This window comes from Rattus norvegicus, chromosome 1 (genome assembly GCF_036323735.1).
Source record: "Rattus norvegicus strain BN/NHsdMcwi chromosome 1, GRCr8, whole genome shotgun sequence".
In the NCBI taxonomy this organism is placed as follows: domain Eukaryota; kingdom Metazoa; phylum Chordata; class Mammalia; order Rodentia; family Muridae; genus Rattus; species Rattus norvegicus.
In genome coordinates, this window is record NC_086019.1 from 247,728,687 (window position 1) to 247,800,775 (window position 72,089).

Consider the following 72,089-nt stretch of genomic DNA (forward strand, 5'->3'; position numbering starts at 1 on the left):
ACCAGTGTCAGACAATTCACTTCTTTCCCATCCTCACATTGGAGGTGAGATATACCCATAATAGAAGGCACCCTTTCCTTTGGGACTCTGGGTTGTTGCCAAAAGACTCCCACTGGGGTTTGTGTAGTAGCACAAACAATAAGATATAGGAGGGCAGTGTAATGTATCTGGAATGAGATCTGAGAGGAAATCGCTTGACCTATCTGTTGTAGTGCCAAGATAGCCTGGGGGGGTGAGGGTTTAGGGGGACAATGGATGAGAATCCCCTGAAAGAAGTTCATTGAGAGGGACTAAAGCCTCAGGGCGAATCTTTAGATGGGGGTGGATAAATTGGAGGTTTCCAAGTAATTGTTGAAAATCTTGTAAAGTTTTAAGGGATGAAGCTGGAGCTCAACTTTGTGGGTATGGATCTGTTCTAGTTTAAGTTCATACCCCAGGTAGGAATAGGGGTCTTGTGTTTGAATCTCTTCAGAGGTGATTTTAAGCCCCTGGGAGCTGAGTGTCTCTCGAAGATGTTGAAAACATGAAAGGGCTTGCTGCTGGCCAGGAACTGCCAGTATTACATGATCCATATAATGGAGGATATATATCTGTGGCCAAGCTCTCCTTAGAGGCTGGATTACATGGGCTACATATTTTTGAGCCAGGGTAGCACTGCTGGCCGTGCCCTGAGAAAGGACCCACCAATGAAAGCAGCCCATGGGCCACTGGAAATTAACTTGGGGAATTATAAATGCAAAATGGTGACAATCTTCAGGGTGAAGAAATATGATAATGAAGCAATCTTTTAAATCAATAACAATTTTAAAGAGCTTGACAGGAATGGTGGTAGGAGATGGGAGACCAGGTTTTAGTGCTCCTATGGGTATCATAATTTTATTTACCACACGGAGATCTTGTAAGAGTCTCCATTTGCCAGACATTTTCTTAATAACAATGATTGGGGTATTCCAGGGGGAGGAGGATGGCTCAATGTGGCTAGCTGCTAATTGTTTCTGCACTAACTGTCTTGCAGCAGCCAATTTTTTCCTGAGTTAGCAGCCACTGATCAACCCAGACTGGGGCAGTATCTTTCCAAGAGATCTTTTCTGCGTGAGCCTGGGGAACAGTCATGACTGCGATCTCTAGGGAAAATGTGAAGACAAGAATCTCAAGCCTCTTCGATCTAGACTTTGTGTCATTGTCAATGGTTCTTTGATACCCTGTACCTGTTTTCCCAATCCTTGTCCAGGTAGGAGTCCCTGGGCTAGCGTCTGCTTTGTGACCACCTCATTAGGGTTACACATGAAAACATTCATCTGGAAAAGAATGTCTCTCCCTAAGAGATTTATTGGCAAGTCAGGTATTACATAGGAGATCACAGTTCCTGAGTTTCCTTTTGGATGTGTCCACCTAATGGTCTGAGTGGTAATCTTAGGATTTTTAGAGTGTCCAATTCCTTGTGGGTGGATGGCTGAGTCAGGTAACATCCAGGCAGCTGGCCAGAACCTGTCAGAAATAACTGGCATCAGCCCCTGAGTCTAAGAGTCCTTGGAAGGTTTTTCCATTCAGAACCAAGTTAAGCATAGGCTGAGAGGAGGATATCTTTTGGGCCCAAAAATTCTCTGATATCCATCTCTCTCCTGGAGCTCTGGCATCTTTATGATGTGGATTTTTGACTGGTATCTTGGGGAGTAACAACAACTGTGCGATTGCTTGTTGTGTGGGTATGAGTATCGGGGCACCTGGGATGCTGGCCAGGACCTGTATTTCTCCCTAGTGGTCAGGGTCTATAACCCCAGGAGTGATCTGGAATCCCTTCAGGGAGTGGGAAGATCTTCCCCAGAACCAAGCCAAGAGTATTTGGGGGTAGGGGGCCTGGAAACCTTCTTCAGGTGTTAATATTGTACTGGAGGAGGCACAGAGGTCCAATCCTGAGTTGTTCTTTGTGGTTTGCCAGAGGTGGGCAATTGATTTGGTGAGTGGTGACTGGTTTGTTGAGGGACAAACCCTATTGCCCCGGGACCTGTCCTGAAAGTGGGGGCCAGAAGCTGTCCCTGTGGAGAGTTTCCCAACTCCCATGGGAGCAGGGGACATCTTTGGCTGTCGGTTTTGGATCTACAGTCACTAGCCCAATTTTGGCCTCTAAGGCATGGGGGCACAACGTACTTGGTGGAGCCCATATTGGGGGAACATTCTTCTGTCCCTCAATTGGAGGGTTTTTTATTTTAGCAAGGGTGATGGCATACTCTCATGAAATGATTGATCTGTTTGTAGTTAAAGCAGGTTTATTTTGAGAATTATTTAACCCTGCCCTTTGAAGAGCAGCACCAATTGCTAGGCCAATTGCATGGCTTGTTCCCACCTGTGGGCAAGCTAATAAGTAGCATTTATTCGTCATCTCTGCTTCAATTCCTGCCTTCATGTTCTTGTCCTGACTTCCCTGGAAAATGGACTGCTACCAGAAAGTCTAAGCACAGGTAAACGTTTCCCTTCTCAAGGTTGTGATAGTCATGGTGTTTATTTTAGCAGTAGAAATAAAATTCCTAGAAAACATTAGTGTAATGACAGGAATTTCAGGAAAATTAGGTTTGAGAAAGACATGTTTGATATTCAGTTTACTAAGCCAGTTAGTACTGTGTTCATAATAGATTTAGAAAAAGACTTTTTTTTAATCTAGTAAGTACATTTAGACTATTACATGACTTTAGTGGTTCGCTGTGCACATGGTAGGTGAGATCGTTAATAGGGAAGGTCCTAACAGATCTGAATGAAATAAACCTGCACGTAAATTGTATTTCTAAACTGCAAAATCTATCAAAAGGGCACAATGAGGGGGCAGAAAGGGAAACAAAATAAGGAGGAAATATCAAGACCAAATGTGGAGCAGTGACTGAAGGAAAGGCCATCCAGAAACTATCACACCTAGGGATCCATCCCACATACAGTCACCAAACCCAGACACTATTGCAGATGCCCAGAGGTGCATGCTGTCAGGAGATTGATGTAGCTGTCTCCCGAGAGCCTCTACCAGAACCTGACAAATACAGAGGTAGATGCCCATAGACAACCATGGGACTGAAAATAGGGTCCCCAATGAAAGAATTAGAGAAAGGACTGAAGTAGCTGACGGGGTTTGCACCTCCATAGGAAGAGCAAAAATATCAACTGACCAGAATACCCAGAACTCCTGGAAAACAAACCATCAACCAAATAGTACACATGGAATAACCCATGGCTCTATCCACATAAATAGCAGAGGATGGCCATGTTAGGCATTAATGGAAGGGGATATCCTTGGTCCTAGGAAGGCTAGATGCCCTAGTGTAGGTGAATGCCAGCGCAAGTAGGCAGGAAGGAATGGGTAGTTGGGTTAGCACCCTAATAAAAGCAGGGGGTGGAATCGGGGGTTTCCAGGGTGCAGGAAAGGGGATAACATTTGAAATGCAAATAAAGAAAATATTCAAATTAAAAATGGTATTCTCATAGTTTAAAATCATGGCATTAGCTAAATGGCATTATTTTACTAATAGAATCCAATTAATTCTTTCTATCTCATTCCCTTCTTAATTTGTTTATTTTAAAGAAGAATAAATATTAATGATCAGTGAGGTATCTCTGTAGAACCAGACACTAAAAACTGAGTATAATATTAGGTTTTCCAAAAGGATTTTCTTTTCTGAGTTTTTAAAATTTTTTATTAGATATATTTCTTTACATACATTTAAAAGGTTATTTCCCGGGGTTGGGGATTTAGCTCAGTGGTAGAGCGCTTGCCTAGGAAGCTCAAGGCCCTGGGTTCGGTCCTCAGCTCCGAAAAAAAAGAACCAAAAAAAAAAAAAAGGTTATTCCCCTTCCCGGTTTCCTGTCCATAAACCCCCATTCCCTCCCTTCTCCTTCCCCTCCCTCATACAAGTATTTCCCCTATACATCCCCATTACTGTCACTCCATATTCCCCTGCACTGTGGGTCCAACCTCGGTGGGACCAAGGCCTTCCCCTTCCCCTAGTGGCCCAACAAGGCTATTCTTTTCTACATATGTAGTTGGAGCCCTGGGTCAGTCTAGGTATAGTCTTTCAGTGGTGGTTTAGTCCCTAGAAGTTCTGGTTGGTTGGCGTTGTTGTTTTTATGGTATTGCAAGCTCCTTCAACTCTTTCAATACTTCCTGAAATCACCCCGGGGGTCCTATTCTCAGTTCGGTAGTTTAATGCTAGCATTGACTTCTGTGTTGGATATGCTCTGAATGTGTCTCTCAGGAGAGAGCTATATCCGGTCCTTTTCAGCATGCATTTTCTAGCTTCATCCATCTTATCTAGTTTTGGTGGATATATATATATGGACCAAATATGAGTCAGGTTCTGAATAGCCATTCCTTGAATCGCTGTTCTAAACTTTGCTTCCATAACCCCTCCTATGGATATCTTCCCCCTTTTAAGAAGGAGTGAGAGCATCCTCATTTTGGTCATCCTTCTTCTTGAGATTCCTGTGTTCAAAAGACTGCATCTTGAGTAATTTGAGCTTTTTGACTAATATTCACTTATCAATGAGTGCATACCAAGTGTGTTTCTCTGTGACTGCGTAACCATACTTAGGATATTTTCTAGTTCATTCCATTTGCCTATGAATTTCATGAAGTAATATTTTTGATAGATGAATAGTACTCCATTCAGTAGATATACCACATTTTTTGAATCCAGTCCTCCATTCAAGGGCATCTGGGTTCTTCCCAGCTTCTTGCTATTATAAATAAGGCTGTTATGAACATAGTGGAGCATGTGTCTTTGTTGTATGTTGGAGCATCTTTTGGGTATGTGCCCAAGAGAGGTATAGCTGGGCCCTCAGGTAGTGCAATGTTCAATTTTCTGAGGAGCCTCCAGACTAATTTCCAGAGTGGTTGTACCAGTTTGCAGTCACACCAACAATGGAAGCGTGTTCTTTCTCCACATCCTCGCCAACATCTGCTGTCACGTGTTTTATCTTAGCCATTCTGACTAGTATGAGGTGGAATCTCAGGGTTGTTTTGATTTGCAATTCCCTGATGAGTAAGGATGTTGAACATTTCTTTAGGTGCTTTTTGACCATAATCATAAGCAGAGAATGCTTTGTTTAGCTATGTACCCCATTTTAATAGGGTTATTTGGCTCACTGGAGTCTAACTTCTTGAGTTCTTTGTATATTTTGGATATTAGCCCTCTGTCACATGTAGGATTGGTAAAGATCTTTTCCCAATCTGTTGGTTGCTGTTTTATCCTAATGACTTTATTTTGCTTTACAAAAGCTTTGCAGTTTTATTAGGTCCCATTTGACAATTCTTGATCTTAGAGCATAAGCCATTCATGTTTTGTTCAGGAAAATTTCCCCAGTGCTCATGTGTTCGAGACCCTTCCCCAGTTTTTCTTCTATTAGTTTGAGTGTATCTAGTTTGATGTAGTGGTCCTCGATGCACTTGGACTTAAGCTTTGTACATGGTGATAAGAATAGATCAATTTGCATTCTTCTACAACACCATTTGTTCAAAGTGCTATCTTTCTTCCATTGGATTGTTTTAGCTCCTGTGTTAAAGATCAAGTGACTCTAGGTGTGTGGGTTCATTTCTGGGTCTTCAATTCTGTTCCACTGATCTATCTGCCTGTCTCTGTACCAATACCATGCAGATTTTTTGACTGTTGCTCTGTAATACTGCTTGAAGTCAGGGATGGTTATTCCCCAAGAATTTCTTTTATTGTTGAGTATAATTTTTGCTGTCCTGTATTTTTGTTATTCCAAATGAAATTGCAAATTGGTCTTTCTATCTCTACAAAGAATTGCATCAGAATTTTAGTGGGGATTGCATTGAATCTGTAGATTGCTTTTGGCAAAATGGCCATTTTGACTTTTAATCTTGCCAATCCATGAGCACAGAAGGTCTTCTGATCTTCTGAGATCTTCCTCAATTTCTTTCTCCAGAGACTTGAAGTTCTTGTCATACAGATCTTTCACTTGCTTGGTTAAATCCACACCAAGATATTTTGTTATTTGGACTATTGTCAAGGATGTCATTTCCTCAATTTCTTCCTCAGCCTGCTTATCCTTTTAGTAGAGGAAGTCTACTGATTTGTTTGAGTTAATTTTATACCCTGACACTTTGCTGAGGTAGTTTATCAGGTTAAGTAGTTCTATGGTGGAACTTTTGGGGTTGCTTAAGTACACTATCATATAATCTGCAAATAGTGATATTTTATTTCTTCCCTTCCAATTTGTATCCCTTTGACCTTCTTTTGCTGTCTGATTGCTTTGGCTAGGACTTTGATTACTATATTGAATAAGTAAGGAGAGAGTGGACAACCTTGTCTAGTCCCTGATTTTAGAGGGAATTGCTTCAAGTTTCTGTCCATTTAGTTTGATTTTATCTACTGCTTTGCAGTATATTGCTTTTACTATGTATAGATATGGTCCTTGAATTCCTGGTCTTTCCAGGGCTTTTATCATGAAGGTGTGTTGAGTTTTGTCAAATGCTTTCTCAGCATCTAATGAAATGATCATGTGGTTTTTATTTTTGAGTTTGTGTATATAGTGGATTCCATTGATGGACTTTCATATATTAAACCATCCCTGTATTCCTGGGATGAAGCCTACTTGATCATGATGGATGATTGTTTTGATGTGTTCTTGCATTCAGTTTGCAAGAATTTTATTGAATATTTTTGTGAAATATTCATAAGGAAAATTGGTCTGAAGTTCTCTTTCTTTGTTGGGTCTTTGTGTTTTTGGTATAAGAGTAATTGTGGCTTTATAGAAGGAATTTGGTAGTGCTCCCTCTCTTTTTATTTTGTGCAGTAGTTTGGACAGTATTGGTGTGAGGTCTTCTATGAAGGTCTGATAGAATTCTGTACTGAACTCATCTGGACCTGGGCTCTTTTTGGTTGGGAGGTATTTAATAACAGCTTCTATTTCTTTAGTAGTTATGGTGTTGTTTAGATGGTTTATTTTTTCCTGATTTAATTTTGGTACCTGGTATCTGTCTAGAAAATTGTCCATTTCTTCCAGATTTTCCAGTTTTGTTGAATATAGACTTTTGTAGTCAGATCCGATCCTTTATTTTTTTTTTAATGTCCTTAGATTCCGTTGTTATGTCTCACTTTTAATCTCTGATTTTGTTAATTTGGATGTACTTTCTGCGACCTCTGGTTACTCTGGTTCTGGGTTTATCTATTTTGTTGATTTTCTCAAAGAACTAGCTCCAAGCTTTGTTTATTCTTTGTATAGTACTTTTTGTTTCTAGTTGGTTGATTTCACTTCTGGGTTTGACTATATTCTGCCTTCTACTCCTTTTGGGTTTATTTATTTCTTTTTGTTCTAGAGCTTTTAGGTGTGCTGTCAGGCTTCTGACATATGTTCTCTCCTGTTTCTTTTTCAGGTACTCAGAGCTATGAGTTTTCCTCTTAGTAATGCTTTCATTGTGTCCCATAAGATTGGGAATATTATATCTTCATTTTATTAAATTCTAAGAAGTCTTTAATTTCTTTCTTTTTTCTTCTTTGCCCGAGTTTTCATTGAGTAGAGCATTATTCAACTGCCATGTATATGTGGGATTTCTGTCATTGTTGTTGTTATTGAAGACCAGACTTAGGGTGTGTTTATCTGATAGGATGCACGGTATTATTTCTATCTTCCGTTATCTGTTTAGGCGTGTTTTGTGACCTCAACAAAGTTTTGTGATTATATGTTCGGTTTTGGAGGAGGTTCCATGAGGTGCTGAGAAGGTATATCCTTTTGTTTTAGGATGGAATGTTCTATAAATATCTATTAAATCCATGTGGTTCATAATGTCTGTTACTTTCTCTACGTCACTGTTTAAGTTCTGTTTCCATGCTCTATCCAGTGATGAGAATGGGGTGTTTATATCTCCTACTATTATTGTGTGACTTGCAATGTGTGCTTTGAGCTTTAGTATGGTTTCTTTTATGAATGTAGGTCCCTTGCGTTTGGAGTATAGATATTTAGGATTGAGAGTTCATCTTGCTGGATTTTTTCCTATGATGATTAAGAAGTGTCCTTCCTTATTTTTTTAATCTCTTTACGTTGAAAGTCAATTTAATTTGTTATTAGAATGGCAACTCCAGCTTGTTTCTTCAGGACATAAGCTTGGAAAGTTGTTTTCCAGCCATTTACTCTGAGGTAATGTCTGTCTTGGTCTCTGAGGTGTGTTTCCTGCATTCAGCAAAATGCTGGGTCCTCTTTAAGTATCCAGTCTGTTAGTCTATGTCTTTTTAGTGTGGAATTGAGTCTGTTGATATTGAGAGATATTAAGGAACAGTGATTGTCACTTCCTATTATATTCGTTATTAGATGTGGAGTTATGTTTGCCTCTTTTGGTTTCATTGCAAGGAAATTCTATTCTTGCTTTCTGTACAGTGTAGTTTGTCTCATTGGTTTGGAGTTTTCCATCTATTATCCTTTGTAGGTCTGGATTTGTAGAAAGATATTGCATAAATTTGGTTTTGTCATGGATTATCTTGTTTCCTCAATCTATGCTAATGGAAAGATTTGCTGTATACAGTAACTTGGGCTGCATTTGTGTTCTCTTAGGGTCTATAAGACAGCTGTCCAGGATCTTCTGGCTTTCATAGATTCTGGTGAGAATTCTTGTGTAATTCTTATAGGTCTGCCTTTATATATCACTTGACGTTTTTCCCATACTGCTTTTAATATTCTTTCTTTGTTTTGTGTATTTGTTGTTTTAACTATTATGTGACAGGAGAACTTTCCCTTCTGGTCCAATATATTTAGAGTTCTGTAGGCTTCTTGTATGTTTATGGGCATCTCTTTCTTCAGGTTAGGGAAGTTTTCTTCTATAATTTTGTTGAATATATTTACTGGCCCTTTAAGTTGGGAGTTTTCACTTTTTCTGTATCTATTTGATCTTCTCATTGTGTCCTAGATTTACTGTATGATTTGGGCTAGGATCTTTTTGCATTTTACATTGTTTTTGACAGACATGTCTCTGTTTTCTACGGTATCTTCTGCCCCTGAGATTCTCCCTTCTATCTCTTGTATTCTGTTGATGATGCTTGTATCTACATCTCCTTGTCTCTTCCTTTGGTTTTCTATATCCAGGGTTGTCTCCCTTTCTGCTTTCTTTATTGTTTCTATTTCCATTTTCAATTTGTTCACCTGTTTGGTTGCATTTTCCTGTAATTCTTTTAGGGATTTTTGTGTTTCCTGTAATGGTTCTACTCATTTACTTGTGTTTTCCTGCATTTCTCTAAGGAATTATTCATGTCTTTCTTAAAGTCCTCCATTATTATAAAAATGTGATTTTAAATCTAAATCTTGCTTTTTTGCTGTGCTTGGATAACCAGTATTTTCTTTGGTGGGAGTACTGGGCTCTGATGATGCCAAGTAGTCTTGGTTTCTGTTGCTTAGGTTCCTGTGTTTGCCTCTAGACATTGGGTTGTCTCTGGTGTTTGCTTGTCTTGCTGTTTCTGGGAGAGACTTGAACCTGCCGTAGGCTGCTGTGTCAGTACTCCTGTAGAACTGTTTTCCTGCTTTCTTTCAGCCTTTCCTGAGTACAGGTGCTCTGATGTCAGGTGTGTTAGTGCTCCTGAAGACTGTCCTCCAGCTCTAGGCATGGGCATGGATCAAAGGCTCCTGCCTCTAATTGCTCATGTAGGTCCTTGCACCCTTCGGTCATAATTGGCACTATGCGATTCCCTCTTGGATCTGTACTGTGGGCAGAAGGTAGTCTCCTCTGACTTCTCAGTAGTATCCACATTCCTGAGGTTCCAGCTCTCTCCCCTACTGGATTTTGGTGCAGGCAGCTGATTTGCCAGATCAGTTCAGTCCTGGGCACAGAGGAGAACTGTGGGTACTGGTGGCTGTCTGCTCCCATATCCCTGTGTCCAGAGTTACTATGCAGTTTCCCATTGGAAAAGGCATGTGGGCTGATGTGTCCAGAGCTGTCCTGCAGCCTTGGAATGTCTGCACCTCTGGGTGGTCTGCTCTATTCCCCCTTCTTTTCCAATTAAAAGACAGTGTTGCATGTGTACTTTAAAGAGCTTAGTTATTTCTACCTTTGTACATATAGCTCTTAATATATCCTAATAAATCAATGTAGTACTGTATTTTTAATGAGTCTGTCAAACATATCCCCTTCTATTGCTAATAAATAATTAAAAGTTGAAAAAAAAGGATGGTTCAGAGCAGATGAAAGGAGTACACTGGTTTTACATGGATGCAATATCTCAGCACATGTGTTGAAACTGGTATAGCTCAAGGGCAAAATGACAGAAAGTTGAGTGCTGTGGTATTGAGTATCTGGAAGCCTTTATAAACTTTTCACCAGTACATTCAAGGCAAATATAATACAATAGCACAGATATAGAAATATGAAGCTCCACCTAGGTGTGGGAAGTTATATACCTAGAGTAGACATTGTACATTTCTCTTCTTTATATATTCTGGTGTGAAGAGTGTTTTCCAAGTCACAAGCCTCTTAAACAGAAATCTATGTCCTGTGAAATAGACAGATGAATCATGGAAAAATATTGTGCATTGTGGAGGACTCACTAAGGTAAAGGTCTAATGAACACTGCTTTGCCAAACAGTACTTTTTTGACTAAATATTGGATAAAAATTATGAGAGATCTTTATTATGTGTTGGGGCTGTTAGTATTTCTTTTAAATAATCTTACCTGACCAAGACCAATTGTATTTTCTTATAAAGGATAGTAGTAGCTCTTCAAATACATGGTATCTTTAACATAATGCTAAGCTTTGGGGTGCCTTGTAGATGTGAAATAACTTAGAACAGTAAAAATAGCAGTTTGAGGGTTTATACCTTGAACCTGCATGGGTTGAAGCAGAACCCTCAGGAGCCATAAGGCTTTTAGTTCAGCAACAAGTGTTTCTTTCTTTTATCTCCTCAAGAATTATTGACTAAGGCAATCTACAAATTTCTCCAGATCACAAGGGTCTTACTGCTATTGTTGGCTACATACTATATGGCAAGACCCTGTCCCAAAAAGCAACTCACATTTTGGATACAGGACATGGAGAAATCTGACTGAATGTGAGCTGGAAGTTTTCTCATTTCCAAGTAGTTTTTATACTACTTGAAAGTAACATACCAGCTCTCATGGACGGACTGTCACCAATAGTCCTACTTAGTTGAGGACCCTCATATGAGGGAAGATGTGTCAGTTGATATAATAATGAAGTTTCCAGGTAGAGTGTGAGAAGCAATATATAGGAAGGAATTTGCATTTGACTGTGTAAATTAGGGTTTTTTCCTTTGGCTAGGAAGGTTGGTGATAGGCTATGTCGAATGAATACCATTTCAAAATGTCTGACTCAGTACATTGCCTTGATTTTTTTTAAATGTTGGTTGTAATTTTGTACTGAGACTTGTGTAACTGGAGTTAGCTGGATGAGTACAAATGTGGGCCTGTTATGGCTCAAGAACGCTTTACCTCTCAGTGATGTGAACTAAGGAGAGGACAGAAATTTGGGCCAGGGACTGAGGTTCTAAGGACCTTTTACCTGCCAGTATTGGGGGATATGAAGACTGCAGAAGGCAGACTAGGGCCTCTGATTATATAGAGCCTTTACCTTGGGGATTCCTTAAACTAGAACATCAGTGAAATTTAATTATTTTAATATCAGTCATGATTACTATGAAGAGTTAATACCCCTCATCGTAGTTTTAATCAGTTCTTACTTTATATGTTTGACACTATTATTTCAGCACACAAGAACACTGTACCTTGTGTTTAGGTTTGCCACAAGACAGGCCTTTACCATGGACTATTTTTATATCAGCACTAGAGTGTGATCTAATCCAATAACACAGGTGGTATATTTTCAGCATGAACTGGATTATAGTGATAGAGTGGAGGGGCATCTTGGGAAGTAAGGCTGTATAGCAAATACAAGAAAAAACAGCAGGGGCTGACTTTTTTATTAACTGGTTGAAAATATGGCTTCTTCTTATGCAGCTGATGTCATGTGGCCCAGGTGGGCAGAACAAGATAGAGACAGTCCGAAGTCCAACGTCACAGGGCCTGGGCAGTCAGAACACCACCAAGATTATGATGCCCAGTCCCAGGAGGCTGAGTTGGGCAAAGCAAGCCTTAGAGGATCCCCAATCTGGTGCTATGTGGCATGGGTGTGGCTGACAACTGCTGAGACAATCTTAGACACCCAGAAGCCCTGGGTATCACTAAGTTGAGCAAGTAATTGGTGGAGTGATAGAAGAGAAAGAGAAATAGAAGGATGTGCGCACAAGGAAGAGAGTTGGAACTGGACACTTGAGAGTAATGAGGAGCACCCTGATATGAATAGACAGCAATGCTGCCTAAGACCATTGTGAAGTCCTGGTCTATGCTGCCACCAAAGGCCATGTCTTGGTCCTTGGCCCCAAGACACTAGGAGTCTGTTTTTGGCAAAGGATGTCCATGGTCTGTTCTGCCATTTGGGTCCATGTTGATGTCTGAGAACTGTGCAGAGATGGCCTCTTTTTTGCCTGTGCCTTGTGCAAGAGCTGGCTCTACTGCTCTCCAGCTGCAACACTCTAAGAGCAGGTTCTGTACCTCATTCAGAATGTACAGTAGAGCTGGTTCTGGTTGATTGTGTGTCAGCCCTGAATGTATGAGAGTAGGAAAGCTGCCCCTGCCATTTTCCTACCATGAGGAAATGGAGTGTGTACTGGAGAGATACCTTCTCCATCTGCCATGGTTGGGGGTGATGGATGTATGATCACGGAAGAGCTAGCTCACCCCACCTTAGGTGCAGCACTGGGAGAGAGGCCTTGCATCTTACCCTGGGCAGCACAGTAGAGCTGGCCCTGATGGCAATGACATGGATGAGCCAGCTTGTACATTAAGAGAGTGTGAGATTTGGCCATGTCCCTTGTTGGCTATACCATTGGGTGAGCTAGCTGGGACAATGCTGAAGACCTTGGCCTGGTGGTGTGGTGTAGGAGATCTGGTGTGATGACCAAAGTAGCTACCACCTAGTCCCAAATACTGTGCTTTGAATTGGCCCACCCAAATATCTACATTATCTATGAACTGTTGAAGTGAACGAAAAAGCAGCCCCTGCAGATCGAAAGATATAGTCTCTCTATGAAAAATGACAAGAACAGGATATCTGAGAAGAGTTTCTGTGCATATTCACTATTGATGGTGTAGCAGATTTCAGCTAGACCAGTGCCCCACTGCAGTGAACATTAGCAATAAGGGTGTGTGGGAAAAAAGATGCACTGTGGGGCAATTGTGGAAAACTAGAGTTTCCATAGTAGGATTTGTTTTTAATTTTAGTTTTTAATTTTTTATGTATTCACTTTACATTCAACTCACTTTCCCATTCCTTGTCACTCCTTCCCACAGGTCTTCTCCAATACCCTCTCTTCTGAGTGGATAGAAGTTCCCTGGGTATGTACTCAACCTGCCTTTTCAAGTCTCTGAGAGGATAGGTGCTTTCTTTCCCACTGAGGCCTGTCAAGGCAAGACAAGCTATAAGTCTATATCCCAACTGCTGGCAACAGCTTTTGGGATAGGTTCCTTTCTAGTTGTTCGGGAACCACATGAAGACCAAGCTGCGCATCTGCTACATATGATGGAGGAGGTATAGGTCCAGCCTGTGCATACTCTTTAGTTGGTGGGTCCATCTCTGAGAACCCCAAGGGTCCAGATTAGTTGGTTCTGTTTGTCTTTCTTTGGAGTTCTAATCTCTTTAAGAGTTGCAATTCTGCCTCTTCTTCTTATATAAGAGTTCCCAAGCTCCATCCACTGTTTGGCTGTGGGTGTCTGTATCTGTCTGAGTCAGTTGGTGGATAGATTCTATCAGAGGACAGCCATGCTAGACTCCTGTCTGCAAGCATAACAAAGTATCAGTAATAGTATCAGGATTTGGTGACCATCCATGCAATGGGACTAAAATTTGGCTGTTATCGATTGGCTGTTTCCTCGGTAAATGCTCCTTTAACAATCCGTACATTTTTGATAGACAGGATAAGTTTTGATTCAAAAATTTAGTGAGATTATTGGTCCCCCTGTCTCTCAACCTAGGTTACTGTCTGGCAACAGGAGGCAGACTCTTAAAGCTCAATATCCCCAAACCATTGAGTCACAGCTAAGGACACCTCCATTGATCCTTGGATGCCTTCCCTATCTCAGGTCTTGCACAGACACAGAAACTATGAAGGGAACAGTTATAATTGTAGTGGGCCCTCAGATATTAACACAATTGACTTCGTGATGGATGTACCATTCAGACCATAAAACTCAGCACATAGTCAATACTACTTGTCAAAAGAGAACAAACAAACAAAGGAACAATAACAAATCCCACAAAAGCAAAAACAAAAAACAGGAAAACACAAAAAAACCCAAAACCCCTATAAGTCCTTAGTAATCAAAGTATAGTTCTGATAAAGTCTCTACATGGATTAACCTTGCTTCTTTGGCTTCTGTTAGGTTTGGCTAACCATTGTTAACTGAAGTATGCCAACATAAAAATGTCTTTTTGTGTGTGTTCTTAAAGCACATTATGATAAAGGCCCAGGGCTACACTGGTATCCTGAACACTTGTAGTACCAGCTCGCTAACAGACTCTCTATTGGCTTAACCATATGTCTAAGCAATCTTCGTTGGTGGGTACCCATCAAAAATAATCTTCTTTGTCACAACTTGTTATCCACTTCCCATATTCTCTTTTTCTCCAAAGACAATTACTGTTCATGGACCTTCCTTATATTGAGAGAGGATTAGTAGTTCTCTGGTGGAACTTTTGAGGTAGCTTAAGTATACTACCATATCATCTGCAAATAGTGATATTTTGACTTCTTTCTTTCCTATTTTCCATCCCTTTGACCTCATTTCATTGATGTTCATTGAATTCCTGAACTTCCCAGGTCTTTTATTATGAAGGGGTGTTGAATTTTGACAAATGCTTTCTCAGCATCTAATGAGATGATCATGTGATTTTTATCTTTGAGTTTGTTTATGTGGGGGATTACGTTGATGCATTTCCATATATTGAACTATCCCTGCATCCCTTAGATGAAGCCTACTAGATTGTGATGAATGATAGTTTTGATGTTTTCTTGGATTTGTTTTGCAAGAATTTTATTGAGTATTTTTGTGTCAATATTCATAAGGAAAATTGGTCTGAAGTACTCTTTCTTTGTTGGGTCTTTGTGTGATTTAGGCATAAATATAACTGTGCCTTCATAGAAAGAATTTGATAGTGTTCAGTCTGTTTCTATTTTCTGTAATAGTTTTGACAGTATTGGTATTAGGTCTTCTACGAGGTCTAATAGAAGTGTGCACTGAACCCATCTGGTTCTGGTCCCTTTTTGGTTGAGAGACTTTTGATAATTGCTTTTATTTCTTTAGGAGTTATGGGGTTATTTACGTAGTTTATCTGCTCCTAATTTAACTTTGGTAGCTGGTATCTGTCTAGAAAATTGTCCATTTCAGTCAAATTTTCCAGTTTTGTTGAATATAGGCTTTTGTAGTAGGATCTGATGGTTTTTTGGATTTCCTCCAATTCTGTTGTTTTTGTCTCCCTTTACATTTCTGATTTTGTTAATTTCGATATGCTATCTTTGCCTTCTGGTTAGTCTGGCTAAGGGTTTATCTATCTTGTTGATTTTCTCAAAGAATAAGCTCCTGGTTTTCTTGATTCTTTGTAAAGTCCTTGTTTTCTGTTTGATTTCAGCCCTGAATTTGAGTATTTCCTGTCTTCCTGGGTGTATTTGCTTCTTTTTGTCGTAGAGTTTTTGGTGTGCTTTCATTGTGTCTCATAAGTTTGGGTATGTTGTGCCTTCATTTTTATTAAATTCTAAGAAGTCTTTAATTTCTTTCTTTATCTCTTCCTTGACCAAGTTATCATTGAGTAGAGAGTTGTTCAACTGCCATGTACATGTGGACTTTCTCTTGTCTTGTTGTTATTGAAGACCAGCCTTAGTCCATGGTGATCTCATAGGATGCATGGGATTATTTCTACCTTCTTGTATTTGTTAAAGACTGTTTTGTGGCCAATTATATGGTCAATTTTGGAGAAGGTACCATGATATGCTGAGAAAATGGTATATCTGTTTTTTTTTAGGATGAAATGTTCTATAAATATCTGTTAATTCCATTTGGTTAATAACTTCTGTTAGTTTCTCTATGTCACTGTTTAATTTTGTTTCCATGATTCCTCCATTGATGAGAGGAAATCTTCTAGTATTATTGTGTGAAGCATAATGTGTGATTTCTTCTATGGATGTAGGTAATCTTGAATTTGGAGCATAAATATATAGGATTGAGAGTTCATCTTGGTGGATTTTTCCATTGAGGAATCTGAAGTGTCCTTCCTTAACTTTTTTGATATCTCTTTTTTGAAAGTTGATTTTATTTGATATTAGAATGGCTACTCCAGCCTATTTCTTCATACAATTTTTATTGGAATTTTACCTCTTACTCTGAGGTACTGTCTGTCTTTGACTCTGAGATGTATTTCTTTTATGTAGCAAAATGCTGTGTCTTGTCTGTTAGTCTATATCTTTTTGTTGGGGAATTGAGTCCATTGATGTTACAAGATATTAAGGAATAGTGATTTTTGCTTCCTGTTATTTTGTTGTTAGAGGAAAAATTATTTTTGTGTGTATCTCTTATTTCAGTTTTATTGCAAGATTAATTTCTTATTTTTTCTAGGGTGTAGTTTTCCTCCTTGTATTGGGGTTTTATGTCTATTATCTTTTTGTAGGGCTGGATTTATAGAAAGATATTGTGTAAATCTATTTTTGTCATGGAATACTTTTGTTTTTCCACCTACATTAATTGAGAGTTTTGCTGGATATATTAGCCTAGCCTGGCATCTGTGTTTTCTTATGGTCTGTATGACATCTGCCTAGGATTTTCTTGCTTTCATAGCCTCTGGCGAGAAGTCTGATATCATTCTTATAGGTTTACCTCTATATGTTACTTGACCTTTCCCCCTACTTCTTTTAATATTATTTCTTTGCTTTGTGCATTTTGTGTTTTAACTGTTATGTGATGGGAGAAATTTCTCTTTTGTTTCAATCTATTTGGAGTTCTGTAGGCTTCTGGTATGTTTATTGGCATCTCATTCTTTAGGTTAGGGATGTTTTCTTCTATAATTTTGATGAAGATATTTACTGTCCCTTTAATTTGGGAGTCTTCACTCTCTTCTATACCTATTATTCTTAGGTTTGATGCTTTCATTGTGTCCTGGATTTCCTGGATGTTTTGGGATAGGAGCATTTTGCATTTTACATTATCTTTGATTTTCTTGCCAATGTTTTCTATAGTATTTTCTGCCCCCGAGATTCTCTCCTTTCTCTCTTGTATTCTATTGGTGATGCTTGCACCTATGACTCCTGATCTCTTCCCTAGATTTTCTATCTCCAGTGATGTCTCCCTTTGTGCTTTTTTATTGTTCCTATTTCCATTTTTTTAATCCTGAATGGTTTTGTTCAATACCTTCACCCGTTTGGTTGTGCTTTCCTGAAATTCTTTAAGGTATTTTTGTGTTTCCTCTTTAATTCCTTCTACTTATTATTCGTCTTGCCCTGCATTTCTTTAAGGGAATTCTTTATGTCCTTCTTAAAGTTCTTTATTATCATCATAAAATTTAGTTTTAAATCTAAGTCTTGCTTTTCTGGTATGGTTGGATATCCACAACTTGCTTTGTTTGGAGTACTGTGCTCTGAAGATGCCTGGTAGTCTTAGATTCTGCTGCTTAATCTCCTTTGCTTGCCTCTCACCATCATTTTGTCCCTGGTGTTAGCTTGACTTGCTGTCTCTGACAGTGGCTTAACCTCCCTGTTGGCCTGAATGTCAGCACTCCTGTAGACCTGTTTTCTTTCATCCTGATCTGGGAACATAGAGCTCTGCTCTCCATTGTATAAGTGCTCCTCATGACTGGCTTTCTACTCTCCATGCAGGCAGAATCCAAAAAGGTCCTGCCTCTGACTGCTCCCAGGTTCCTGTGCCCAGTGGGCACAGATGGCACTAGGCAATTTCCTCTTGGGTCAGAAATGTGGGCAGAAAGTAGTTGTTTCCTCTGATTTCTCAGGAGTGTCCACACTTCTGAGGACCCTGCTCTCTCACCTAGGGAATTTGGGTGCAGTGAACTGTGTGAACTGTTAAGTTCAGTTCCTGGCACAGGCAGAAACCTCTGTTCCTGCTGCTGACTGCGCCTATATTCTTGTATCTAGAAGTACCATGCAGTTTCCTCTGAGTCCAGGTATGTGAACAGAAGTGTGCAGAAGTGGAGGTCTGTTCTGAGGTCTCAGGATTATCTGTGCTTCTGGGGGTTCAGTTGTGGCATCGGTTCAGTTCAGTTCTGGGAACAGTCAGAAACTAGAAGTGCACTGTCCCAGAGTACCTCTGTCTTTGTGTGTCCTGAGTTTACCAGGCAGGTTGCTTGGAGCAAAAAGATGGTCTTACCTCTACTCTTGGGTGTTTAGGAAATCTTGGGAACAGGCAGAAACCTGAAGGGTCCTGCCCCTGACTGCTTCTAGATCCCTTTGCCCGGAGGTCACTGATGGCACTAGGTGATTTCCTCTTGGGTCAGGAATGTGGGCAGAAAGTGGTTGTCTCCTCTGAGTTCTCAGGAGTGTCTACACTCTGAGGGCCCACTTTCGCCCCCACAGGATTTGGGTTCAGGGATCTGTGGGACATGTTCAGTTTTCTAGTGTCCAATATTACTAGTCAACTTTCAGCCTCTGTTATGTTTTTGTAACCTCTCCCATTCCCAGAATTCTAAGAGGCAACTGACACTAAAGGTCATAGTATGAAGCAGTTCTAGAGAATAATAATTCGAAAAGAGTTAGTTGACTAGCCATCTGTCATCCATTAAAGGGATAACTTTGCAAAATAAAGCACCTTCTATTTCCTGTCATTTGTTTTAGCTACTGATTATGCAGTTTTGAAGCTGCTTTTCCATTTTTCCCAATGTATTTCCTGGGTTCTTAGGTGTTTGATGTGGTCTTTCTGTTGACCTTTCAGTATCCTATCCACAACTGAGATAAAAACCTAGCAGTGATGCTTTTCTTTTCTGTAACATGGATTCTGCTTCCTGAACCTTTTATATGTAGAGACTAGCTGATATTCTATAATCTTCTATTCTGGAGTTCCTTGCTGCAGTGTTTTAGTCTGTGCCCACACCTTTGTGAACCTTTGGGTTGTTTCAACTTGGTAATGCAAGATGTAGTATTCAGAAGAGTCTGTTTTAAAGTCCAGTTCACAGTCCTATTGTTGCTCAGCATTGTGGATGGCTCTGTACTGCAGGAGATCAAAACCCTGCTCATAGGTCTGTCAGAAATATGTGGTAAATGTTTCTCATTCAGGCTTTTCCTACTTGCAGAAGAAAGCAGTGACTTGTTAGGCTCCGTTCTTTCCTCTTTTGGGATCAGTGGACAAGGTTTCCAGAATATCTCCCATGCTTAACTCTGAGCTTTATTAGTTTTTTAGTATTCATAGTTTCTTTTTGGAAAAATATAAACAAGTCCATGTCCTTAACACAAAACATTCTCTGATGTTAACACATTCTTATAGTCCACAGGATGATTTAATTCCAGTTTTTTCTATAACCCCATGTATTTCAGCTGCTGTTCTTTTTTTGTATGGCGTATAAACTTTAATTTTCTAGTTCTATTTCTAGTCTAAACTTTAATGTTCTAGAGATGAAACATGTCCATCTGCCAGTTTTCATTTGTTTTGGTACTCTTAAAGTTGATTCCAGCAGGAGGTGGAGTTGGGTTATACAAAGGGCCAGTAGAACATTTTATTGTAATTACCTCAGTTTGTTTCCAGGTGATAGAAAAGTTTTTCTTTAAACATTTACTGTTAACCTGACATTAAATGTGATATTTTGGGGCTACCAATATATTTCCTACTAACAATTGATCAGCGTTTTCATTTCTTTTGTCAAAGTATTTTGCAAGCTTGTATATATGAGATAGAAGATGGTTAATATGATGTATAGTTTCCATTTATGATTGCTTATTGCATTTGCTTAAATAACAAGGATAATTCTGAATTATCTATTTAAATTCATCTGTTTCTATTTTTAAAATAACTCTACATATTTAGAATCAGTAATTATATTCAGAGTTTCAGGAAAATCTAATAATTCAATGATAATTACATAACACTCTGATTTTTGAAGTGAATTATATGGGCCTTCTATCAGTTTTTGACTTATAACTAGGCATTCCCAAATTTTTACATCAGAATAGATTATAGGTGGTTAAAGAATTGACGTTCCTTTTCCAAAACACAGAATTCAATTAGTGCTTTTTATAAGCTAAAGATGCTTGCTTTTAAGATATTGTTGTTAATTTCCCCCAAATAGTTTCTATAAGCTCTTTGACAATTTTTAGTGATTACACAAAACAGAATATTTTTACTTTGTGTACCAAGAAAATCTTTTCTAAAATACTTTCTTATATAATTGAAAACTCAGTCCTTGTTGTGTTCTGTTTGGATAAACTGCAAAGTATATGGTTGTTTTGGATGTTATTTTTCTGTAATTTCCCAAGGAGTATGTTCCATTTCACCCTAAATTTTAGGGACTGTATTTGGTATTGAGAGAATATTAATATGAGTTCCCCAGTGCTGTACTGAAAGTCATCACTATAAGTCCAGGACTTTGTCAGTCATATAAGGTTTTAACTTTCCTATTTAACCTTCCAGTCCCACACGTGTAAGGTATCACAAGTTGGTTTTATGTGAGGTGACTTTCCAATACCTAGATATTTTTTTGAAGTGGCCATTATGAAACCAAATGTTTGTGTGAAATAATAGTTACATTGGCTTCTGTATGCAATACATCTTCTATTTCAATATCATTCACTTGTGACTTTATTATTGGACTCTGATGATTAATAACTGTTTGCAAGAATTCATGTTTTCCTGTAATTCCAAACTCTTCTGATCTTTCAACTGGAACAGCTTTATCATTAACATAGAAAAATAATAACAGCTGAGCAATGTCATCATCTATGTTAATTGCATATTTTCTTTATTTTTTTTAAACTCCAGAATTTATCCCCCTCCCAGTCCATCCTCAGATTGTTTCACATACCAAATGTCCTCCCCTCCACTCCACAAGGATGTCTTCATTCCCCCACCCCAACATCCTGCTCCTCCCTGGGGCCTCCAATCCTTGAGCGTTAGGTGCATCTTTCCTGACTGAATATGGTCCTGGCAGTGCTCCACTTTACATGTGTTAGGGGCCTCATATCAACTGGGGTATGCTGCCTGGTTGGTGGGCTAGTGTCTGAGAGATCTTGGGGTGTCTAGGATAGTACACTTTTGAACCAATATCATTTGAATTCTTTTTTTTTCTGTTCATCCTTGGGCATTTTCTATGATTTTAGTGGTGTAATAACTTTTCCACATTCTGAATTCCAATTATTGAATTTTAGGTTCTCTACCAACATCTTGATTCTGATTAGATATGATTATGTTTACCACTGGGATCAATCTTTGTAAAAAGAAAAAAAAACAGTGAATTCTTATCCTAAGCCTTACATAATTTTTGTAAACAAGTTAGAAATGTTTTTTATCTGGATTCTCAAATTTGTTCCAAGTTCTTAAAACTTCTAAATAACATAGTTCTGTGATTGCATCTTCAAATCATACCTGTTCTTGTATATTAGCATAATAACCTTCAGTAATATACTGATCCCTCACTACATTATTAATTTCCTTAGTTCTATTGAGTTGCACCACATTTTTGGCTTCTTCTCTTAACCATGACAACCACTGCAATTCAGGGCCAGCATCTAGTACAGCTGTTACCAATCCCATCAGTCTTGGGGTATAATTCTATTTTGAGTAGCCCAATTATTTAGAGTTTGTTTCACATGGTATGAGTGCACACCATAAGACATCACTGCCTCTTTTGATTTATCTATCTATCTATCTATCTATCTATCTATCTATCTATCTATCTATCTATATTTATTTTAATAATCCATATTTTATTCCTCTCCCAATCTACCCCATAGAATTCCACATCCCATATCTCCTACCACCCACCCTCCACTCCCCCTTGCTATGTTTCCACAAGGATGTCCCTACTTCACCCACCCCACCAGACCTTTAAACATCCTGGGGCCTCCAGTCTCTTGAAGGTTTGCCTGCAAAAACTCAGGATTTCCTCATTCTTTTTCTTTTTTTCGGAGCTGGGGACCGAACCCAGGGCCTTGCGTTTGCTGAGGATTTCCTCATTCTTAATAGCTGAGTAGTACTTCATTGTGTAAATGAACCACATTTTCTGTATTCATTGTTCTGTCATGAGACATCTGGATTGTTGCCAGTTTCTGGCTATCACAAATAAGACCACTAAAACAGAGTGGAACATGTGTCCCTATGTCATAGTGGTGCATATTTGGGGTATATTCCAAAGTGGGGTATTTCTGAGTCTTTAGGTCTATTTCCAATTTTTTGAGGAAACACCAAATTGATTTCCAGAGTTGTGCCAGTTTGCAATTCCACTAGCAATGGAAGAGTGTTCCTCTTTTTCCACATCCTTGCCAACATGTGTTGTCACCTGAGGTTTTGATCTTAGCCATTCTGACTGGTGTGAGGTGGAATCTCAGGGTTGTTTTGATTTGCATTTCTCTGACCATTAAGGACTTTGAACATTTCTTTAGGTGCTTCTCAGTCATTCGAGATTCCTCTATTTTATATTATCCATTGATGACAGTTGGGTGTTGAAATCACTTACTATTATCATGTGAGGTGCTATGTGTGCTTTCAGCTTAGGTAAGGTTTCTTTTATGAATGTAGGTGCCCTTCCATTTGGAACATAGATATTTAGGATTGAGAGTTCATCTTGGTGGATTTTTTCTTTGATGAATATGAAGTTTCCTCCTTATCTTCTTGAATGACTTTTGGTTGAAAGTCAATTTTATTTGATATTAGAATGAAACTCCTGCTTGTTTCTTTGGGCCATTTGATTGGAAAGGTGTTTTCCAGCCATTTACTCTGAGATAGTGTCTGTCTTTGTCTCTCAGATGTGTTTCTTGCATGCAGCAAAATCCTGGGTCCTACTTACCTGTCCAGTCTGTTAGTCTATGTCTTTTTATTAGGGAATTGAGTCCGTTGATGTTGAGAGATATTAAGGAATAGGGATTGTCACTTCCTGTTATTTTCATTGTTAGAGGTGGAATTATGTTTGTTTATTTCTCTTTTGGTTTCATTGCAAGTAAATTATATACTTGCTTTCTGTACAGTGTAATTTCTCTCCTTGTGTTGGAGTTTTCCATGCATTATCCTTTGTAGACCTGGATTTGTAGAAAGATATTGCACAAATTTGGTTTTGTCATGGAATATCTTAATTTCTGCATTTATGTTAATTGAGAGTTTTGCTGGATACAGTAACTTGGGCTGGCATTTGTGTTCTCTTAGGGTCTGTATTATATCTGTCCAGAATCTTCTGGATTTCATAGTCTCTGGTGAAAAGTCTGGTATAATTTTTGTAGTTCCGCCTTTATATGTCACTTTGACAATTTTTACTGCTTTTAATATTCTCTCTTTGTTTTGTGCATTTGGTGTTTTAACTATTGTGTGATTGGAAGAAATTCTCTTCTGGTCTAATCTATTTGGAGTTGTGTAGGCTTCTTGTATATTTATGGGCATATCTTTCTTTAGGTTAGGAAAATTTTCCTCTATTATTTTGTTGAATATATTTACTGGCTCTTTGAGTTGGGAGTCTTCACTTTCTTCTATACCTACTATCCTTAGGTTTGCTCTTTGCATTGTGTCCTGGATTTCCTGTATGTTTTGGGCTAGGACCTTTTTGTGCTTTACATTATCTTTGACAGTTGTGTCGATATTTTCTATGGTACTTTCTGCCCCTGAAATTCTCTCTTCTATCTCTTGTATTCTGTTGGTGATGCTTGTATCTATGACTCCTTGTATCTTCCTTAGGTATTCTATATTCAGAGTTGCCTCCCTTTGTGCTTTCTTTATTGTTTCTATTTCCATTTTCAATTTGTTTACCTGTTTATTTGTGTTTTCCTGTAACTCTTCCAGGGATTTTTGTGATTCCTTTCTAAGGGCTTCTACTTGTTTACTTGTGTTTTCCTGTTTCTTTAAGAGAGTTGTTTATGTCTTTCTTAAAGTCCTCCATCATTTTCAGAAATGTGATTTTAAATCTAAATCTTATTTTTCTGGTGTGTTTGAATATTCAGTATTTTCTTTGTTTGGATAACTGAACTCTGATGATGCCATGTAGTATTGGTTTCTGTTTTTTTTTTATTATTATTAACTTGAGTATTTCTTATATACATTTCAAGTGTTATTCCCTTTCCCAGTTTCCGGGCAAACATCCCCCTCCCCCCTCCCCTTTCTTATCGGTGTTCCCCTCCCCACCCTCCCCACATTGTCCCCCTCCCCCCAACAGTCTAGTTCACTGGGGGTTCAGTCTTAGCAGGACCCAGGGCTTCCCCTTCCACTGGTGCTCTTACTAGGATATTCATTGCTACCTATGAGGTCAGAGTCCAGGGTCAGTCCATGTATAGTCTTTAGGTAGTGGCTTAGTCCCTGGAAGCTCTGGTTGCTTGGCATTGTTGTACATATGGGGTCTCGAGCCCCTTCAAGCTCTTCCAGTTCTTTCTCTGATTCCTTCAACGGGGGTCCTATTCTCAGTTCAGTGGTTTGCTGCTGGTTTCTGTTGCTTGTGTTACTTTGCTTGCCTCTAGCCATTGGGTTGTCTCTGGTGTTTACTTGTTTTGCTGTTTCTGAGAGTGACTTGACCCTGCTGTAGGCTGCTGTGTCATCACTCCTCTTGAAATGTTTTCCTGTTTTCTTTTACCCTTTCCTGAGAACAGGTGTTCTGATTTCAGGTGTGGCAGTACTCCTGGAGACTGTCTTCCAGCTCTAGGCGTGGCAGGAATCAAAGGGTCCAGTCCCTGCTTGCTCATAGGTCCTTGCACCCAGAGGGCACAGTTGGCACTATGCAATTACCTTTGGGTCTGGAGAGGGTATTCTCCTTTGACTTCTCAGGAGCATCCATACTTCTGAGGGTCCAGCTCCCTCCCATATGGGATTTGGGTGCAGGGGGCTGTTTGGCCATTTCACTTTGGTCCTGGGCACAGACCAGAACCACGGGTACTGGCAGCTGTGTGTTCCTATATCCCTTTGTCCAGAGGCATGTGCAGTTTCCCCTTGAATGAGGGATGTTGGCAGAGATGTGAAGAGGTGGCAGTCTGTCCTGCAATCTCAGGATGTCTGCACTCTTGGGTGGTCAGCTCTCTTTTATTAAGAACTTCAATTCTCTCCAGAAAGAAATCAAAGATCTCAGAAAATGGAGAGATCTCCCATGGTCATGGGTTGTCAGAATTATTATAGTAAAAATGGCCATCATACCAAAGGCAATCTACAGATTCAGTGCAATACCAATCAAAATCCCAACACAATTCTTCAAATGCATGGAAAAATCAATTCTCAAATTCACATGGAAAGGCAAAAAATCCAGAATAGTGAAAACAATTTTTCACAATAAAAGAATGGTGGGGAAATCACCATCCCTGACCTGAAGCTCTACTACAGAAAAATCGTGATAAAACTGCATGGAATTAGTTCACAGACAGACAGGTTGATTAATGGAATACAATTGAAGACCCAGAAATAAAACCACACATTTACACATGCTTGATCTTTGACAAAGAAGGCAAAAATATACAATGCAAAAAACAGAGCATCTTCAATAAATGGTGCTGGTCTAACTGGATGTCTCCCTGTATGCAGAAAAGTCAAAATAGACCCATATTTGTCACATCATTGCCTCTTTAAAATGCCTTAGGTCTGTCTTTTCTACAGCAAGCCATCCGATTTTATCAGAACCATGTAGATGATTAGTAGGCACATGCTTTATAACTGCTAGGAATACTGTTGGTGATTCTGTGGCCCAGAACTGTTGTGGGGTTCTTCTGATCATGCTCCTGCTTTCATTTCTTTGACTTAAATACCTTTATTTTATTTTTTATTAACATGAGTATTTCTTATTTACATTTCGAATGTTATTCCCTTTCCCGGTTTCTGGGCAAACATTCCCCTAATCCCTCCCCCTCCCCTTCTTTATGGGTGTTCCCCTCCTCCCCTCCCCTCATTGCCACCCTCCCTCCAACAATCACGTTCACTGGGGGCTCAGTCTTAGCAGGACCAAGGACTTCCCCTTCCACTGGTGCTCTTACTAGGATATTCATTGCTACCTATGAGGTCAGAGTCCAGGGTCAGTCCATGTATAGTCTTTAGGTAGTGGCTTAGTCCCTGGAAGCTCTAGTTGCTTCATATTGTTTAGTTCAAATGCATCAGTTCGACAAGTCAAAGCTTTGTTTATGTTTCTCTGTTTCTCTAATTACAACTGGCAAGGTTTTGAACATGTAATGAGAAATAAACAGATATTTGCTAGTGTTTTGCTTCAATTCTGTTGCATTACATTGACAGCTGATGTTTATACTGTTCCCCTCAGAAGAAACCTCTTTAATAAAGTTGGAAAAAGAAAATTACACAAACACACACACACACACACACACACACACACACACATATATATATATATATATATATCATAATTGAAAGGATATGTTTATTTCTCTTCTACTCTGTATTGTAGGGTCTTTGTTATCATCACCATAAAACTTTAAAAACTATATAAGTTTTAGTACAACGTAACCTTGTAAATGAATATTATATCATGTGAAAAATTATACCCAAAATTTATTCAACTCGGTGAATTTCTATACAGTTGGAATAGCCATTGAACTATGTACTTTCTCTTGAATTTTAAAACTTCAATATCAACAAATTGTACAAACATGCAAATGTACAGCTGTTGATTCACTATAATAAGATGTGTTGGTAAGTAATTTACTAGATTTCTGCATCAAATTATTTATAGGCAAACCACTTCGAACAATCAGAATATTCACTTGAAAACCTGGCATGCAGTATCATGGACCTCATTGGTGCAGGAACAAAGACAATGAGCTCAACATTGAGATATGCTCTCCTCCTTCTGATTAAGTATCCACATGTCACAGGTAAGGGCACAGGTGGTGAACAAAAGTGGTTCCGTAAGATACTGGAAAGATGATACCAGGATTCAGCATGTTGTTTTAGTTAGAGCAGTCTCAGTTCTTCACTTTTTGTGCTACTGACTATGATGAATAGCATGACTGAGATGAATGGATTCTGGCTGTAGGAAAAGCAATCAACTGCTGGTCAGTGTCTGGGTTCCCTGGGTAGAATATATTGCCTGACGGATACATATCCTTTCTTTTTTATTTTATTTTATTATTTTTACACTTTGGATTTTATTCCCCTCCCAGTACACTCTCAAACTATTCCACATCACAGACTTCATCCCCATACCCCTCATCCCTAATCTCTAGGAGAATGTCTGCCCCCGACACCTCACCCCATCAGACCTCTAAACTCTCTTGGGCCTCCAGTCTCTTTAGGGTTAAGTACATCTTCCCTGACTGAAGCCAGAGTATTCTTCTGTACGTATGTTGAGGGGCTCATATCAGCTGCTGTATCTGCCTAGTTGGTGATCCAGTGTCTGAGAGATCTTGAGGTTCTAGGTTAAATTGAGACTGTTGTTCCTCCTACAGGATTTCCCTCCCCCTCAGATACCTCCAGATTTCTCCAATTCAAGTAAAGGGGTAGGCAGTGTCTATTTCTCAGTTGGGTGCAAATATCTACATTTGACTCATTCAGCTGCTTGGCCTTTTGGAGGGCAGCCACAATGGTCCAATTTTTTGTCAGAGTTCTATATTTTAGTAATGGTGTCAGGTCTTGGGGCCTCCACTTGAGATGGGTCCCACTTTGGGACTGTCATTGGCCCTTCTTTTCCTCAGGTTTTTCTCCATTTCCATCCTTACAGTTCTTTCAGACAGGAAGACTAATGGTTTGGGCTTTTGACTGTGAGATAGCAACCTCATCCCTCACTTGATGCCCTGCCTTTCTGCTGGAGGTGGGCTCTACAAGTTCCCTCTCCCCACTGTAGGGTATTTCATCTAGTGCTCCCAATTTGAGTCCTGAGAGTTTCTCACCTCCCAGGTCTCTGATAAATTCTATAGGGTACACCCAACCTCCAACATCCCAAGGTTGCCTGTTTCCATTCTTCCTGCTGGCCCTCAGGGCTTCAATTCCCCACCCAATACCAGATCATGTTACCTTCTCCAGCCATCCCATTCCCTTGATCTCCCAGTACCCTCCTTCCCTTCCCCCTTGTGGTTGCTTTCTTCAACCTATCAAGTAGTACAGAGGTGTCGTTACTTGGGACTTTTAGTTTGTTGACCTTTATGACTTCTGGGGACTGTAACATGGGTAGTTGGTACTTTTTTGGCTAATATCCACTTATTAGTAAGTACATAACATTCATGTCCTTTTGTAACTAGAAGATAAATATTCTTTCATTCTTAAAATTCTTTAAATTTTCTTTAAAATCTCTGTAAGTCAGCTAAAATCTTATGGTCTCATGTCTTTATTTTGATGAATTTAATTTTAGCATAGAAAAAAGAAAACTTACTTCACTGAAGCATAACCTGAAAGTCAAGAACTTATTATGATTGAGATAATGTACCCACTGACAAGAAATCAAAATATTTAGATTATCTAGTGATGTGTTTCTATTCATGCAGAATATTTAGATAATCACACCACACTGTTAGTCCACTTCCTTAACCTTCTGTTGAACAATGGTGTTTTTCATCTCTACCAATGATTTTTTCTTTTACAGTGTACTTTAAATCAGATCAAGTGCTTCAGCATAAATGAAACACACCTTCACTTTTTTGCCTAACATTTCCTACTCCAAAAAGTACAAATTTAATATTTTTAATGTATGAGAAGATAACAATAAGGCTTCTCAAATTTACTAAAACAAAATATGATGTTTAAGAAAAAAAGAACAAGATTATATTGAAATTTAAATGTTATAAGGACACACATGCATTAATCAAAACATGTTAAGGATGTATATCTACAGACCAGAAAAGACTAGTACTGTTCAACAGTCATAAAAGTTTAAGTAGAAAACAAGGTTATACAGAGCATGCTCATCTTGCTGAAAATGCCTTCCTACTCGACTCATCAGGGGACTTACCTTCCAGATTCACTGAATTCTTAAATAAGGGTATAGGGTTGTCTAAGAGGTCTTTTTCCTGAGACATCAGTTGTTAACAGGGAATGAGCAATGAATAGGTATGAAAGGGGAGACGGGCAACATTTGATTCCTGAATTCTCCTTCTATCTGTGCCTTTTCCCTGATTTGTTCCATGAATGTAAGCTTTAGACTCAATCCTCTAGACACAAAGTGTTAATACTGTTCCATATTTTACTATCCTAGTAGAAAAGACTTTCCAAGTATTCATCAGAATGGATTAAAAACATCCACCAAAGACACAGGTTCATAGTTTCATGAGTCTTCTCTTTATGTGGACTCATGAATAGAAGTGTGAAACCTTCAGAGAGATCCCTGAGTCAAATGTAAACTATTCCCTTAGAGACTACATCAGAATTTTCAAGAGAAATGGATTTCTGGTAAATTTATAAACTAAAATCCAAATGAGACCTCTGTTTGCTTCCCCCATTTTTCAGGTTTTCTTGAATCTGTGAGATTGTTTTTTATTCTATGATCTAAAGCAAAGTCACAGGAATTCATGGAGTCCAGGAGTCTGAATAACTCATCAAAGAGAATGAGGGTTTCAATGAGGTTCCTGGGTCCCAGGTTTGCTAAGTCCCAAATTCAGTATTTATATCATTGGTGCTGCAGGTGTGAATGAAAAAGGAGATGAAAGGAAACATTCTGTAGCCTAAAGCTCCCATTACTCGAGTATAATTACCAGCATCTTAAAAAATCTATCTCAATATTAAGTATAATTCTTTACCAAGGAATGCAAATTTACAAATAAAAAGGTATCCAATTATCAAAATGTGCTAATGAAAGGTAATCACAATTTATTTTCATGACAATGAAAAATCTTTATTATCATGAATAATATTTTGTGATTAAAATTAATCTAACAATGAATATTGGTTTAACAAAGAATTATAATTTAATCTGCTGTTTTTTCCTGTTAATTGAAAATTATTTTTTCTCACCTACTATATCATAATTATGGTTTCTCCTCCTTCTTCTCAACCCTATTTTTCCTCACCTTCCACAACCTGCAGATCTATTTCCTTTCTGCCTCTAATTAGAATACAATCAGGCAGCTAAGAGCCAGGACAGTTCCACAGCCCTCACACACAAACTTGCCCTCAGACAACTGGTCCATCAGTAGCACTATCCCTTCTAAATCCTTAGCTGACAGATGAGACTCTACTACCTTCCACATTGTCTATCGAAGGAGAGATCCAACAGAATGCACAGTGCTGAGGAGCCACAGTGCAGCCTGGGGATGGACCCTTCTAGTCTCCATCTGTGCCAGAGCTGGGTTTTTCCACACAGCATTATGGACAATAAAACTGTACACAGAGAGCTGGTCTGCAAGGAGCACTCTCCCTACTAAACCCACAGCCCACAGGAGATATCACACTTTCTCCCCACTGACTATCTAAGGAAACATATTCTGGGAGCACATGGGCACAGGAGATGTAGCACAGCCTAGGACAGGACCCTTCCAGTCTCCATCTAAGCCCAGAGCAGGGGTTGCCCCATAGCTCTCTGACCCAAAACATGCCCACAGAGAGCTGGACTTCCAGGAACTCTCTCACTCCAAACATCACAGGCTCAAAGGCTCACAGGTCCACAGGACAGAGAAGCTCCAGTCAAGGACCCTAAGACCAACTAACATAAGAGATAACCAGATAGCCAGAGGCAAGCACAGAAATCTTAGCAACAGAAATTTCTAAAGCTCAAAACATTTATTACACTGCACACGATAATAGTAGGAGACTTCAACATACCACTTTCATCAGTGGACAGATCATGGAAACAGAAAATAAATGTAGACACAGTGAAAATAACAGAAACTTGGAACCAAATGGATCTATAGAACATTTCATCCTAAAACAAAAGAATATACCTTCTTCTCAATACCTCATCATACCTTCTCTGAAATTGACTATATATTTGATCACAAAACAGGCCTTAATAGATACAAGGATATTGACATAATCCCATGCATTCTATCAGGTCACCATGGACTGAGGCTGGTCTTTAATAACAACAAAAACTTGAGAAAGCCCACATACCCCTGGAAGCTGAATATTGCTCTTCTCAATGACAACATGGTCAAGGAAGAAATAAAGAAATTAAAGTTTTTTTAGAATGTAATGAAAATGAAGACACAACATACCCAAACTTATGGGACACAGTGAAAGCTGTGCTAAGAGGAAAACTCATAGATCTGAGTGCCTGCAAAAAGAAACAGGAGAGAGCATACATCAGCAGCTGGACAACATACCTAAAAGCTCTAGAATAAAAAGAAGCAAATACATCCAAGAAGAGTAGAAGGCAAGAAATAATCAAAACCATACAAAGAAAGAGAACTTCAGACCAATTTCCCTCATATATCGATACAAAAATACTCAATAAAATTTTCACAAACTGAATCCAAGAATACATCAAACTGATCATTCACCATGATCATGTAGAATTCATCCCAGGGATGCAATGATGATTTAGTAGATGGAAATCCATCAACATAATCCACTAGTAAAGAAACTTAAAGGAAAGCTGACATGATATCCACAGATGCTGAGAAAGCTTTTGAAAATATTCAATACACAGAAAAACACACTTGGTATGCACTCATTGATAAGTGGATATTAGCCAAAAGGCCCGAATTACCCATGATGCAATCTACAGAACACAGAAAGTTCAAGAAGAAGGATGACCAAAGTGCAGATGCTCCCACTCCTTCTTAAAAGGGGAAAAATATTCATAGGAGAGGATATGGAATTATAGTTTAGAGCAGTGACTCAAGGAATGGCCAATCAGAGTCTGACACACATGTGGCCCTTATGTAAACAGCCACCGAAACTAGATAAGATTGATGAAGCTAAAAAATGCATGCTGAAAGGGACTGTATATAGTTCTCTCCTGAGAGACATATCCAGAGCACGTCCAATACAGAGGTCAATGCTAGCTGCAGACCACTGAACTGAGAATAGGACCCCCTTGGTGGGGGGATTAGAGGAAGTATTAAAACAGTTGAAGGAGTTTGCAACCCCATAAAAACAACAATGCCAACCAGCCAGAGGTTACATGAACTAAACCACTACCAAAAGACTATACATGGACTGACCCAGGGCTCCACCTGTATATGTAGCAGAGAATAGCCTTGTTGGGGCACCAGTGGAAGGGAAAGCCCTTGTGCAGGGGAATACCCATATGGGGGAGGGGTAGGGGAGGGAATGGGGGTTTATGGACAGTAAACCCGGAAAGGGACTAACATTTGAAATGTAAGTAAAGAAATATATAATAAAAAATTCAAAAAAAGAAAATTAAGTAAAGAAATATATAATAAAAAATTTTTAAAAAAGGAAAAATAGTAGCTTATTTGAATTTCCGGGTTTGGATTATATAGTGATACTTTTATTTTTTTTTATTTTCTTTCCATTTTTGATGTATTTATTCTTTGACCATCTCACACATACATATAATGAATTCCCATTGTTCTCTCCTCCATTATCCTTTGTCACATCACCACTCACCCCACTGAAAACCCTTCTACCCAGAACGCTCCCCAAAAAGCCACAACTTTAATGTCTTCTTTGTCTATTCAACCCACACATATCTTTCTCTTTTTTTTTTAAAAATTTTTTGATATTTCTTTATGTACATTTCAAATGTTATTCCCTTTCCTGGTTTCCAGTCCATAAGCCACCTATCCCCTACCCTCCCCTTCTTCTATCAGTGTGCTCCCTTCCATATCCAGCCCCCTTTTCCTCCCTCTAGATATTCCCTTAAACTGGGGGTCCAACCTTGGCAAGATAAAGGGATTCTCTTTCCACTGGTGGCCAAAAAGGCCAAGCTCTGCTACATATGCAGCTGGAGCCATAGGTCAGTCAATGTAGTCTATGGGAGTGGTTTGGTCCCTGGAAACTCGGGTTGGTTTGCATTGTTGTTCTTCTTTTTTTTTTTTTTTTATTAACGTATTTCTTATTTACATGTCGAGTGTTATTCCCTTTCCCGGTTTCCAGGCCAACATCCCCCAACCCCTCCCCTTACCCTTCTTTATGGGTGTTCTCCTCACCATCCTCCCCCAATTGCTGCCCTCCCCCCAACAATCACGTTCACTGGGGGGTTCAGTTTTAGCAGGACCCATGGCTTCCCCTTCCACTGGTGATCTTACTAGGATATTCATTGCTACCTATGAGGTCAGAGTCCAGGGTCAGGCCATGTATAGTCTTTAGGTAGTGGCTTAGTCCCTGGAAGCTCTGGTTACTTGGCATTGTTGTTCATATGGGGTCTTGAGCCCCTTCAAGTTCTTCCAGTTCTTTCTCTGTTTCCTTCAATGGGGGTCCTGTTCTCAGTTCAGTGGTTTGCTGCTGGCATTCGCCTCTGTATTTGCTGTATTCTGGCTGGGTCTCTCAGGAGATATCTACATCCAACTCCTGTCTGCCTGCACTTCTTTGCTTCATCCATCTTGTCTAATTGGGTGGCTGTATATGTATGGGCCGCATGTGGGGCAGGCTCTGAATCGGTGTTCCTTCTGTGTCTGTTTTAGTCTTTGCCTCTCTATTCCCTGCCAAGGGTATTCTTGTTCCCCTTTTAAAGAAGGAGTGAAGCATTCACATTTTGATCATCCGTCTTGAGTTTCATTTGTTCTAGGCATCTAGGGTAATTCAAGCATTTGGGCTAATAGCCACTTATCAATGAGTATATACCATGTGTGTTTTTCTGCGATTGGATTACCTCACTCAGGATGATATTTTCCAGTTCCAACCATTTGCCTACGAATTTCATAAAGGCATTGTTTTTGATAGCTGAGTAATATTCCATTGTGTAGATGTACCACATTTTCTGTATCCATTCCTCTGTTGAAGGGCATCTGGGTTCTTTCCAGCTTCTGACTATTATAAATAATGCTGCTATGAACATAGTGGAGCATGTTTCTTTGTTATATGTTGGGGCATCTTTTGGGTATATGCCCAAGAGTGGTATAGCTGGGTCCTCAGGTAGTTCAGTGTCCAATTTTCTGAGGAACCTCCAGACTGGTTTCCAGAATGGTTGTACCAGTCTGCAATCCTAACAACAATGGAGGAGTGTTCTTCTTTCTCCGCATCCTCGCCAGCATTTGCTGTCCCCTGAGTTTTTGATCTTAGCCATTCTCACTGGTGTGAGGGGAAAATTAATTGTTGTTTTGATTTGCATTTCCCTTTTGACTAAAGATGTTGAACATTTCTTTAGGTATTTCTCAGCCATTCAGCATTCCTCAGCTGTGAATTCTTTGTTTAGCTCTGAACCCCATTTTTAATAGGGTTATTTGTCTCCCTGCGTTCTAACTTCTTGAGTTCTTTGTATATTTTAGATATAAGACCTCTATCTGTTGTAGGATTGCTAAAGATCTTTTCCCAATCTGTTGGTTGCTGTTTTGTTTTCACCACAGTGTCCTTTGCCTTACAGAAGCTTTGCAGTTTTATGAGATCCCATTTGTCGATTCTTGATCTCAGAGCATAAGCCATTCGTGTTTTGTTCTGGAATTTTTTTTCCAGTGCCCATGCGTTCGAGATGCTGCCCTAGTTTTTCTTCTATTAGTTTGAGTGAATCTGGTTTGATGTGGAGGTCCTTGATCTACTTGGACTTAAGCTTTGTACAGGATGATAAGCATGGATCGATCTGCATTCTTCTACATGTTGATCTCCAGTTGAACCAGCACCATTTGCTGAAAATGCTATCGTTTTTTCATTCGATGGTTTTGGCTCCTTTGTCAAAAATCAAGTGCCCATAGGTGTGTGGGTTCATTTCTGGGTCTTCAATTCTGTTCCTTCGGTCTATCTGTCTGTCTCTGTACCAATACCATGCAGTTTTTATCACTATTGCTCTGTAATACTGCTTGAGTTCAGCGATAGTGATTCCCCCTGAAGTCCTTTTATTGTTGAGGATAGTTTTAGCTATCCTCGGTTTTTTGTTATTCCAGATGAATTTGCAAATTTTTCTGTCTAACTCTTTGAAGAAATGGATTGGTATTTTAATGGGGATTGCATTGAATCTGTAGATCGCTTTGGTAAAATGGCCTTTTTTACTATATTAATCCTGCCAATCCATGAGCATGGGAGATCTTTCCATCTTCTGAGGTCTTCCTCAATTTCTTTCTTCAGAGTCTTGAAGTTCTTATTGTACAGATCTTTTACTTGCTTGGTTAATGTCACACCAAGGTACTTTTTATTATTTGGGTATATTATGAAGGGTGTCATTTCCCTAATTTCTTTCTCAGCTTGTTTCTCTTTTGTGTAGAAGAAGGCTACTGATTTATTTGGGTTAATTTTATACCCAGCCACTTTGCTGAAGTTGTTTATCAGCTTTAGTAGTTCTCTGGTAGAACTTTTGGGATCACTTAAATATACTATCATATCATCTGCAAATAGTGATATTTTGACTTCTTCTTTTCTGATCTGTATCCCCTTGATTTACTTTTGTTGTCTGATTGCTCTGGCTAGAACTTCAAGGACTATATTGATTAAGCAGGGAGAGAGTGGGCAGCCTTGTCTAGTCCCTGATTTTAGTGGGATTGCTTCAAGTTTCTCTCCATTTAGTTTAACGTTAGCAACTGGTTTGCTGTATATGGCTTTTACTGTTTAGGTATGGGCCTTGAATTCCTATTCTTTCCAGGACTTTTATCATGAAGGGGTGTTGAATTTTGTCAAATGCTTTATCAGCATCTAATGAAATGATCATGTGGTTTTGTTTTTTCAGTTTGTTTATATAATGGATCACGTTGATGGTTTTCCGTATATTAAACCATCCCTGCATGCCTGGGATGAAGCCAACCTGATCATGGTGGATGATTGTTTTAATGTTCTCTTGGATTCAGTTTCCAGAATTTTATTGAGTATTTTTATGTCGATATTCATAAGGGAAATTTGTCTGAAGTTCTCTTTCTTTGTTGAGTCTTTGTGTGGTTTAGGTATAAGAGTAATTGTGGCTTCATAGAAGGAATTTGGTAGTGCTCCGTCTGTTTCAATTTTGTGGATTAGTTTGGATAATATTGGTATGAGGTCTTCTATGAAGGTCTGATAGAATTCTGCACTAAACCTGTCTGGACCTGGGCTCTTTTTGGTTGGGAGACCTTTAATGACTGCTTCTATTTCCTTAGGAGGTATGGAGTTGTTTAACTGGTTTATCTGTTCCTATTTTAACTTCAGTGCCTGGTATCTTTCTAGGAAATTGTCCATTTCCTCCAGATTTTCAAGTTTTGTTGAATATAGGCTTTTATAGTAAGATCTGATGATTTTTTGAATTTCCTCTGAATCTGTAGTTATGTATCCCTTTTCTTTTCTGATTTTGTTAATTTGGACACACTCTCTGTGTCCTCTCGTTAGTCTGGCTAAGGGTTTATCTATCTTGTTGATTTTCTCAAAGAACCAACTTTTGGTTCTGTTGATTCTTTCTATGGTCCTTTTTGTTTCTACTTGGTTGATTTCAGCTCTGAGTTTGATTATTTCCTGCCTTCTATTCCTCCTGGTTATATTTGCTTCTTTTTGTCCTAGAGCTTTTAGGTGTGCTCTCAAGCTGATGACATATGTTCTTTCCTGTTTCTTTCTGCAGGCACTCAGACCTATGAGTTTTCCTCTTAGCACAGCTTTCATTGTGTCCCATAAGTTTGGGTATGTTGTACCTTCATATTCATTAAATTCTTATGGGGCTGTAAGCCCCTTCAGTTTTTTCAATCCTTTCTAATTCCTCCAACGCTGGTTCTGTTTTCTGTTCAGTAGTTTGCTGCTAGCATTTGACATGCCCTTGATGTGTCTCTCAGGAGAAATCTATATCTGGTTCCCGTCAACATGCACTTCTTAGCTTCATCAATCTCATCTAGTTTTGGTGGCTGTATATATGGGCCACATGTGGGGCAGGCTCTGAATGTCCATTCCTTCAGTCTCTGCTCTAAACTTTGATTCTGTACCCCCTACTACGAATATTTTTGTTCCCCTTTTTAAGAAGGTGTGAACGAACTATCTTCATTTTGGTCATCCCTCTTCTTGAGCTTCATGTGGTCCCAGACTGCATCTTTTGTAATTCGAGCTTTTTGGCGAATATCCACTTATCAATAAGTGCATACCATTTGTTTTTTCTGTGATTGAGTAACATCACTCATGATGATATTTTCTAGTTCGTTCTATTTGCCTATGAATTTCATGAAGTCATTTTTTTTTTACAGCTGAGTAGTAGGCCATTGTGTAGATGTACCATATTTTTTGAAACCAGTCCTCCAGTGAAAGGCATCTGGGTTCTTTCCAGCTTCTGGCTATTATAAATACGGCTGCTATGAACATAGTGGAGCATACATCTTCGTTGTATGCTGGTTCATCATTTGGGTATATGCCCAAGAGAAGTATAGGTGGGTCCTCAGGTAATGCAATGTCTAATTTACTGAGGGCCTTCCAGTCTGATATCCAAAGTGTTCTTCCTCACTTTTTCTTCTATAAATTTCAGTGTATCTTGTTTGACATGGAGGTCCCTGATCCACTTGAACTTAAGTTTTGTAATCCCATCAACAATGGAGGAGTGTTCCTCTTTCTCCACATCATCGCCAGCATCTGCTGTCACCTGAGTTTTTATCATAGCCATTCTGACTGGTATGAGGTGGAATCTTAGGTTGTTTTGATTTGCATTTCCCTGATGATTAAGGATGTTGTGCATTTCTTTAAGTACTTCTCAGGCATTCGCTATTCCTCAGGAGAGAATGTTTTGTTTAGCTCTGTGGCCCATTTTTACTGGGGTTATTTGGCTGTCAGGATTCTAACTTCTTGAATTCTTTGTATTTTTTAGATATTAGCCCTCTACTGAATATAGGATTGGTAAAGGTCATTTCCCAATTTGTTGTTTGCTGTTTTGTCCTTATGACAGTGTGTTTTTCCTTACAGAAGCTTTGCAGTATTATGAGGTCGCATTGACAATTCTTCACCGTAGAGCATGGTAGTTTTATTTCCAGGAAAATTTCCCCAGTGCCCATGTATTCAAAACTCTTCCTCACTTTTTCTTCTATAAATTTCAGTGTATCTTGTTTGACATGGAGGTCCTTGATCCACTTGAACTTAAGTTTTGTAAGGGCCATAAGAATGGATTGATTTGCATTCTTCTACATGCTGACCTCCAGTTCAGCCACCACCATTTGCTGAAAAAAATCTTTTCTTCAATTCTATTCCACAGATCTACCTGCCTGTTTCTATACTAATACCATACAGGTTTTATCACTATTGCTCTGTAATACTGCTTGCAGTCAGAGGTGGTGATTCCCCCAGAAGTTCTTTTATTGTTGAGCATAGTTTTCACTATCCTGGGTTTTTGTTATTCCAAATGAACTTGCAAATTGCTATTTCTATCTCTGTGAAGAATTGGGTTTGAATTTTGATGTGGATTACATTGACTCTTTTGGTAAAATGGCTATTTTTACTCTATTAATTCTGCAAATCCATGAGCATGGGAGATCTTTCCATCTTCTGAGATATTCAATTTATTTCTTCACAGAATTGAAGTTCTTGTCATACAAATCTTTCCCTTACTTGCTTAAAGCCACACCGATGTATTTTATATTATTTGCAACTCTTGTGAACTTTGTCATTTCCTTAATTTCTTTCTCAGCCTGTTTATCCTTTGAGTAGAAGAAGGCTACTGATTTTTTTGAGTTAAATTTATACACAACCACTTTGCTGAAGTTGTTTTTCAGGCTTAGTAGTTCTCTGTTGGAACTTTTGAGTTCTCTTAAGTTTACTATCATATCATCTGCAAATAGTTATATTTAACTTCTTCCTTTCCAATATATATATCCCTTTGACCTCTTTTCATTGTCTGATTGTTCTGGCTAGGACTTCGAATATTGAATAAGTAGGGAGAGAGTGTGCAGTCTTGTCTAGTTCCTGGTTTTAATGGGATTGTTTCATGTTTTTCTCCATTTTGTCTGATGTTATGTACTGGTTTGCTTTATACTGGTTTTACTATATTTAGGTATGGGCCTTGAAAATCTGGTCTTTACAGGACTTGCATCATGAAGGGGTGTTGAATTTTGTCATATGCTTTCTTAGCATCTAATGAAAAGATCATGTGGTTTTTATCTTTGAGTTTCCTTATAGAGTGGATTAAGTTGGTGCATTTCTGTACATCGTATCATCCCTGCATCCCTAGGATGATGCCTACTTGATCCTGATGGATGATTATTTTGATGTGTTCTTGGATTCGGTGTGAAGAATTTTCTTGAGTATTCTTGTCTCAACATTCATAACAGAAATTGGTCTGTAGCTCTTTTTCTTTGTTGGGTGATTTTGTGGTTTAGGTATAAACATAATTGTGGCTTCATGGAAGGAATTTTGTAGTGCTCTGTTTTTCTATTTTAGGGAGTAGTTTGGATACTATTGGTATGAATGGAGGAATGTTCCTATTTCTCTACCAGCCTCCGCCCTGAGTGTTTTTTAATGGATAATTTTTATTTGCATTTCAAATGTTATCCCCTTCCCCAGTTTCCTGGCCAGAAACCCCCTATTCCATCCTTTTCTCCCTTCTTCTATGAAGATGTTCTCCCACCCATCAACCAACCCCTTCCCATCTCCCCATTCTGATATTCTCCTACACTGGAGGGTCGAGCCTTGGCAGGACCAAGGGCTTTTCCTCCCATTGGTGCCCAACAAGGCTATCCTCTGCTAATTATGCAGCTGGAGCCATGCGTCTGTCCATGTGTACTCTTTGGATGGTTGTTTAATCCCTGGGAACTCTGGTTGGTTGGCATTGTTGTTCTTATGGGGCTGCAAACCTCTTCAGCTCCTTCAATCCTTTCTCCAACTCCTCCAACTGGGACCCTTTCTCAGTTCAATAGTTGTCTGTAAGCATCCTCCTCTGCATTTGTTAAGTTATGGCAGAGCCTCTCAGAAGACAGCTATATCAGGCTACCCCCAGCATGCACTTCTTGAAATCAGCGATATTGTCTGGGTTTTGTAGCTGTATGTATATGGGCTGGATTCCTGTTGGGCACTTTCTAAATGGTCTTTCCTTCAGTCTTTGCTCCAAACTTTGTCTCCATATTTACTCCTGTGAATAATTTTGTTCCCCATTTTAGGAATGACTGAAGCATCTGCATTTTTTGAATGTTTTGGGTTAGGAGCTTTTTACCCTTTGTATTTTCCTTGACTGTGTGTTGATATCTTCTATGGTATCTTCTATACCTGAGATTATCTCCTCTATCTCTTGTATCCTGCTGGTGATGCTTGCATCTGTAACTCCCACCCTTTCCTATGTTTTCCATCTCCAGGGCTGTCTCCCTTTGTGTTGTCTTTAATGTTTCCATTTACATTTTTAGATCCTGGATGGTTTTGTTCAATTCTGTCACTTGTTTGATTGGCTTTTCCTCTATTTCTTTAAGGGTTTTTTTTGTGCTCTCTCTTCATGGGTTTCTACTTGTTTATCTGTATTTCTTTTAATGGAGTTTTTATGTCCTTCAAGGCCTCTATCATCTCTATGCGATGAGAATTTAGATCTGAATCTTGCTTAATAGATGTATTGTGGTATCCAGGGCTTTCTGTAATGGGAGAAATGGGTTTTCATGCTGTGAGCAATATTGGTTTCTGTTGCTTATGTTCTTAAGCTTGCCTCTTGCCATCTACTTATCTCTGGTGTTAACTGGCCTATCTGTCCCTGGCCTGTTCTTCCTGTGAGCCTCTGAGCTTGTGATTCTGTGAGACTGAATGAGTCAGAATCCCTGGGGGTTTGAGCTTACTGGTGTGTGGTCCACGTGGATTGGGATCCAGAGCAGAGGCTATACTCCAGGTACAGGTGTAAACCTCAAGGAATGCAGGTCTCTCACTGGGCAGGGTATCTGCAATGCAGGGTCCATGGATCTGGTTCCACCAGGTATTGGGCTGGGGTTTGGGAGTCTCATCTGTGATTGTGGATGTGTCAGAATACCTGGTGATTGAAGTTGCAGGTTGTGTGTGGGTTGAGTTTGTTTGGATCCAGAGCAGAGCCTCTGATACTAGCACAGGGGCAAAAGGGAAATAGCACAGGTCTGGAATGAATTTTGGGTTTAAAACCTAACACTAATAACTTTAACCAAGGACTAAAATATGTTGACTAATTATACTGTTTTATTTGATATTTTAATTACTTATACTTTCTTTGTTCTCATGACTCCAAAATAATGAGTATATGCTGTTTTGTCTAAATATTTCTTTTGGCATACTTATATTTGAACTCTGTATGTCCTGAAATTATGACAAACCTTTCACTTTCCCCACATTTTCCTGCTTTTTACTATGACCAACCAGCTAAAGTCCAGAAAGAGATTGACCGTGTGATTGGCAGACATCGCAGCCCCTGCATGCAGGATAGAAGTCACATGCCCTACACAGATGCCATGATTCATGAGGTACAGAGATTCATTGACTTTGTCCCGACCAACCTGCCCCATGCAGTGACCTGTGACATTAAATTCAGGAACTACCTCATCCTGAAGGTAAGCTCCTTTCTTTGTTGAGCCTCTGAGTTCTTGATGCTTCTAGGTTCATAGTGTGGTACCAGTCCTCTGATATATCTGTGCCTGCCTTCATGATCCAAAGGGCAGCTCTACTGCAGCCACGGATATATTTTGTATTGACACCGCCACATTCGCTTAGCCTTCCACATACTGTTTTGCAAAGATTAGGTATTTCTCTGTGAATGTTTCACTATTTTGTCAATTTTCCAAAAGTCTTTTCTGAAATATTTATGACTGTGAGAAATAAATCTCCAAGTTTGAAAACAAAATGAAATGCTGAATTCTTTAATTTATCAATGCCATTCATTTATGTATTGGGGATGTTAATTTTCTCTATGCCATGTTTCTTTTTCATAGAGCAGCCCATACATATCTACTTAGAGTTTTCATGAATGGTAAATATCCTTCTGTTATCATTTCTCTAAGTGCCTCTGACATTCTTTCTATCTGCTTAATTATTTATTCACTCTGTTGAATTTAAATTTATCCCAATGTAAATGTTTACTTATATTTATATGCATGTAAATGTATGTGGAATTTAAAGTGTTATGTGAGCTAATTCTTTTGTATGTACTTTTTGTATCCTGTGTTATTAGTTTCTCTTCGTTGTGACAAATTGATGTGCAGACCTGGTTCCCTTAGGCATGACTTGTATCATTTCTCATTAGGCTGAAGAATCATAATTTTAACATCTCCATATCAAATTTGATGTTTTAGAAATACACAGTCATGTTGATCAGATGAACATTTTTTAAGTCTGTTCTGTTTAAAGGTATAAAGGACACTTTATTTTGGAACAAATTATGTACGAGTATGACCCAGAATACTTATCTATACTTTGGGATGATATTTCTATCCAAAGTCCCTACATTATTTCCAAAATTTTTCTCAGCAACATTTTAATGATCCTATGCCTTGTTTACTTTTCTTTTAAACAATTGACTGTATATGTTAGAAACATGGATGTACATTGGATATTTTCTGCTTTACATTGCCTATGGCTTCTATCATAAGAAATCTCTGTTCTTATTTTTGCTTCCTCAAACTTGTTAGAATTTTGATACTAAAACTGAGATGGCTGCTTAAAACTAAGTTGAAAAATGTTCCCTGATGTGGTTCTGTTTTTATATATTTAATTATTGTAGTTACTTCATGTTACTTTCAAGACACTGAAAAAATTCTGATTGAGGATATGGTATTACAGATGAAAAATGCCAAAGTTTTATAATGATAACTCCATTCAGAAAGAGTTCAATGCTATCTCTTGAGCAATTTCATATTTTTAGGGAGTTGAGCCAAAATGATACAGGTAGAGTTCCCACTACTCACATCATGTGGTGCTGATGGAACTAACTTTGCCAGGTGGTAATGGGCCTTGCTATGTAATGCCAGGCTTGGTATAAGTGTTAGGATACCAGTTTGCTCTCTTTAGCCAAATGATATTTTTGAGATATTGTTTTCACTTATTATAGTTGAGATCTATTGCTAATTTTCAAAACTTGTTTACGTTGTATGACCTTAGACCCATCTCAATGGTAAATAGAATGAAAAACAAGATAGGAATGACTTGTGTCATGATAGATTTCTTGAATTTAATGCCTAGCTTGAGGCTAGTGCTGCATCCGTTAAATTTACCACCCTTTATACTGCTGTTGGCTCATGATATGATTGGTCTCTGTACTCCAGTGGAGTAGAATATTCCATTATTTTCTTTTTCAAATTTACCTGGTTTAGAAATAAGCATCGCTTCACAGCTGCAAAATGAGGTAAGTGATTTCTTTGATAAAACTCAAGCCACTGCTCTTAGTAGAACTAATAGAATAAAGAAGAACCATTCATATTTGCCATAATAAGCATAGTAGATTTCAGGCTTTCTTTACCGTTAGGATTATGCTTCTTCTTCAGAAGCTCTGTCATGAGTAGCAGAGAAGCAATCACAGGCAGTGTGTAAACAAATGACTATGAATATAATATGTTCCATGCTTACTGAGACTTGGACTTAATTTTCACACAACTTAAAAATGTATTCTTTCGGTATTTTAAATATTAAACATATTTATTTAAGCTGAATTCAAATACATGTGACAGGCTTGTCAGACCTGTGAACAGTACATTCTTAGAACATTTGCAATGATATGAGGTTACTTTGTGCTTTAGTTAAAGAGAACTTTTCAGTACAAGTTCCCAAAATTTCTGTGAATCTTCAGAAGTTTTATGATTTAGCTTCCATCAGGTTATGGCTATTAAGACTTAGACTGTGTCTTATTTTGTTTTATTTTATTTTCTTCTTCTCCAACTCCTTCTATTTATTCCCTTACTTTTCCCACATATCCCTCATCCTGCTTTACAATCACACACACACACACACACACACACACACACACAAACACACAAACACAAACACGCACAAACACACACAAACACACACATATATATGTATATCTGAGAATTTGCATCTGCACATTAATATAGATCTATAAATTATATATATATATATATATATGATAGCACACCTCTACTCTGGCACATATCCCCGCATTTACATTTATATGATATAAATATATAGACAGATGGATGAATAAATAGAGTACATGAAGGGGAAATATAGTATTTGTCTTTCTATACACTTCCTAATGTGCTTAATGAATTTGGAACTCTCAACATATTATTCCTTTTGGAGTCTGATTCACGTGACGTGTATGGAGTCAGATGTGATGAGCTAGAACAGTGAGTGCTACGAGAAGCAAGAGTCCAATCTACAGGAAAGGGAGAAGAAACTCAGAAATTTTCATTCAAGAACTCATGTGAAATGTCACTGAAGGCACTTTGGCCACATCAGTATGATGGCTTCAGATAAATTTCCACCCCCTCCTCCAATACTTTGTGCATTAAAATGTCACTGCCATTCTTTATATTCAACTCCTTCTATATAGCAAAAGGTGTGAATTATGTTATTTTCCTGGTAACTTTAGCCTTATGATTTCTTTGTAACTTGATGCTTCTATGTATTGTTCTAGGGAACAAAGGTGTTAACATCACTGACATCAGTGCTGCATGACAGCAAGGAGTTCCCCAACCCAGAGATGTTTGACCCTGGCCACTTTCTAGATGAGAATGGAAACTTTCAGAAAAGTGACTACTTTTTGACTTTCTCAGCAGGTAATAGAAACTCATTTTTATGGTCTCAGTGACATGAAGATCTGTGGAGACTTACACAGTGGCTCCCAATTCCTGAGACACTTGCAATTTATGCACAATTGAAAGCATACTTATCCATGTCTCAGTGTCATCCTAGAAGGCAAACTTCATTTACAATGTACTATCTCACCACAGAATTGAGGGGATCATAATTTAAATTCATATTTCTTGTGTCACTCACCTCCATGCTCAGTTAGCTAGTATCAAGTATCAAAAATATAGAAAACCACAAGGGAGCCTCAAGTACACTCAGTATTCACATGAATGACTACTACTTTTTAAACGTCTGCTGGAGATGATAATGAAAAATCTCCCAGATCTCTGGGTTTTTGAGAAGATAGCAAATTTCTTGCTCAAACCTTAAATTTTACAACTGCAAAACATATCACCATCTTAATAATTGACTTCTTAGTTGTTTCAGAATATGGGTAATGGAGAATTATAAGAAGAAACTGCATATCAATGAGGAAGCATTAGATCAGAAACTTTCTATGTGAGTCGAATAACAGAAACTTCAAGATTATTATGAGATGATGGAGACTTTGTATTTATGTCATGATTTTCCACAGTGATCACTGGGAACCTTGTTTTCCTCCATTCAAGCTGAGAGTTATGGATTTTGAGTCTAAACTTATTTTGTAGGGTCTGACTTCTGATATGCAGTTTCTTTTCTTGGGTTTGATTTTTGATAGTAAACATAGAATACTTCTTCCTAAATATCCCAGACAGTTTGATTATAAATGTGAACTGTTACACTTTGCTAAAAAGTATTTATAATTCTCTAGATTATGTTAGTTGAAAAACAAATTTGTTCTATCTTTGACTGTTTATCTAGTCCTTTCCCCTAGCCACCCAGCTAACTACCAATACAATGACTCACCATGCATTCATAATCTTATGGGTCAGTTACAAGAATCGTGTATTGCACATTTAGGGATATTTAGTAATCTACTTCGACTTTTTTTCTAGGAAAACGAGCTTGTGTTGAGGAGGGCCTGACCCACATGGAGTTGTTTCTATTCTTGACAACCATTTTACAGAACTTTAAACTGAAATCTCTGGTTCAACCAAAGGAGATTGATACGAGGCCAGTTCTGAATGGTTTTGCCTCTCTGCCACCCACTTACCAGCTCTGCTTCATTCCTTCCTGAATAGATCAGGCATTTTGGCTTCTACTGTGTTGCCTTCTGCAATCCCCTTCAGGTCTTTATATAGTCCCTTCCCTCTATCATCCATCCTGACTCTTGTCTTAAGATCCAGAAAGCACATGCAGTTTCTGGAGTTATAGCACAAATCCACTTGTATTATCTCTTTCATATAACAATTTATGATCCCTTGTGTCATTGTGTATCCATTCCTGAGTTAAAATAAAGCTTCACTATAAAATAATAATTATCATAATTCCTAGTTATTTTTTATTTTGCATATTTTCAATAATATTTATACTTGATTTGTGTACCTGTTCTAAGACTTGCTTAAAATTTATATAATAAATTGGCAACTTAACACATCCTTCAGGTCTACATCAAAAGAAGCATAGAGAATGCAAGAGAAACTCTTAGGGAATATATATTGTTTTCTAAACTGCTTTCACCTGTATACAATATCTAGCACACACACACACACACACACACACACACACACACACACACGTGTGTATATATTGACACAGAGACAGTCAGATCAGCAGACTAGAATTGAAGACCCAGAAATGAACCCACATACCTATGGTCACATGATCTTTGACAAAGGAGCTAAAACCATCCAATGGAAAAAAGATAGCTTTTTCAACAAATGGTGCTGTTTCAACTGGAGGTCAGCATGTAGAAGAATGCAAATAGAACTATTCTTAATACCCTGTACAAATCTTAAGTCAAAGTAGATCAAGGACCTCCACATCAAACCAGATACTCTCAAAGTAATAGAAGAAAAAGTGGGGAGGAGTCTCAATCATGTGGGTACTGTGGAAAATTTCCTCAACAAAACACAAATGGCTTAAGATTCAAAGATCCAGAATTGACAAATGGGACCTCATAAAACTGCAAAGCTTCTGTATGTCTAAGGGCACTGTCATTAAGACAAAACATCAACCAACAGATTGGAAAATACCTTTACCAATACTACATTTGATATAGGGCTAAAATCCAAAATATCCAAAGAATTCCAAAAGGTAGACTCCAGAGAGCCAAATAACGCTATCAGAAACTGGGGTATAGATCTAAACGAAGAATCTTCAGCTGATGAATATCGAATGAAAAGTACCTAAAGAAATGCTCAACATGCTTAGCTATCTGGGAAATGCAAATCAAAACAACCCTGACATTTCACCTCACATGAGTGAGAATGGCTAGGATAAAAACCTCAGGTGACATCAGAAAGGGGAAAACTCCTCCATTTTTGGTGGGACTGTAAACTGGTACAACTCTGGAAATCACTCTGTATGTTCCTCAGAAATTGAGACACTCCACTACCTGAGGACCCAGCTATAACTCTCCTGGGCATATACCCAAAAGATACTCCAGCATACAATAAAGACACATGCTCCACTCTGTTCATAGCAGTCTTATTTCTAATAGTCAAAAGCTGGAAAGAATCCAGATGCCCTTCAACAGAGGAGTGGATACAGAAAATGTGGTAAAGTACATCTACACAATAAAGACTAAGAATGCTCATAAAATTTACAAAATCCAAACACATTCACCTTCAAAGGTATATAAGCAGGAAAAGTTGCTAGAGGTTATGTCTAATTAACTCAGCTTTTTGAAGTTGTTCCAAATGTCTATGAGTAAGACATTAGCTATGGGCTTTTAAGACGTTCTAATAAATTCATTGATTCACTAAGAAAAAAAAAGAAGAATTAGATGGAACTTCTCAACAGAGACACTAAAATTCAGAAGAACCTGGTTAAAGGTCATGCAAACTCTAAAAGAACACAAATACCAGCCAGGTTACTATACCCAGCATAACTCTCAAACAACATAGGTTAAGAAACAAAAATATTCCTGGACAAAACCAAATTCAAACAGTACCTATCTGCAAATCAAGCCATACAGAGTACTCTAGAAGGAAAACTCCAACATAAAGAGGGTACTCACAACAAAGTCAAAATGAGAGAAACACATGCACATAATGCCATCTACAAAAAATAAATAAAAAAATGACAGAAACTAACCACCATCTGCCTTATCATCTCTCGATGTTAATGGACTCATCTCACCTATAAAGAGACACGGGCTGGCAGACTGGATATGTAAACAGAGTCCAGAGTTTTTCTGCATACACAAAGCACCTAAATAACAAAGACAAACATTACCTCAGAGTAAAAGGCTGGAAAAAATATCTTCCAAGAAACTGGTCCCAAGAAACAAGCAGTACTTGCCATTCTAGTATTCAATAAAATAGACTTTCAGCCAAAAGCTATCAATAGGAATAAGAAAGGACACTTCATATTCATGAAAGAAAAAATTCACCACGAGGAAGTCCCAATTCAGAACACTATTCCCCAAATACAAGGCCAACAACATTCATAAAAGAAACTTTACTAAAGCTCAAAACGCACATTGATCCTCACACAACAATAGTAGAAGAGTTCAACAGTCACTCTCACTAAAGGTCATGTCATTGAAACAGAGACTAAGCAGAGACACAGTGAAATTAATAGAGGTTTTGAACCAAATAGATTTAACAGATATCTACAGAACATTTCACTCTAAAACTCTTCTAACGACTGCCTGTATTTATGTGTTATATACTTGTTTATGTGCTATATAATTGTTTATCTGATCTTGTTTTTACTTCAGTATATTATATATATATATATATCAGCAAATGATATATATTTTTAAATTATATATATATGTATATACATATAATTAATAAAGAAAAGTATCCATTTATTTATAGTTTTTTATTTTATGGAGAACATGTCTTTAAAGTATGAGTTGATGATTCATTGAATTTCCTTGCTGTCTGATGTTATGTCTCCCATTTCATTTCTGATTTTGTTAATTTGGACATTCATTTTCTCCTTTTTAGGTAGTTTGGATCAGGGTTTTTCTATGTTGATGATTTTCTCAAAGAACCTACTTTGTTTTATTACTTCTTTGTATTGCTATCTTGTTTTCATTTTATTAATTTCAGCCTTTATTCTCCTATTGCTATTATTTTTTTTAGTCAACTAGAGTTGGTCTTTTCATAGTACTGCAGATTTCTTGGATGTTTTGTTTCACAAAGCTTTTTTACATATAACCTTTTCTTTGACTGATGTATACATTTCTTCTATTATTTTGCAATTGGCTGAGGTTAGTATCTGTAACTTCTGTTTACATACCTAGATTTTCCATTTTCAGAATTTTCTTTTTGTGTTTTATTCATTGCTTCTTTTTCCATTTCTCATCAACTGTCTGTTCATTTGTTTGTTTTTATTTTTCTTCTTGTTTGAGGAATTTATTTATTCCCTCCAATTTTTTGTTTGTCTTTTCCTCAATTTCTTTAAGGAATCCACTCATTTCATTAGGGTCTTCTGTCTTGTTCATAATGTTGATACTGATGTCTTTTCCTTGTGCTTTTAACTGTGTTAGAGTATTCCAAGCTTCCTGCAGTAGCCTAGCTGTGCTGTAATAGTGAAATAATGCTTTGGCTACTGATTTTGTTCTTATCTTGACATCTAAGCACCTGGGTTTGGTGAGATTATACATCTAGGTGCTGATTTTCAGGTTTTTCTTTGCTACATGTCTGTTTTGTTCCTTGCTTTATGTTTTTACTCTGGCCTTCTGGCCTGTATGATCAGGTTAAGTAAGAGGTCTCCACTGAGTTTGGAGGCTAGATAACTGGTGGCCAGCATAATCTTTTGTCAAACTGGGGGTCACTGTCAATTTAGGAACTGGTCTTCTAGTAGGCTGTAATAAAATGCTTAAATGGAAGATAATAAAACTTGTGGCTATGGTTGGTTGTCATGATCTACGTGTAGCAACTAAAGAAACACAGTTCTGAAAACACATGAGAGTCTAGCCACTGTCAGAAATAGCAGAACAAAGTAACACTAGAGATAATCTGATGGCGAGAGGCAAGCGCAGGAACCCAAGCAACAGAAACCAAGACTACATGGCATCATCGGAGCCCAATTCTCCCACCAAAGCAAACACGGAATATCCAAACACACCAGAAAAGCAAGACCTAGTTTCAAAATCATATTTGATCATGATGCTGGAGGACTTCAAGAAAGACATAAAGAACTCCCTTAGAGAACAAGTAGAAGCCTACAGAGAGGAATCGCAAAAATCCCTGAAAGAATTCCAGGAAAACACAATCAAACAGTTGAAGGAATTAAAAATGGAAATAGAAGCAATCAAGAAAGAACACATGGAAACAACCCTGGACATAGAAAATCAAAAGAAAAGACAAGGAGCTGTAGATACAAGCTTCACCAACAGAATTCAAGAGATGGAAGAGAGAATCTCGGGAGCAGAAGATTCCATAGAAATCATTGACTCAACTGTCAAAGATAATGTAAAGCGGAAAAAGCTACTGGTCCAAAACATACAGGAAATCCAGGACTCAATGAGAAGATCAAACCTAAGGATAATAGGTATAGAAGAGAGTGAAGACTCCCAGCTCAAAGGACCAGTAAATATCTTCAACAAAATCATAGAAGAAAACTTCCCTAACCTAAAAAAAGAGATACCCATAGGCATACAAGAAGCCTACAGAACTCCAAATAGATTGGACCAGAAAAGAAACACCTCCCGTCACATAATTGTCAAAACACCAAACGCACAAAATAAAGAAAGAATATTAAAAGCAGTAAGGGAAAAAGGTCAAGTAACATATAAAGGCAGACCTATCAGAATCACACCAGACTTTTCGCCAGAAACTATGAAGGCCAGAAGATCCTGGACAGATGTCATACAGACCCTAAGAGAACACAAATGCCAGCCCAGGTTACTGTATCCTGCAAAACTCTCAATTAACATAGATGGAGAAACCAAGATATTCCATGACAAAACCAAATTTACACAATATCTTTCTACAAGTCCAGCACTACAAAGGATAATAAACGGTAAAGCCCAACATAAGGAGGCAAGCTATACCCTAGAAGCAAGAAACTAATCATCTTGGCAACAAAACAAAGAGAATGAAAGCACACAAACATAACCTCACTTCCAAATATGAATATAACGGGAAGCAATAATCACTATTCCTTAATATCTCTCAATATCAATGGCCTCATCTCCCCAATAAAAAGACATAGATTAACAAACTGGATACGCAACGAGGACCCTGCATTCTGCTGCCTACAGGAAACACACCTCAGAGACAAAGACAGACATTACCTCAGAGTGAAAGGCTGGAAAACAATTTTCCAAGCAAATGGTCAGAAGAAGCAAGCTGGAGTAGCCATTCTAATATCAAATAAAATCAATTTTCAACTAAAAGTCATCAAAAAAGATAAGGAAGGACACTTCATATTCATCAAAGGAAAAATCCACCAAGATGAACTCTCAATCCTAAATATCTATGCCCCAAATACAAGGGCACCTACATATGTAAAAGAAACCTTACTAAAGCTCAAAACACACATTGCACCTCACACAATAATAGTGGGAGATTTCAACACCCCACTCTCATCAATGGACAGATCATGAAAACAGAAATTAAACAGAGATGTAGACAGACTAAGAGAAGTCATGAGCCAAATGGACTTAACGGATATTTATAGAACATTCTATCCTAAAGCAAAAGGATATACCTTCTTCTCAGCTCCTCATGGTACTTTCTCCAAAATTGACCATATAATTGGTCAAAAAACGGGCCTCAACAGGTACAGAAAGATAGAAATAATCCCATGCGTGCTATCGGACCACCACGGCCTAAAACTGGTCTTCAATAACAATAAGGGAAGAATGCCCACATATACGTGGAAATTGAACAATGCTCTACTCAATGATAACCTGGTCAAGGAAGAAATAAAGAAAGAAATTAAAAACTTTTTAGAATTTAATGAAAATGAAGGTACAACACACCCAAACTTATGGGAAAGAATGAAAGCTGTGCTAAGAGGAAAACTCATAGCGCTGAGTGCCTGCAGAAAGAAACAGGAAAGAGCATATGTCAGCAGCTTGACAGCACACCTAAAAGCTCTAGAACAAAATGAAGCAAATACACCCAGGAGGAGTAGAAGGCAGGAAATAATCAAACTCAGAGCTGAAATCAACCAAGTAGAAACAAAAAGGACCATAGAAAGAATCAACAGAACCAAAAGTTGGTTCTTTGAGAAAATCAACAAGATAGATAAACCCTTAGCCAGACTAACGAGAGGACACAGAGAGTGCGTCCAAATTAACAAAATCAGAAATGAAAAGGGAGACATAACTACAGATTCAGAGGAAATTCAAAAAATCATCAGATCTTACTATAAAAACCTATATTCAACAAAACTTGAAAATCTTCAGGAAATGGACAATTTCCTAGACAGATACCAGGTATCGAAGTTAAATCAGGAACAGATAAACCAGTTAAACAACCCCATAACTCCTAAGGAAATAGAAGCAGTCATTAAAGGTCTCCCAACCAAAAAGAGCCCAGGTCCAGATGGGTTTAGTGCAGAATTCTATCAGACCTTCATAGAAGACCTCATACCAATATTATCCAAACTATTCCACAAAATTGAAACAGATGGAGCCCTACCGAATTCCTTTATGAAGCCACAATTACTCTTATTCCTAAACCACACAAAGACCCAACAAAGAAAGAGAACTTCAGACCAATTTCCCTTATGAATATCGACGCAAAAATACTCAATAAAATTCTGGCAAACCGAATTCAAGAGCACATCAAAACAATCATCCACCATGATCAAGTAGGCTTCATCCCAGGCATGCAGGGATGGTTTAATATCAGGAAAACCATCAACGTGATCCATCATATAAACAAACTGAAAGAACAGAACCACATGATCATTTCATTAGATGCTGATAAAGCATTTGACAAAATTCAACACCCCTTCATGATAAAAGTCCTGGAAAGAATAGGTATTCAAGGCCCATACCTAAACATAGTAAAAGCCATATACAGCAAACCAGTTGCTAACATTAAACTAAATGGAGAGAAACTTGAAGCAATCCCACTAAAATCAGGGACTAGACAAGGCTGCCCACTCTCTCCCTACTTATTCAATATAGTTCTTGAAGTTCTAGCCAGAGCAATCAGACAACAAAAGGAGATCAAGGGGATACAGATCGGAAAAGAAGAGGTCAAAATATCACTATTTGCAGACGACATGATAGTATATTTAAGTGATCCCAAAAGTTCCACCAGAGAACTACTAAAGCTGATAAACAACTTCAGCAAAGTGGCTGGGTATAAAATTAACTCAAATAAATCAGTTGCCTTCCTCTATACAAAAGAGAAACAAGCCGAGAAAGAAATTAGGGAAACGACACCCTTCATAATAGACCCAAATAATATAAAGTACCTCGGTGTGACTTTAACCAAGCAAGTAAAAGATCTGTACAATAAGAACTTCAAGACACTGAGGAAAGAAATTGAAGAAGACCTCAGAAGATGGAAAGATCTCCCATGCGCATGGATTGGCAGGATTAATATAGTAAAAATGACCATTTTACCAAAAGCAATCTACAGATTCAATGCAATACCCATCAAAATACCAATCCAATTCTTCAAAGAGTTAGACAGAACAATTTGCAAATTCATCTGGAATAACAAAAAACCCAGGATAGCTAAAGCTATCCTCAACAATAAGAGGACTTCAGGGGGAATCACTATCCCTGAACTCAAGCAGTATTACAGAGCAATAGTGATAAAAACTGCATGGTATTGGTACAGAGACAGACAGATAGACCAATGGAATAGAATTGAAGACCCAGAAATGAACCCACACACCTATGGTCACTTGATTTTTGACAAAGGAGCCAAAACCATCCAATGGAAAAAAGATAGCATTTTCAGCAAATGGTGCTGGTTCAACTGGAGGGCAACATGAAGAAGAATGCAGATCGATCCATGCTTATCACCCTGTACAAAGCTTAAGTCCAAGTGGATCAAGGACCTCCACATCAAACCAGACACACTCAAACTAATAGAAGAAAAACTAGGGAAGCATCTGGAACACATGGGCACTGGAAAAAATTTCCTGAACAAAACACCAATGGCTTATGCTCTAAGATCAAGAATCGACAAATGGGATCTCATAAAACTGCAAAGCTTCTGTAAGGCAAAGGACACTGTGGTTAGGACAAAACGACAACCAACGGATTGGGAAAAGATCTTTACCAATCCTATAACAGATAGAGGCCTTATATCCAAAATATACAAAGAACTCAAGAAGTTAGACCGCAGGGAAACAAATAACCCTATTAAAAAATGGGGTTCAGAGCTGAACAAAGAATTCACAGCTGAGGAATGCCGAATGGCTGAGAAACACCTAAAGAAATGTTCAACATCTTTAGTCATAAGGGAAATGCAAATCAAAACAACCCTGAGATTTCACCTCACACCAGTGAGAATGGCTAAGATCAAAAACTCAGGTGACAGCAGATGCTGGCGAGGATGTGGAGAAAGAGGAACACTCCTCCATTGTTGGTGGGATTGCAGACTGGTAAAACCATTCTGGAAATCAGTCTGGAGGTTCCTCAGAAAATTGGACATTGAACTGCCTGAGGATCCAGCCATACCTCTCTTGGGCATATACCCAAAAGATGCCTCAACATATAAAAGAGACACGTGCTCCACTATGTTCATCGCAGCCTTATTTATAATAGCCAGAAACTGGAAAGAACCCAGATGCCCTTCAACAGAGGAATGGATACAGAAAATGTGGTACATCTACACAATGGAATATTACTCAGCTATCAAAAACAACGAGTTTATGAAATTCGTAGGCAAATGGTTGGAACTGGAAAATATCATCCTGAGTGAGCTAACCCACTCACAGAAAGACATACATGGTATGCACTCATTGATAAGTGGCTATTAGCCCAAATGCTTGAATTACCCTAGATCCCTAGAACAAAGGAAACTCAAGACGGATGATCAAAATGTGAATGCTTCACTCCTTCTTTAAATGAGGAAAAAGAATACCCTTGGCAGGGAAGGGAGAGGCAAAGATTAAAACAGAGACGGAAGGAACACCCATTCAGAGCCTGCCCCACAGGTGGCCCATACATATACAGCCACCCAATTAGACAAGATGGATGAAGCAAAGAAGTGCAGACCGACAGGAGCCGGATGTAGATCGCTCCTGAGAGACACAGCCAGAATACAGCAAATACAGAGGCGAATGCCAGCAGCAAACCACTGAACTGAGAATAGGTCCCCCGTTGAAGGAATCAGAGAAAGAACTGGAAGAGCTTGAAGGTGCTCGAGACCCCAAAAGTACAACAATGTCAAGCAACCAGAGCTTCCAGGGACTAAGCCACTACCTAAAGACTATACATGGACTGACCCTGGACTCTGTCCCCATAGGTAGCAATGAATATCCTAGTAAGAGCACCAGTGGAAGGGGAAGCCCTGGGTCCTGCTAAGACTGAACCCCCAGTTAACTAGACTATGCGGGGAGGGTGGCAATGGGGGGAGGTTTGGGAGGGGAACACCCACAAGGAAGGGGAGGGGGGAGGGTGATGTCTGTCCGGAAACCGGGAAAGGGAATAACACTTGAAATGTATATAAGAAATACTCAAGATAATAAAAAAAATAAAATAAAAAAAAAGAACCCTGATGGGTGTACCAAATAAAATGGAAGATGAAAAATATTAAAAGAGAAATATAATATTATTCTTTTGAGTGATCATATTTATTTGGGATGAATGAGATTTACTTAGGCAGTTAAGGTAAGGGAAAATAACTTTTTTAATTATGTTTTTTCCTGACTTAAATGATAAAGTAATTTACAGATGAATGTATTTATAATATTTAGAAGAGACGATTCAGTGGGAAATAAAACTTATCAATATCATTCAACTACTAAAAAAAAAAAAAGAAATTAACAGCCATGTTGGTCTAGAATTGTTGAACTTATGTTTTTTCCATTTGTACAGGGGTAACACACTGTATTAAATATGTAAGGTCTTATCTACGTGGGTTTGATTACAAAAACTAATAAAGTATTCTCTAAATTTAAAAAAAAGAGGAAAAACATGCATAGGAGGGTATATGGAAGCAAAGTTTAGAGCAGCGACTCAAGGAATGACCATTTGGGGCCTAACCCGCATGTGGCCCATATATATATATATACAGCCACCAAAACTAGAAAAGATTGATGAAGCTAGAAAATGCATGCTGAAAGAGACTGGATATAGATCTCTCCTGAGAGACACATCCAGAGCATCTCCAGTACAGAGGTCAATGCTAGCAGCAAACCACTGAACTGAGAATAGGACCCCCTTGGGGGGAATTAGTGGAAGTATTGAAAGACATGAAGGAGCTTGCAACCCCATTAAAACAACAATGCCAACCAACTGGAGCTTCCAGGGACTAATCCACTACCGAAAGACTATACATGGACTGATGCAGGACTCCAACTGCATATGTAGCAGAGAATAGCCTTTTCGGGGCACAAGAGGAAGGGGAAGGAAGCCCTTGGATCTGCCAAGTTTGGACCCCTAGTATAGAGGAACATGGGGGGGGGGGCAATAAGGGGCTTGTATAGGGGGAATACCCTTATGGTGGAAGGGGAGGTGAAAGAATGTGGGTTTATGGACAGGAAACTGGGGAAAGGAATAATGTTTGAAATATAAGTAAAGAAATATATCTAATAAAAATAATAAAAGTAAAAAATGCACCCCATGGAACTGGAAATTTTCTTTAAGCAAAAGGATATGGTCCATATTACAAATAATCAACTTACAGATTGTGAAAAAAATTTCATTAACTCCACATCCAATAGATGGCTTAAATCCAAAATGTATAAAGAACTCATGAAATTTAACACCCAAAACGCAAACAACCCAATCCAAAAATGTGGTATAGAACTAAATAGAGAATTCTCAACATAGGAACTGTAAATGGTTGAGAAGAACTGAAAGAAATGTTCAAGTCACTAGTGATCAGTGATATATAAATCAAAATGACACCTTACACCAAGCAGAACGGTTATGGTCACAATTTCAAGTGACAGCACATGCTGGCAAGGATATGTTTAAAAAGGGCCTCTTCTCCATTGGACGTGGAACTGCAAATTATTACAACCATTCTGGGATAAATCTGGAGGTTCCACAGAAAATCGGATATAGATTTACCTGAAGAACTTGCTATACCACCATTGGGTAATGCCTAAAGATGCCCTACCATATCACAAAGGCACTTGTTCCACTATGTTTTTATCAGCTTTATTTTTGATCGGGAGAATGTTGAAACAATCCAGAGGTCCCACAAAGGGAGAATGGATACAGAAAACATGGTTCGGGTACGCAATATAATATTACTCATCTATTAAGTATGAGGGCATCCTGAGTTTTTTAGGCAAACGGATGGAAATAGAAAATGTCATCCTGAGTGAGGTAACTCAGACCCAAAAGCACATTCGTTCTATATCCTCATTAACAAGTGATTATTAGCCAAAAATTTACAGACTACCCAGGACAATCATCGGAACTCAAGAAGGTTAACAAGCTGAAGGGCCCAAGTGAGAATACCTCAGTTCCACTGGTGAGAGAAAAGACAGCAATTGGGGGTTGGGGGCAGAAGGAGGGAGGAACCTGGTTTGGAGAGGGCACAGAATGTGTTAAAGGTGAACATGATGAGGTATTGGTGTGGGAAGCAAGACTGAAGCCCTCAGAGCCAGCAGAAAGAGTGAAAACAGGCAACATCAGGAGGTAGGATGTGGCATATCCTTTATGATGTTCCAGAGACCAGGTAGATGAGAGATTCTCAAGATTCAAAGAGAGGGACCTTAGATGAAATGTTCTACAGTGCAGAGAGGGAGAATTCAGAGTCTACCTCCAGTAGAGCGACAGGGTAACATGTGAAGTGATAATGTTGCCATCCCACAGCCAAAATTCTGACCCAGATTTGTTACTGTCTGAAAGAACTGCAGGAACAAAAATGGATAAGAGCCTGAGGGAAGGGAAGCAGAATGACTGGCTCAAATTGGGATCTAGCTCAAGGGAAGGCTCCAAGGCCTGACATTATTACTGATGACACGCTGTGCTTACAAAAAGGAGTCTACCATGGCTGCCCTCTGAGAGGCCAAACAAAGAGCTGAAAAAGACAGATACAGATACTTAAACCCAATCAATGTACAGAAGCCAGGGGCCCCTTTGGTTGTATTAGGGAAAAGCTGGAAGAAGCTCTGGAGAAGGGTGACCCCATAGAAAAATCACCAGTCTTATCTAACCTGAACTCCTGAGATCTCTCAAGACAATGAGCCACCAATCAGGTACCATACACGAGCTAATCTGGGGCCCCTGACACATATAAAGTGGCCTCAGTGAGGGAAGATGCACATAATCCTTGAGAGACTTGAGAACCGAGGATGTGGGGAAGTCTATTGTGTTGGGGTTTGTGGTTGGGGATATCTTGTTCGAGAAAAGGGACAAGGTATAGATTGAAGATCAGTCAGTGGGCAGACGGGGAGGGGCATAAAGAATAGATGGTAAAAATGGAGAAAAACAGCAACAACAACAACAACAACAACAACAGTAATGGGTAAAAATCAACATACATAAAAAAGGCCAATCTCTGTATGAGTCCTCACTGGCCTCCTTACAGTAATTGACAACATATCTTTAAATTCATATGGAAGTTTAAGGATGTAGAATGATCAACAGTCTTGAAAATATGTAGCAAATTCCAGGGACATACAGTCTGGGCTTTTAAAAGAGGGTTTGAATGTTTCATTAATGGGGAACTGGGACACTGCACTACTAGTAAAGGATATAAACAAAGACAAAGGGAACAGAACTGACTCCTAACAACTAGCCTCAATGTCATTAAATGTTTTATAAATTAGATTGTCAAATTGTGGAAAAACAGTTTTTCCTAAATTACACAATGCCAATAGTTAATCTTGACAGTTTATTTAATAAACACCTATCTTTAATCCAACTAAGGCAAATTCATCAAAATTATTCTCAGAACTTTCATTCACCTACTCATTCTAATGGTACAACACAATTATCTGTTTAAAAACCTCTATAGGGCTTATTGGTACAAATATGTCCATATCTTTTTAAATACACATGAAATACAAGTGATGCACACACTGGATAATGGTGGTGAAAATTTTCATGTTAATACAGAACTATTTATGATTTATAAGAATGTTGAATTTTGCTTCATTTTATGTGCCATTTATCTTACGCTATTCTGCTTCATTATTTTAAATTTTCCTGCAGAATCACCATCCCTCATCTCAAGCTATATTACAGGTAATTGTGATAAAAACTGTATCGTATTGGAACATAGACAGGGAGGTTGAAAATGGAATGGAACTGAAGACCCAGAAATGAACTCCCACAGGTACGGTCACTTGAACGTTGACAAAGGAGGTAAAAACATACAGTGGGAAAAAGATAGCATTTTTAACACATGGTGCTTGTTCAACTGGAAGTCAGCATGTAGAAGAATGCAAGTTGATCCATTCTTTTTCCCCTATCGAAATCTCAAGTTCAAGAGGATTAGGACCTCCTCATAAAACCCAATATACTCAAAGTAATAGAATAAAAATTGGGAAAGAGTCTCAAACACATATGCACTGTGGAAAATTTTCTAAACAGAACACTAATGGCTTATGCTATAAGATCAAGAATTGACAAATGGAACCTCATAAAACTGCAAAGCATATGTAAGGCAAAGGACACTCTCATTAGGACAAAACAACGACCAACACACTTGGAAAAGATCTTTACCAATCCTACCTCAAATAAAGGACTAATATCCAATATATACAGAGAACTCATTAAGTTCAACTTCAGAGAATCAATTAATACTATTAAAAATGGAGTACAGAGATACAAAAATTCTCATCTGAGGAATATAGAGTGGCTGAGAAGTACCTAAAGAAACGCTCTGAATCTGTAGGGTGCTTTTGGCAAAATGACCGTCATTACTATATTAATCCTGCCAATCCATGAGCATGGAAGGTCTTTCAATCTTCTGAGATCTTCCTCAATTTCTTTATACAGAGACTTGAAGTTCTTGTCATACAGATCTTTCACTTGCTTGGTTAAAGTCACACCAAGATATTTTATATTATCTGGGGCTATTGTGAAGGATGTCATTTCATTAATTTCTTTCTCAGCCTGTTTATCCTTTGAGTAGAGGAAGGCTACTGATTTGTTTGAGTTACTTTTCTACCCTGACACTTTAGTGAAGTTGTTTATCAGGTTAAGTAGTTCTCTGGTGGAAGGTTTGGGGTAACTCAAGTACACTATCAAATCATCTGCAAATAGTGATATTTTGACTTCTTCATTTCCAATCTGTATCCCTTTGATCTCCTTGTTGTCTGATTGCTCTGGCTAGAACTTTGAGAACTATATTGAATAAGTAGGGAGAGAGTGGGCAGCTTTGTCTAGTCCCTGATTTTAGTGGGATTACTTCAAGTTTCTCTCCATTTAGTTTAATATTAGCTACTGGTTTGCTGTATATTGCTTCTACTATGTTTAAATATGGGCCATGAATTACTGATCTTTCCAGGACTTTTATCATGAAGGGGCATTGAATTTTGTCAAATGCTTTCTCAGCATCTATTAAAATGATCATGTGGTTCTTATCTTTAAGTTTATTTATATAGTGGATTGCATTGATGGACTTTCGTATATTAAACAATCCCTGCATCCATGGGATGAAGCCTACTTGATCATGGTGGATGATTGTTTTGATGTGTTCTTGGATTTGGTTTGCAAGAATTTCATTTTTTGTGTCAATATTCATAAGGAAAATTGGTCTGAAGTTCCCTTTCTTTGTTGAGTCTGAGTGTGGTTTCTGCATAAGAGTAATTGTGGCTTCATAGAAGGAATTTGGTAGTACTCTGTCTGTTTCTATTTTGTGGAATAGTTTGGACAGTATTGATATGAGGTTCTATGAAGGCCTGAAAGAATTCTGCACTGGAACAATCTGGTCATGGGCACTTTTTGGTTGGGAGAGTTTTAATAACTGCTTCTATTTCTTTAGGAGTTATGGGGTTGTTTAGATGATTTATTTGTTCTTGATATAACTTAGGTACCTGGTATCTGTCCAGAAAATTGTCCATTTCCTCCAGATTTTCCAGTTTTCTTGAATATAGGCTTTTGTATTAGGATCTGATGGTTTTTTTTTTTAATTTCTTCAGATTCTGCTGTTATGTCTCCCTTTTCATTTCTGATTTTGTTAATTGGGGTACACTCTCTGTGCCACCTCGTTAGTCTGGCTAAGGATTTATCTATCTTGTAGATTTTCTGAAAGCGCCAGTTCCTGGTTTTGTTTATTCTTTGTATAGTCCTTTTCTTTTCAACTTGGTTGATTTCAACTCTGAATTTGATTTCCTTCCTTCTACTCCTCTTGGGTTTATTTAGTTCTTTTTGTTCTAGAGCTTTAAGGTGTGCTGTCAAGCTGGTGACATATGCTCTCTCCTGTTTCTTTTTACAGGAACTAAGGGCTATGAGTTTTCCTCTTAGTACTTCTTATATTGTGTCCCATAAGCTTGGGAATGTTGTGTCTTCATTTTCATTAAATTCTAAGAAGTCTTTAATTTCTTTCTTTTTTCTTCCTTGACTAAGTTGTTATTCAGTAGAACATTGTTCATTTTCCACGTATGTGTGGGCTTTCTCTCATTATTGTTATTGAAGACCAGTCTTCATGCTTGGTGATCTGATAGGATGCATTGGATTATTTCTATCTTACTGTATCTGTGGAGGCCTGTTTTGTGACTGATTATATGGTCAATTTTAGAGAAGGTTCCATGAGGTGCTGAGAAGTATGTGTATCCTTTTGTTTTAGGATGGAATGTTTTATAAATATCTGTTAAATCCATTTGTTTCACAAATTCTGTTAGTTTCTCTATGTCTCTGTTTTCATGATCTGTTCAGTGATGAGTGGGGTGTTGAAAACTCCTAGTATTATCATGTGATGTGCAATGTATGCTTTGAGCTTTAATAAAGTTTCTTTTATGATTGTAGGTGCCCTTGTATTTGGAGCATAGATATTTAGGATTGTGAATTCATCTTGGTGGATATTTCCTTTGATGAATATAAAGTGTCCTTCCTTATATTTTTAATGACTTTTGGTTGAAAGTTAATTTTATTTCATATTAGAATGGCAACTCCAGCTTGTTTCTTTGGACCACATGCATGAAAAGTAGTTTTCCACCCATTTTCTCTGAGGTAGTGTCTGTCTTTGTTTCTGAGGTGTCTTTCCTGCATGCAGTAAAATGCTGGGTCCTCTTTACGTATCCATTCTGTTAGTCTATGTCTTTTTATTGGGGAATTTATTCCATTGATGTTGAGAGATAGTAAGTTATAGTGATTGTCGCTTCTTGTTATTTTCATTGTTAGAGGAGGAATTATGTTTGTCTCTCTTTTTGTTTCATTGCAAGGAAATTATATTCTTGCTTTCTGTACAGTGTAGTTTCTCTCCTTTTCCTGGAGTTTTCCATCCATTATCCTTTGCAGGTCGGTATTTGTAGAAAGATATTGCATAAATTTGTTTTTGTCATGGAATATCTTGGTTTCTCCATCTATGTTAATTGAAAGTTTTGCTGGATACAATAACTTGGGCTGGCATTTGTGTTCTCATAGGGTCTGTATGGCATGTGTACAGTATCTTTTGGCATTCATAGTCTCTGGTGAGAATCTGGTGTAATTGTTATACCTCTACCTTTTTCTGTCACTTTAACTTTTTCCCTTACTGCTTTCAATATTCTTTTTTTGTTGTTTTGTGCATTTGTGTGTTTGGTGTGACAGGAGGAATTTCTCTTCTGGCTCAATCTATTTAGAGTTCTGTAGGCTTCTTGTATGTTTACGGGCATCTCTTTCTTTAAATTAGGGAAGTTTTCTTCTATAATTTTGTTGAATATATTTACTGGCCATTTATGTTGGGAGTTTTCCCTCTCTTCTATACATATTATCCTTAGGTTTGATCTTCTCATTGTGTCCTGGATTTCCTCTATGTTTTGGGCTAGGATCTTTTTGTGTTTTACATTATCTTTGACAGTTGTGTCAATGTTTTCTATAGTATCTTCTGCTCCTGAGATTCTCTCTTCTATCTCTTGTATTCTGTTGGTGATGCTTGTATCTATGGATCCTTGCCTCTTCATTTGGTTTTCTATATCCAGGGTTGTCTCCCTTTGTGCTTTCTTTATTGTTTCTATTTCCCTTTTTCAATTCCTTCACCTGTTTTGTTGTGTTTTCCTGTAATTCTTTCAGGGATTTTTGTGTTTCTTCTCTAAGGGCTTCTACTTGTTTACTTGTATTTTTTGCATTTCTCTAAGGAAGTTCTTTATTTCTTTCTTAAAGTCCTCCTTCATCATTATCAAAAATGTGATTTTAAATCTAAATCTTGCTTTTCTTGTGTGTTTGGATATACAGTATTTTTGTTGGTGAGAGATCTGGACTCCGATGGATGCCAAGTAGTCTTGGTTTCTGTTGCTTGGGTTCCTGTGCTTGCCTCTAGCCATTGGGTTGTCTCTGGTGTTTGCTTGTCTTGCTGTTTCTGAGAGTTACTTGACCCTTCTGTAGGCCTTTGTGTCAGCACTCCTGTAGAACTGTTTTCCTGTTTTCTTTCATCCTTTCCTGAGAATAGGTGCTCTGATTTCAGGTGTTTTGGCACTTCTGGAGACTGTCTTCCAGCTCTAGACATGGGCAGGAATCAAAGGGTCCTGCCCCTGATTGCTCATGTAGTTCCTTGCTCACAGAGGGCACAGTTGGCACTATGTGATTCTCTCTTATGTCTGGACTATGGGCAGAGGATAATTTTCTCTGACTTCCCAGGCGTATCCACACTTATGCGGGTCCAGCTCTCTCCCCCATGTGATTTGGGTGCAGGGCGATGTGTGGTAGTTCAGTTTGGTCCTGGAGGCAGACCAGAACTGCAGCTACCACTGACCATCTGTTCCTATGTCCCCATGTCCAGAGACACTGTGCAGTTTCCCCTTGGACCAGGGATGTGGGCCGAGGTATCCCTTTCTTCTTTTAATATTCTTTCTTTGTTTGCGCATTTGTTATTTTAACTATTATGTGACGGGAGGAATTTCTCTTCTGGTCCAATCTATTGAGATTTCTATAGGCTTCTTGTATGTTTTCGCGCATCTCTTTCTTTAGGTTAAGGAAGTTTTCTTCTATAATTTTGTCGAATATAATTACTGGCCCTTTAATTTGGGAATCTTCCCTGTCTTCCATACCTATTATCCTCATGTTTGACCTTCTCATAACATCCTGAATTTCCTGGATGTTTTGGGGTAAGAGCATTTTGCATTTTACATTATCTCTGACAATTGTATAAATGTTTTCTATAGTATCTTCTGCCCCTGAGATTCTCTCTTCTATTTCTTGTATTCTGTTGGTGATGCTTATATCTATGACTTGTCTCTTCCTCAGGTTTTCTTTTTCCAGAGTTGTCTCACTATGTGCTTTCTTTATTCTTTCTATTTCCTTTTTTAAATTCTGGACAGTTTTGTTCAATTTGTACACCTGTTTAGTTGTGTTTTCCTGCAATTCTTTTAGGAATTTTTTTGTGTTTCCTCTTTATGGGCTTCTACTTGTTAAAATATGGAATGCTTCACGAATTTGCATGTCATCCTTGCACAGGGGTCATGCCAATCTGTATCATTCCAATTTTTGTATATGTGCTGCCAAAGCAAGCAAAAAACATCTTTTAAAAAAAAATACTGCTTTACAGTATTTCATAAATCATATTACATAAATTCTGTGGATTTTCTTAAAATTCTCAATTCAGTATTTCTTCTGATTTTCTCTACTTTCTTTGTCTAAGCCAAAGCTATTTCTACTGAGCATTAAAGCTGAGACTTGTAGATTCTGTCCTTTGGTAGGCAGACAGAGAATATAGTTAGTTGAGCCAGGTTTTGAGTTCTTACCTTGCCCTTTTTTCCTCCAGATAGACATTTGGTTCTATTGCATTCACCAGCCTTTACTGACAGTGTACTCTGATTCAATATCAACCTTATTCAGTCCTATCCAAACAGACATGAATTTAGTTAATAAGTAGATCATCATATTTGACATAGAGATCAGAAAAGTTTGAACTTAATGATGCTTTGAAACCAGTTAATGATTCAATCATCATTTTCTGACATGGAGATCGAAAGGGTATGACCTTAATTATTTTTAGACATCTGGTAATCCAAAGTCATCTTGCCCTGTTGTCTTTGCAAGGTAAGCAGAATTTGTTACCTGGCTCATGTTGACGTAAAATCTAAAAGAAACAAATTCCATTTATTAGACAAAAGCTAGACTAAAATTTAAAGTTGGTTAAATCTTAAATTGGTGAGATTCTAAGGGCCTCAATGCCCAGAGTACTAGCTGAGAAGGACAGAGTCTATGGAATAGTTATAGACATACGTCCTAACCTGTTTCATTTCCTACCAGAATCATTGTGGGTGACTGTTAAAATCTTGAGCTACACAGCACCCTCAGACGTATCAGTATATCATCAGTATGACCTTGGTCTTACTCTTTGCTGAGCTGGTCTCAGAACTTTTCTGAGCTATGGATTTAGGATGTGGTCCAACTTACAGTATTCATTTCCATAGGTCCATATTATTGCTCCCTCAATATCAGGAAGGTCCATGAGAGTAATTGTCTTTATAGAAGAGAGGAAAATATGGGATGTGGGTAACAAGTTGTAACATAAAAGATTATTTTTGAAGGGTACCCACCGAGGAAGATTGCTCGGACATATGTGTAAGCCAATAGTCTATTAGCCAGCTGGTATTACTAGTGTTCTGGATACCAGTGTAGCCCTATGCCTTTCTCATATTGTGTGTTAAGCACACACACAAAAAGACATTTTTATGTTGGCATACTTCAGTTAACAATGGTTAGCCAGAAGCAGAACTGCAGAAGCAAAAATAAGCAAAGTAAATACATGTAGAGATTTTCTCAGAACTATATTTTGATGACTAAGTTCTTTTAGGGATTTTCGGGTTTTTTGTTTGTTTGGTTATTTTGTTTTTGTTTTTGTTTTTGTATTGGGGTGATGTGTTGTTGATTTGTTTGTTTGTTCTCATTTTGACAAGTAGTATTGTCTATGTGCTGAGTTTTATGGTCTCAGCGGTACAGCCATCATGAAATCAATTGTGCTAATATCTGAGGGCCCATTACAATTATAACTGGTCCCATCACAGTTACTGTGTCTGTGCAAGACCTGAGATAGGGAAGGCACCCAAGGATCAATGGATGTGTCCTTAGTTGTGACTCACAGGTTCAGGGATATTAAGCCTGGAGCATCTGCCTCCTGTTGCCGGGCAGAAACCTAGGTTGAGAGATAGGGGGACCAATAAACTCACAAAGTTTTTGATTCAAAACTTATTCTGTCTACAAAAAATGTATGGATTGTGAATGGAGCAGAGACTGAGAAAACAGCTAATCAATAACAGCCAAACTTTAGCACTATTGCATGGATGGTCACCAAATCCTGATACTATTACTGATACTTTGTTATGCTTGCAGACAGGAGTCTAACATGGCTGTCCTCTGATAGGATCTATCCACCAACTGACTCAGACAGAAACAGACAGCCACAGCCAAACAGTAGATGGAGCTTGGGAACTCTTAGGGAAGAAGAAGAGACAGGATTGTAGCTCTTAATGAGATTAGAACTCCACAGTAAGACAAACAGAATCTACTAATCTGGACCCTTGGGGTTCTCAGAGATGGACCCACCAACCAAAGAATATATGCAGGCTGGACCTAGGCTTCCTCCCTCATATGTAGCAGATGTGCAGTTTGGTCTTCATGTGAGTCCTGAACAACTAGAAAGGAACCTATCCCAAAAACTGTTGCCAGCAGTTGGGATATGGACTTACAGCTGGGCTGCCTTGTCAGACCTCAGTGGGAAAGGAAGCACCTATCCTCTCTGAGACTTGAAAAGGCAGGTTGAGGAGAAATCCAGAAAAGAGGGTATTGGAGAAGGATTGTGGAAAGGAGTGACCAGGAGCAGGAAAGTGAGTTGGATGTAAAGTGAATATGTAAAAAATTAAAAACTAAAATAAAAAATTCTATTATGGAAACTAGTTTCCCACAATGTGACTCACAGTGCTCCCCTTTTTCCCACATATCCTTACTTACAAATGCTTACTGCAATGAGGCATTGGTCTAGGTGAAACCCTGTGGCTTCTGCTACACCATCAATAGGGGATATGCACAGGAACTCTTCTCAGATATCCTGTTCTTGTCATTTTTCATAGAGATCCTATATCTTTCTCTCTACAGGGGTTGCTTTTTCATTCACTTCAGCAGTTCATACATAAGGTAGATATTTGGGTGGGCCAATTAAAAGCCCAGTATTTGGGACTAGGTGGTAGGTAAGTTGGTCATTCCATCAGATCTCCTGCACCACACCACCAGGGCAAGATCTTCAGCATCATCTCAGCTAGCTCACCCAATGCTGTAGTCAACAAGGGACATGGCCAGCTCTCACACTTTCATAATGTAAAAGTTGGCTCATCCATGTCATTGCCATCAGTGCTATCTCTACTGTGCTGCCTAGGTAAGATGCAGGGCCTCTCTACTGGTGCTGCAGCTAAGGTTGGGTGAACTAGCTCTTCCATGATCATACATCCATTTCCTTCAACTGTAGCAGGTGGAGAGGGCATTTCTCCAGTGCCCACTCCATTTCCTCATGTTAGGAAAATGGCAGGGCCAGCTTTCCCACTCTCACACATTGAGGGCTGACACAAGCAGTCAGAACCAGCTCTACTGTACTTGTTGGATGAGGTACAAAACCTGCTCTTAGAGTGCTGCAGCTGGAGAGCTGTGGAGCCAGCTCTTCCACAAGGCACAGGCAAAGAATGAAGCCATCTCTGCACAGCCCTCAGACATCAACATGGACCCAAATGGCAGAAGAGACCAGGGACATCCTGTGCTTACAACAGACTCCTACTGTCTTGGAGCCATGAACCCAGACATGGCCTTTGGTGGCAGCATAGACCAGGACTTCACAATGGCCTTAGGCAGCATTACTCTCTATTCATATCAGGATGCTCCTCACTACTTTCAAGTGTCCAGTTACAACTCTCTTCCTTGTGCACACATCCTTCTACTTCTCTTTTTCTTCTATCTCTCCACCAATTACTTGCTCAACTTAGTGATACCCATGGTATCTGGGTGTCTAAGAATGTCTCATCAGTTCTCTGCCACACCCATGCCACATATCGCCAGGCTGGGGATCCTCTAAGGTTTGCTTTGACAAACTCAGCCTCATGGGACTGGGCATGGTAATCTTGGAGGTGTCCTGACTGCCCAGGCCCAGTGACACTGGGCTTGGGATTGTCTCTGGCTTGTTCTGCCCACCTGGGCCACATGACATCAGATGCAAAAGAAGAAGCCACATTTTCAACAAGTTAATAAAAAAGTCAACCCTTGCTCTTTTTTTTTTTCTTTTATTGCCATACAGCCTGAGTTTCCAAGATGCCCCTCTGCTCTATCACTGTAATCCAGTTCATGCTAAAAACACACCACCTGTGTTCTTGGATTATATCACCCTCTAGTGGTGATGTAAAAATACTCCAAGGCAAAGCCCCGTCTTGTGGCAAACCTAAACACAAGATACAGTGTGCTTGTGTGCTGAGATAATAGTGTCAAACATATAAAGTAAGAACTGATTAAAACTATGATGAAGTATATGAACTCTTCATAGTAATCATGCCTGATATGTAAAAAATTAAATTCCTTTGGTCTCCTAGCTTCAAGAATCTCCAAGGTAAAGGCTCTATATAACTGGAGGCCCTAGTCGGCCCTCTGCCGTTTTCATATCACCTAACCCTGGTAGTAAAAGGTCCTTAGAACCTCAGTCCCTGGCCCAAATGTCTGTCCTCTGCTTAGTTCACGGAACTGAAGTTCAAGGGTTCTTGGGCTTTCACAGGCCCACATTTGTACACATCCAGCTAACTCCAGTTACCCACGTTTCAGCACAAAATTAGAACCAACATTAAAAAAATCAAGGCAATGTACTGAGCCAGAAATTTTAAAATGGTATTCATTCGACATAGTCTATCACCAATCCTCCTAGCCAAAGGGGAAGACCATGACTTATACAAAGAGGGTACTCCCACACCTACCCACCAAATCCATCCTCCTTACCTGCCCTGACATTCTCCTCCACTGGGGCATGGAGCCTTAACAAGGCCAAGATCCTCTCCTATTGACACTCAACAAGTCAGTTATTTGCTACATATGCGACTGAAACCATAGGTCCATCCCTGTGGATTCTTTGGATCGTGGTTTAGTCCCTAGAACCTTTGAGGAGGGGTGTGTATACTATTGTTTTTCTTATGGGGTTTCAAAACCCTTCATGTCCTTTAGCCATTACTCTAAAGCCTCCACTGGGGATCCCATTTTCAGCTCAATTGTTGGCTGTGAGCATCTACCTCTGTATTTGTCAGGCACAGGCAGAGACTCTGAGGGGACAATTATATCAGGTTCCTGTCAGCATGCACTGCTTTTTTATTTGTTTTGCTATCCCATCTCCCTCTTTGGGGCAGACTTTGTGTCCAAGGTCTATGGTCTGGGCACAGATGGAGACTGGAAAGCTAATTTTCTCTTTCTTCTTTTTGATGGGATTTTTCTCTTAGTACTTCATCTATTCATGCTGAAGTATACCTCAGAATACCTTTCCTTAAAAATTTCAGTCAGATTTATTTATTTATTCACTTATATTTATTTATTCACATTTATTTATTTATTTAGTGTGTGTATGTGTGTCTTTGTGTGTGTGTGTGTGTGTGTGTGTGTGTGTGTGTGTGTGTGTTTCTGGGGTGCTTATATGCAACAGTTGACATATAGAAGTCAGAAGACAACTTGTGGAATTTGGTTCTCCCCTTCTACCACATGGGGCCTGGGGTTTGTTCTCAGGCTTACCCTCTGAACCATCACATTAGACCTTTCTGCCCTTTTAAAGCTGAAATCATATTCAATTGTCTCTATGTAATACATTAATTATCCATTCATCTGTCAGTAGAAGGATGACTTGAAAGAGTAGAGATATGTATGAAGTCATCATACATGGAGGAAACAGTGTTGGATGGAGGCTCTCTCAGATAAAGAACGTGGCAATGTAGTAAGCAAGTCCTAGGTTCATACTGACTGCTTTCAGGGATCCAGGATCATCAGATGACCTGGAGTTATAATGAACTGCTATTGTTAGGAACATGTCCTTGATTTGGTGAGCATTGTAGTGTCATGGAAGACTATTGATCAATGAAATGAATAGAAAAACAGTGGTATGTTAATTAACTGAGTTTTATTCCTCTTCAGAAACAGACAAATGAAACATGGATGGAGGGTTTCCTGGAAAAAGAGATATTTGGGAATATTTCTATTTGTTTGGAGACCCATAGGAAACAAAGAGAATTCCAACTTCCAGGCTTGGCTTTTTAAGTGATAAAAAACTATTCACACCTTTCTGATGATATGACAGAATGATTTCCAGAGTGGTTGTACCAGCTCACAATCCCACCAATAAGGAAGGAATCTTCATCTTTCTCCACATCGTCATTATGATTATCTGGCATCTGACTTTTGATCTTACCCATTCTGACTGGTGTGAAGTAGAATCTCAGGGTCACTTTGATTTGCATTTTCCTGAGGACTAAGATGCTTCACAAATTTACAAGTTTCTCTACCTATTCAATATAGGACTTGAGGTCCTAGCCAGAGCAATTAAACAACAAAAAGAGGTCAAAGGTACACAAATTGGAAATGAAAAAGTCAAAATATCCCCCTTTGCATATGATATAATAGTATACATAAGTGACCCAAAAATTCCACCAGAGAAGTTCTACAGCTGATAACACAGCTAAGTGGCTGGATACAAAATTAACTAAAACAAAAAAATAATGAGTAGCCTTCATTTACTCAAATGATAAACAGACCTAAAAAGAAATGAGAGAAATAAACCCTTTATAATAGCCACAGATAATATAAAATACCTTGGTGTGACTCTAACCAAGCAAGTGAAAGATCTGTATTACAAGAACTTCAAGTCTCTCAAGAAAGAAATTGAAGATGATCTCAGAAGATGAAAAAATCTCCCATGCTCATGGATTGCCAGGATTAGCATACTAAAAATGTCCTTCTGGCCAAAAGCAGTCTAAAGATTCAATGCAATCCCCATCAAAATTCTTCATAGAGTTAGAAAGAGCAATTTACAAATTGATGAGGAATAAGAAATAGCTGAGGGTAGTGAAAACTATCTTCAACAATAACAGAACTTCAGGGAAAATCACCATCCCTGACTTCAAGCTGTATTACAGAGTAATCATGACAAAAGCTCCATGGTGTTGGTATAGATTTAGGCATGTAGATCAATGGAATAGAATTGAATGACCAGAAATAAACGTACAAACCTATGGTTGCTTGATTTTTGACAAAGGAACTAAAACCTTCTTGTGGAAAAAAGCATTTTCAACAAATGGTGCTAGTTAAACTGGAAGACAGCATGTAGAAGATTGCAAACTGACACAACCTTATCTCTTTATATAAAGCTCAAATACAAGTGAATCAAGGACCTCCACATAACACCAGATACACTGAAACTTACAGAAGACAAAGTGGGGAAGAGCCTTTAACACATAGGCTCAGAGGAAGATTTCCTGAACAAAACACCAATGGCTTATGCTCTAACATAAAAAAAAAGACAAATGGAACCTCATAAAATTGAAAAGCTTCTTATGTAAGGCAAAAGACACTGTCAATAGGACAAAATGTCAACCAAAAGATGGAGAAAAATCTTTACTAATCCTACCTTGGAAAGAGAGCTAGTATCTAATATATTCAAAAAACTCAAGAAGTTAGACTCCAGAGAGTAAAAGCATCCCATTAAAAATGGACTACAGAGCTAAACAAAGAATTATAACTGAGGAATAACAAATGGCTAAGAGCCACCTAAAGAAATGTACAACATCCTTAGTCATCAGGGAAATGCAAATCCAAACAACCCTGAGATTCCACTTCATACCATTCAGAATGGCTAATATCAAAAACTCAGATGGTACTCTGACCACTCTGGAAATCGACACCATATTACCTGAGAATCCCACTATACCACTATTGGGCATACACCCAAGTAATCTCTAATATACAACAAGGAAACATGCTCT

General features: G+C 38.6%; 1 protein-coding gene and 1 pseudogene across 1 annotated transcript; one reads left to right on the plus strand and one right to left on the minus strand.

The window, feature by feature from the left end:
- The first annotated feature begins 11,935 nt into the window (after nt 1-11,935).
- Nucleotides 11,936-46,216, plus strand: LOC134484834 (cytochrome P450 2C7-like). Its single transcript, XM_063280726.1, has 5 exons — nt 11,936-12,172; nt 26,890-27,031; nt 41,418-41,605; nt 44,644-44,785; nt 45,794-46,216. The coding sequence occupies exons 1-5, from the start codon at nt 11,936-11,938 to the stop codon at nt 45,973-45,975; spliced, it is 891 nt and encodes a 296-aa protein (XP_063136796.1). The 3' UTR covers nt 45,976-46,216.
- An 18,299-nt stretch (nt 46,217-64,515) lies between these two features.
- Nucleotides 64,516-64,613, minus strand: LOC120100177 (U6 spliceosomal RNA; annotated as a pseudogene).
- Between the last annotated feature and the right edge of the window lie 7,476 nt (nt 64,614-72,089).

What these genes read in the sequence shown, in the direction of transcription:
- LOC134484834 (XM_063280726.1), top strand. Translation starts at nt 11,936, where the DNA reads ATGGCTTCTTCTTATGCAGCTGATGTCATGTGGCCCAGGTGGGCAGAA. An exon ending in TAAGTATCCACATGTCACAG is followed by an intron (nt 27,032 to 41,417) that starts GTAAGGGCACAG and finishes ATGACCAACCAG; the next exon opens with CTAAAGTCCAGAAAGAGATT. An exon ending in GGAACTACCTCATCCTGAAG is followed by an intron (nt 41,606 to 44,643) that starts GTAAGCTCCTTT and finishes GTATTGTTCTAG; the next exon opens with GGAACAAAGGTGTTAACATC.